This window comes from Ornithodoros turicata, chromosome 2 (assembly GCF_037126465.1).
Source record: "Ornithodoros turicata isolate Travis chromosome 2, ASM3712646v1, whole genome shotgun sequence".
Lineage (NCBI taxonomy): Eukaryota > Metazoa > Arthropoda > Arachnida > Ixodida > Argasidae > Ornithodoros > Ornithodoros turicata.
The window spans coordinates 3,395,683-3,467,771 of NC_088202.1; the positions used below are offsets into that span (position 1 = coordinate 3,395,683).

The 72,089-nt window shown below is 45.3% G+C and overlaps 2 protein-coding genes and 1 long non-coding RNA gene across 5 annotated transcripts; 1 reads left to right on the forward strand and 2 right to left on the reverse strand.

The window, feature by feature from the left end:
* Window positions 1-21,026: 21,026 nt before the first annotated feature.
* On the forward strand, window positions 21,027-29,847 carry LOC135385149 (uncharacterized). Of its 3 annotated transcripts, none has more exons than XM_064614326.1 (4): window positions 21,027-22,057; window positions 22,467-22,677; window positions 25,816-25,868; window positions 26,065-29,847. In XM_064614326.1, exon 4 carries the CDS (start codon window positions 26,219-26,221, stop codon window positions 29,711-29,713), a length of 3,495 nt encoding a protein of 1,164 aa, XP_064470396.1. In that variant the 5' UTR covers window positions 21,027-22,057; window positions 22,467-22,677; window positions 25,816-25,868; window positions 26,065-26,218; the 3' UTR covers window positions 29,714-29,847. The 3 variants fall into 3 exon arrangements, with proteins under 3 accessions (XP_064470396.1, XP_064470395.1, XP_064470394.1); XM_064614325.1 differs by having other exon boundaries at window positions 21,027-21,442; window positions 21,776-22,057; window positions 25,816-29,847; XM_064614324.1 differs by having other exon boundaries at window positions 25,816-29,847.
* Window positions 29,848-36,779: 6,932 nt separating this feature from the next.
* LOC135383005 (uncharacterized) lies at window positions 36,780-37,791 on the reverse strand. The gene is made up of 4 exons (XM_064612651.1): window positions 37,514-37,791; window positions 37,274-37,420; window positions 37,027-37,212; window positions 36,780-36,957 (listed from the first exon to the last, which is right to left on the reverse strand). The coding sequence occupies exons 2-4, from the start codon at window positions 37,296-37,298 to the stop codon at window positions 36,806-36,808; spliced, it is 363 nt and encodes a 120-aa protein (XP_064468721.1). The 5' UTR covers window positions 37,299-37,420; window positions 37,514-37,791; the 3' UTR covers window positions 36,780-36,805.
* An 862-nt stretch (window positions 37,792-38,653) lies between these two features.
* LOC135383006 (uncharacterized) lies at window positions 38,654-39,208 on the reverse strand. Its single transcript, XR_010419602.1, has 3 exons — window positions 39,098-39,208; window positions 38,905-39,033; window positions 38,654-38,717 (listed from the first exon to the last, which is right to left on the reverse strand). It is a non-coding gene; the product is annotated as an uncharacterized LOC135383006 (long non-coding RNA).
* Window positions 39,209-72,089: the final 32,881 nt, after the last annotated feature.

Here is a 72,089-nt window from a genome sequence, read left to right on the forward strand (position 1 = left end):
CAGTGACCTATTTTCTACCCAGGCCAGGCTTGACCATGTGCTCTGGATGCCCCAACTGCAGACCGTTGTTGCTCTCAGTCATGTGCCTTTTGTTGTTATTATCACGTGAGCATTACTGTTTGTGCAAGATGGGCCCATCGACAAGGGTTCTATAGTCTTGTTCAACTTAAGGAAGATAGGGAATATACTTCGTCAACTCTCAAAATATTACTGCACTGCAGATAGGATGGCCGGATGCGGAGAGGTAACCCTCAATCGCTGCGCCAGATAACGTAATTGCATCTATTTCCCCTACTGCACTATTGCATCATACCCTCGTCTGAGTGAACTCCAAATTGCATCTCCTTATCTCCAACTGCACATCTGGCTGTAGAAGTCTCAACTCAGCTACGAGATGCAAGCGTTCTTCTGGATTTAATCTAAATTGTAGATGAATATTTGTATAGCTTATGGGCATACTGTGGAAAGTATGACCTACGTCTCATGTGCATGATCTTTCGTGAGGCTGTGACTGTGACTGCTTTTCGTACATCCCACCAGAAAAGATGTATTCAGATATGAGATCTACCAGCACAGGGCTTGAGCTTGCTTTTCAGTATCTGAGCTCTCTTTTATTTCAGAAAGGCGAAAGCTCAGATTCTGAGGGTAAGTTGGGTTGCGCCAGGGGAGATTAATTTACTTTTTTCATGCTATACGTGTCACATCCCATTGCCATATAACACAACGTCAGCAGTATCATTGCAAAATAATTGTACTTCTACAACACATGCTTCACCATACCACGTTGACTCAGCTGTTATATCAAGGTCTCGAGGTGCTGGAGCGCAGCAGCGACTGAGACTATGTTGAGGGAGGGCGTTAGAAGGTGGGAGGCTCAAGGTCGTCTGACTCTTAGTACCTGCAAGGCAAGGTTGCAAACAGTTGTGGGTTTCTGAAAAGTGTAGTTGTATCGTAATGTCACATCAATTCATGATAAAACGACGGTATAATATTCGGATGACGTGACATTCTACAGTAGAGATATTGCCCTATGCAGTCTATTGCTTTAGTTAAGGCAGTGATAATCCAGTATTACTCTGAACACTTAATATTACATGCGAATGAGGTACTATTTATGCTGTGCACCATACATGGGACCCATCTGAATTTGAAGCGCTTTTTATTTTGGACAAAGTTCCCTCTAACCTGATCAACTGATTTTGTTCGATGATTAAGATAAAATGACCCCAGCTGAAATTATGGAACGTATTTTGCACCGATTTGAGCCTGTAGGTGTGTTCCAAGTGTCTGCATACGACATTTTGCATTTCACGCAACTCTTAACTACAAAAGGCATAACGTCATGTAGCACTACTGAGCGCGGAAGTTGGAACAGCTATCTATCTTTCTCGCATAGCGTGTGGCTGAGCGCCTGGTCATTTTATTGTGTTACGACGGGTCGTGCGTCCTAGCAGGAGCACACGAATTCCATGAAAGCGTATCGTCGTAGCAGCGTATCTTCAAATCATTACGAAGTATGCACAAGTTTCAATATTTTTTTTGCATAGAGTAACAGTCTGTTGTGCATAGTATATGTGGAAAAAAATCACTGTGGGGCTTCTATACGGGGCGACCGAGGTGGTCTCAAAGTGCAGGGAGAGCGCAGTCTAGGGACGCGCTGTTGTTCACGTGGGTTGACGTTTGATTTTTTTATTTCACAACCGCTGCACCTAGGACTCAAAGACTGGTGAACTTGTTCATCAGACACGATGTGCTTTCAAATAAAAAATAATGACGAATATTGAAGAACCCAAGTGGACAGTCTTTGCTGAATTGAGATGAAATCACCCAACATATTTATTTGGACTAGGGGTGTTAGTCTAAATAAACCAGATGCTAGTTGAACGCTGTGTCTGCTTGCTATACTTGTCCCTGCGCGTTCTTCATCATGTTCAACTTCACAGAGATGCGTTCAGGTGCACGGCCCTGTATTCCCATTTTCTTGCGGAATGAATTAATGTATCAAGTCGTAGCAGCCCCGCCAGTAGATCCAAGGTGGGCATCACACGTGCACAGGGGAGGGTCAATATAAGGCATCTCTGAAATGCAACAACAGCACAAGTGAGAGGCAAATGAAACAATAACTAATGCAAAATATGTCTGTAGTAGCAAGTGGTTTATGAAACAATTTCCCCCTGACACCACTTTGGACACCTTGGTTCATAAATGTAAATTGGTAAGAAATCCAGGGAACTGGTATCTTCAAATCATTACCTTCACTTACCTCGGACGATGGCATGCTGAGTATAGTTGCCTTTGTTCACTGATATTATCAGCAGGACGTCAACTCAAAGGCTTTCTTTTTACTGGAGTCCCTACGCGTATTAGCATTATGTCAGTGAACCTGTAGTTGACCGAAAAATGCGAAGAACAGACGCGTAGTTTTTATCGTATAGGTCAGGCTTTGCACAGGAGATTGCTTCTTCCCACTTTCGCTTCGTCTCGCGGTGCCTCGGCTCGTGAAACATCACCTCTGTGATAGCGATGGACGTCTTCATACAGCCAGGAACGTAACGACGTGCACCGCCTGGCATGATCACTTCAGAGCTTCCAGAAGTGAAAGAAATGTCAGCGAATTCCTCATTATAGACAAATGTTGAAGCAGAGCACACGAACCTAGAGACAATAACGACACGTTCGACTGCTCGCGGTCAGCGCAGCCCACTGGTTCGCTTAGATAAATACGGCACGTTGATGTCGGCCCCGCGGGAGCCTCCACGGCAGCGGTGTTACCTTCCTCGTCGTCACTGATGAGTCTCTAAACCCTTCCCTGCGTGTGATTTTTGTTGATTAATATTACTGGTACATTCCTACGAAAATGTCTGAGCGAACCCGCCATGGCCGATTTGTAATATTGGTACATTCAATGCCACTAGAAAAGGACCAGTTCAGTCGCAGGGTTGGTGATCTTCCGAGTGTACAGAAAAGGTTCTTCGAGTGCAAGAGACTTGAAACGGAGCGTTCTGGCTCGCAGTTACCCGCAGTCGTTCACAACGTTCCTGATGATTAATATATGGAACTGATTGACCTGCAGTGGGACGCATCGATAAGAACAAGGCTTCGTTTTATTCTTACCCTGAATGAAAGTATCCGAAGATACGTATGTTGTTGCGGACAAACCTGTCCATGTTCGGTACAACATACGTGTAATAATAATTCGTGGCTTTCAATTGCGAGACATATGTTTCAACATACGTGTGCGAGCAGGCGTTTTCTGTGACGAACCTTAACAAGTCGAAGTTACGCTCACAACTAACAAACGAACACCTCAACGCAGTCCTTAAGATTGCAATTGCGCAATCACTTTCACACAATGTTCACGCAGTAGCTAAAAACAAGATGTGCCATGCTTCTTCATGACACAACAAATAAAAAGGATTGCTGACCCTGTGACTGAACAAAGCAAACTAACCAAAACATATGCGTTTTACGTTATCTTAAAGGGGTGTCGACAGGTCATCCTACGTTATCTCAGATAAACGTAAAAGACGGTTCTTTGCACCGATGTGAACCTACATTGAAAGTTTCACAGCGAAGAGGGTAATAGAAGCGGATAAAATGAGCACCGCGAATACCGAAACTCAGGCGGCTCTGACATCACAGCCGTCGCCACCGCCAGCGAAGCAGCGCACGGGAAGTCACGTGCTTACGGTTCCGAATGAGAATGAACGCAACTCTGAGCCCTGTAACGTCTGCGGTTTGCTCGGGAATGTGTTCGGGGGCTTGTATCTCGATAAGGACGACACGTAGATTTTTTTTCATCAATATTATGGCGTACAGTACAATGCGTCCATGATGTGATGAACCACAACCACTGAGAGTGTCCCAAACTCTTAAAGCTGTTATCTATATCAGAAGCCGTCTGCCTCAAACTCGATGTCGTGGTATGCGGCCCGCGTAGTTCCTCTATAGCTCAATGCGGCCCGCTGACACTAATGAGTGCGGCACCGCTGTCCAAGACTGTTCAGCAAAAACGAAACTATAGAAAATTTGTAGTATACATACGGTATCGGGTAGACAATGATGAGTAGGTTCAAGATGGCACCGCCGAAGGACCTGTGCGGGCGCTGCTTGCACACGTTTCTGGCGAAGGCGAAAACTATTACCTGTTCTGGTACGTGTGCCTATCGTATGTGTTGATATCGCCGTAGCTGACCTACCGTTTCTTATCAAAAACGGGAAAAGCTTGTGGAAATGCATTCAATGCAGTCGACGGAGTGTGTTGTCAAGATCAGCCATTATCAGTCTACAGTGATTCGACAAGTAAGTCTAGTACTCCGACAGGAAGCCCAATAATTCCAACCGAATCTTCAGATATGTGCCGTCTACCTCGAGCCCATATAGGTATGCTGCTCTCCTAGATGGATTAGCTCGCACCCGAACCAAGGGAACTACGATTTAAAATAAGCTACGCTAAGGACGTCCTGTCCTGACTACTTCCATGCGCTTCCGTGCGATGTGCTAACAGTAAAGATGAGCTAAGTTATGCAGCGACTTTGTCATCGAAAGCACCAACTAGCCATGGGACTACTTGGATTGATGTGCCGACAAGGAAAGTTTCTTATGAACAAAATTTGGTACACCAGCAACGTAGAGTAACATCAATGGGATCACTTTCTCCAGCTACCAGATATGACCCACCACAACCCCAGCCCAATGTGCACCAAGGCGTTGTAGGACTTACGCTACCAGTAGAATCCCCACAGACGGCGAAGGAATTAGTATCGAAGAGTCCTGTATCGACCACCACACAAAGCAAAAAGAAATACAAATCGGAAAAGTCACAGTACCTACAGAAACATTGGAAGTTCTGACACATCAATACCATGACGCCTCTGTGCACAATTTCGTTGAAAGCATGTCTTTTCCAGCGTTCGAACGTCCAGAGGCCAATTTGCTCGATAAAACTGCAAAACAAATAGACGTACTTCGCAAACGACTCACCACAAACACAATTAAATGACCTGTAAAGCAACATGACCTCACCTGTGTTTCAATCACAGTGACACGCCTCATTACTAGGCAAGCTGGTATGCAACCTGAAAAGGATAAAGAATTCGCTGAATTGACTCCATCCAACAAATGTTATAAGTATGAACCGGTTTTGTTAAGCCTTACCGTATTTAAGAACATCTCTCATGGCCGTGGGTGGACTTACTACCGAATGCATTCTGTCCGAAGAACTGTCCGGAAAGTATCAATTCCTTGATAACTGTCAGCTTCACACATATGACCTTCAACGTCTCACAGTGAAAACATTGCAAACGACCGAACACGGCTCGTCACACTCCAGACCGACGTGAAAGGTCACGTAAGGGTACAAGAGTGCGGCAGAATCAAACATGTGCACAAATAATTTGCTTGCGTTGGTGACGACCCTCGACTAACGAGAGACAGAGTTTTATATAATATATTTTACATAATCACTGAAATGTATATTTGAGGTTTATTGTGTTTAAACGTTTAAAAATAATGAGAACTATGTGTCCTGCATGGACGGATGAAAGTGCACGACAGCGGAGCGGTCGAGCACAGAAGGAGAAGGTGTAAGAAGGCGTAAGATGCACACGTTACCGCATCTCCGCGAGGTTTGTGCAACTTTTATACGCCTTCCTCTCAACCGAAGGGGTAGATGACCATCTTTTCTCCTTTTTTGAGGAGCAAATCTGATGTGAAAGGTGTAGAAATGGGAAATCTACCTTTTTCACTCCATTAGAACACCTTTTCGAATAACAGTGTACGCATCTCTCTGTGCTCCAGGGCTAAACCCCCTAGAGTAACCCACAAAATAACACATTGGCGACGAGGATGGCACAGAAGGTTCCAATGCCCGCAGTGAGTCATTTCACCATAACAGGAGGTTATCTAGGCGAGAGATGGAAGAGATGGAAGCGAAGCTTTGAGTACTACCACCTCCACACACCGAACACTATCCTTCGCGGAAGACGGCATGTTGTGAGAATATGCCGTATCATGGCGCGTGACTGTTAGATGAGCTTTCAGCATCCATCATGAGGAAGCACATGAACTGTTTGTGTAAATTTCGTGTCTGACGGCGCCGTGTAAAGGGGCCGGAGTGGTTCATGCATAAAAATGCCGAAAGAAGTATAGTGCTTATGTTGCAAGGAGCTGTTTTTAAAGTAGCATATTTAGAATTTCGAGGGCAGCAGTATGGCTTCCAACACCTGACTTTGTCGCTGCAGTGGAAAGCGTGATTGGACGCGTTGACCCATGCACTAGTTAGTGAAGAGGTCAGTGACACACAGGCTAATACACAGAGCGTGTACTACGCCAACACTTCTCTAACTCTGCTTTCTAACCCCAAAATGTTTCTCGGAGGGTTTGTGCATAAATAGGGTTTATGCACGTGCGAGTGATTTCTTCTCTTCGCGGCATGTGGAGTGCGGAGATCAACCTGGTAGCTTCATGGAACAATCTGCAACCAATGCGCATCATTAGATTTCATGTCCTTGCATCATGCGGGCGTACTACATCACTTATCTTATCTGTTGGTCAGGAATACACTCGCATTCACGGACGACGAACGCGAAGACCACGTTGCCTTGGACGAGGGATAAGTCGGGTGGTAAATACAGCTGGCACAAGAAGGCCAGAATGGAATTGAACGGTCGCGTGAGCATATTTATACAGTTGCCTATCACTTGTGTTGAACCCAGCGTTCATTTTATTAATCGAGAGACCGTGCTCCTGAGCGGATGGTTTCTTCTCAGTTCGTCGAAACGAGCACATACTTTAAAGGAACAAGACACCCTCCACACGGAACGGAAGGCACGCTCGCTACGGTTTGATCTCTGCAAACGTTCCAGGCACAATCGCTCCGCAAATGCTAGTCGAAAAACGTACGCGCTAGGTATTCAGCTCTGCGCGTCACCACAGTGGAGCTTCAAATGTGGTATAGCTACCTTAAATAGATTACAATTCAATTCCGGTAAAAGCTTTCCAATCAAGATGGCCAAAGGCAACGTTCGCTATCGCGAGCACTGAGCAACAAAAACACCTGAGGAACGAATAGCACGGGAAAGATAAGGTACACTCAGCTTTCAAGATTTTACTTCTAGGCGTTCTGTTTCCTCCCCAAGACTTACCCTCCTCTTCGCAAATTGAAGTTGAAGCAGCGAAGCGAATGAAGCCGTGAAGGCCCTTAATCCACATCGATCCCTTTGTGGAGTGTCAAGCAATTTCGTTAAACATAAGAAAGGCGCGCAGGAACCATAGCGTGCGATCGCTGAGTGGATACAGGAGAAGCAGGGTGAAAGCACGCGATCAAAACGGGTTCCAGACAAGAAGATCGGGCTTAACTCTGTATTGTAGCGAAGGAAAAAAAAACACCGGATGGGAATTCAGTATCGGATCTATACTATGCGGTTTGTTTCAGTTATTTTTCTCGTACTTTTATGCTCATCTTTCGCACATCCCGCTGGTCCTTTGTCTCTATGGTTGCTGCACGGGAACAGGCTCATGTGGGGACACGTCGGATAAAAAAAAGCATCGGGCACAACGTGCAAGATGTAAAGGCGCACAAAGGGTCAAGGTACTCACTGTATTGCTCAATACATTATTCTAAGGAGTTTGCCTTGATGACACTCGCTATCCACCCACAAACGCGTTTTGGAGAAGCCAGTTCAGAGTGGGTGAGGACTAGCATCCCCATAGTTTTCTTTCGTTTACTATTCCAATTCCACACTTGCTATCTAAGGCTAGCAAGTAAGGTTACCCATTGGCCAAAGCCTCAGACGACCAAACACGTCATCCGTAAAATTATAGCCTCCTTTGTTTTTCGCAAGCTATATTACAACAGTTAACTCCTGGGCGGCAAAAGAAAACAGGCCAATCTTTTTGTCGGAACCGCTCTTTCTGCCATGATGCCGTCCTGAAAAGTTGTTAATCTTGGTCTTCAAACTCTTCTTGAAGCAACCTCTTTCGGAATTGTTAATGATACCGATCTCATTTCGAAGGGGTGAGCGCATGGTGTGCACACTTGTGTGCCGCCATCGTAAATAAGCCCAGCCTAGCCGCCTAGCCAGAGTCATTCACCACCGGAAGCGGGTAGGTTCGAAGTAGGATGCGAGTGGTGATGGTGGTTGATGGAGTGGTGCAAAAATTTGGAGAACACATGGAGACCCAAACCCTACCCGGTGAGTTCCGCTTTCCGTTTCGTTCGCCCGGAGATGCAAAAATTGTAATTCCGATTATGCATCCAAATTTTTGCATAAACACAAAAGAAAACTCCGTGGCTGTTGTTCGGCTCAAGCAGCAATAGAAGCCTTCAGAAACTCCTCGAGGGCTTAGCACTACTTTGAACTATGGGAACTTACTTATCAGAAAAGAGGAGAATGTCTCCAAACTGTTTCGATTTCTCCTCCCTCGGCCCATTGTCCACGAGGTGTCAAGGTTAGCGAAGACGAAACGTGAAGGACGGTTCTTCCTTCCTCATGACAGTGCTCTCCCAGAATGCAATGCGTGCGCAAGGAGCACTGGGATTTCCTCAAATCTTCTATTCCCTTGAAGCGACTCCCATTGAGCGTAATACCGCTGCGCTTTCATATCATAACCACCACACTCTTCCGATAGCGCCATGGATGTCGACATTTTAGCGTCACGACAACAATTTTGTACGCGTCAACATGCTCCGGTTTCATCTTTCATCACGCAGGTTGTGGCGCAAATCAGTTCATATTCCTGAGTTACTTAAGAAGTTCTAAAACTTTGAAACTTCGTGAAATATCTGTGAACGATGTGGTCGTGCTGGTGTATACTGCACACAATGAAGTTACCATGCAAGAAGAAGTACATCCGAAATGCAGTCTTAATTGTCTCAACACATGAGAATAAGTCAGAGGCATTGGAAGTCTCTCGCCACAGGAGGGGGGAAGCTGAAGTTCAAAAGATTCGTACGTCAAAAACATTCCGTATACAAAAATGCAAATGCGAAAATGCACGAAATAGAAATGAAATTAAACGTAGTAAGGTGACACGTTGTAAAAGCAGTGCAGAATTACTGATAATATGCTGCTATGAAACAACAGCTTCCATTTACTGCATTAAGTTACTTAGGGGATGGCCAGTCTTTCTTTATATGTGATTCACATGACGTGAATCAGATATAGCTGCATTTAGGATGTAATGTGTTTCGTGTCAGAGGGGTAGTAATGCTACTCGTAATTATATTCACTTAAAAGACCGTTAACTGGAGTACGCAAACTTTATGCTCATGAACATGCAAACCTTGTAAAAATATGGCTCATAAAGGGATATCAGGTACCCTCTCCCATATCTACGCATGAAGGGGGGAGGCCGAGACAACACCGCCTGAGCACAAGGACGGCGGCAGTACCCACTTCCTGACGTCCCTGCAGCAAGCAGTATATCTTAATTGCGTTATATGCACTTACGCCAAGAATTCACTGTACTCTTTGGCGCACTGCCAAGCGCTTAGGCGGGAGTCCCATAGCTTCCCGCGAGCAGCAGCAGCGGCGCGGCAACATGGCAGCTGAGCAGCTTCCTGCTGCCACAGGTCTGCTGCTGGAGGCGTCCTATAGGTTCGATTTTAAATTAGCGGCAGCAGTAGCATAGGAGGCCCGAAATGCGTTGGCCACTGCGGTATTATTTACGTTCCGAACTTTCCGAAGGCATACGCAGTAGCTCGACCTATAAGTAGTGTAGTGATGTAATCCAGACAGTGGGAATGGTGAAACGCATTTTTACGTCAGATGTATGTGCACTTGTAGCTCAGAAATGAACTTTGAAAGCGTTGCGGTGATGGTGTAGCCCCATATTTCCTCGCTGACTCTTCGTTTATTCAGACAGCAGGACAAGCACGCGCATGCCTATCGTGCGCGTGTGGAAGTGGAACGGGTCCTGTCGTAGTGTTGTGCGCATGCGTGGCACGACACGCATTGCTGCATTTTTCGATGCTGATTTACTGAATTGTAGCCCATAACAGTAATCCCAAATGTTCTAGCGGCAACAATTATCTTCACGTTCTTCGGAAAGCGACACCGGCGTGCTTCGTAAGTCGTGCTATATTTTTCGCCGAGAAGTGCTCCATGGCGTGACAGGCGCGTTCTCGCGCGGCATGCACTAAAAGCACCCGATGTATACCTAATACACGAGCTGAAGCGACGTTCACTGCGTAGTGCCGTAGCGAGAAAGAGTCCAGTATAATTTTGATTATAGCTTCGTAACGGAATCAAAGTTCTGAATTACGACAACAAGTGCGAAATGAACACAGCGTATAACGTAATTTCAAATGAACTTGTGGTGGCATTTTAGTGCCTCTTTAAGTCGAAGACCTTTGGCGAGCTTCTTCGCTTTTACGATGCGATGTATTGAGTCTGCTGAAATCGACACCCGTATCTGAGTGGCTAGCCTAACCGCCTTCCACGTCACGAATATGACGAGGCGTGGGTCGCTGACCATACGCAGTTGCAAAGAGATTCATGAAAAAACGAAAGATCACTATGTCGAAACATTTCATACCGTGCGCCAGGCCATTGACTCCTTCCTGCTGTCCTCTCTCCATCTAGCTACCTCTGTGCGCCGCTGATAGCCACAGTTGTTGCGCGGGGCTCACACGAAAAAATAAAAAAAGAAAGAAACAGGCCCATATATTGTAAATAACTATGTTCCACAGATGTGTGAAACGATTCAGCATATTATTCGCACCCACGCAGACCTTTGATACAAATACGTGATCCTGAAATGGCTCCTAATCATATCGAGCGTGTACCGACTATCTATGCGCCGTTGTTCCCCTGAATTTTGAGGTTCGTTATACTGGGTTAATTACGCGAGTTAGTGGAGAATGCGAATGGCGATGTCGTTGCGACAAGGCGCACGCCGGAAGTCGTTAGGCTCAGTTCCAATTCACTGAGATAATTTATCTTAGTTTGGTTAATTCATATCGCGTAATTATGTCGAAGGGGACAGTTTCGATGCACGGGTGAAAAAACTCCCAGAGCTCAGAAAGAAAGCGAAAACAATATTGTAACATAAAAGTGCGTAAAATTCGATTGGAACGTGGGACAAAATTAAAGTCGATTAGGCAAAGCCGGGGATGCACTTTGCTTTTTTTTTTGCACACCACAGCAACAACAAGAACAGAGCTAATATATGGTTAACAATTTTCAGGATGTAGAATCTGGATGTATCTGGAACATCTGCGCATTAATTTATTAAACAACATACATTCCACCAGGTTCAAATAAGTGACCGGATTTTTTCTCTTCTACCATCATCATCATCCTCATCATCACAACCAAATACCTCAATAATAGTATTAGGACTAATTATATGCAACACGATACTCCATTTGACTGATTACTGATACTCCCAGGTTTCGATACATATGTATTGTATTCTATTACTGTTGTCATTGGTTGTGATGGTCTGACTTACGACGTGAATAATGACATTTATCTAGTTTAACAGTGAGAAAATCGAATACAACGAAATTAACAAAACTTACAAAACGTAACGTAAATTGCAGAGGCTGAAGGGGCAATTAAGAGGTAGTATAAGAGCTAAGAGGTTTGTACCATAACAGGTATATGCGCCTGAAGCAGGCGGAACATGGAATAATATACGATACTGAAGTAATAATAAAACAAACAATCGTGGCAACAGCCGTGACAAATGTAGAGTTGTAGAATATAGGAGCTATATGTAGCTCGTATAGCTAAAACGTGACAGTCTTTCTAAAGTAACTAATATATAGCCGCGACAGTCATCACGCATTCTTTGCGTGGACAATGAATCCTTATTTTATTCACACTCGTCATATCGACAAAAAATGTGTAAAAATAATTAACAAGTATACGCGAAGTGGGTTTATGCAGTACGAGATGCTTGAAGGCATGAGGTACAAGTCGTGTTCATACGATACATCGTGCTGTACATGTTCTGTACCTCACGAATCCGCAGCTCTCTCGTTCCGGGACAGTTGTGTAGCCGCCGTATAACGGTCTTCGCTTCGGTGTAACGCTTGTGTACCTCATCCCACGGATCCCCGCTTCTTTGGAGAAGTACACAAGAGGTATATACACAACGGGCATCAGATTTAGAGTGAATTGACCAAGACACAGCGCCATACAGAGAGCATAATCCGCACGTGTCTTTGTTTCCTTCTCAGAGAGCATCTACGTCACACGTCTCGCACGTGTAACAAAGCTGCATTCCAGTCACTGGAGATCGGGGAGGTTTCGGACTCCTAGGCAATGATGTGCCCCGTTGAAACAAGCCGCGGCGCGTATGGAGAACCGGATTTAGCAACATCGCGGTAAGCTCGTGGATCAATACAGCGCCAAAGGTATAATGCGCACATGAAATGGAACACAGCTGAGTGCTGGTACCATTTGAAACTGGCTATCTTGTGCGTTTCAAGTGGAGAGATGTTTATAAGTTACCTCACTTCCCGATATTACAATAAATCAATGTATAAGCGTATGGTATTTTGACTGTTGGACAGAGCGTGACGTCAAAATGACGAGTGGCTATTGTCGGCAGAGCATCACAGGGCGTGGCGTGAGCTCGAAATTGTGCAGTGAATATTGTTTCGGTTTAGAACCAATATCTACTCTGGCTGTGAATGATTTTTGGTGAACGTTCACCGCCAGCACTGTAGGACAATGCACTAACAGAAAGTGCTCTTTGTATACCTGTTGTGTGCCCCTTTAATAGACAGGTTTAAGAGAATCGTAAGCACGCCCCGACTTCGACTTCCTATACGTCTTGACAACGGGATTGCCAACAATTGCTTAACTGTCTTGCCAGCACTCTATACGACGTGTTTTATGGCGATTTCGGGTGACGCATCTGGTAACCCGAGCGAGAGCGGCCGGGTTCAGTGCACGCTCTACATGAGAGCCGCGCTGGGGAAGTCATCACTCGAATTTGTCGGACGCTCCACCGCTCTTCCACAAGGGGTGCTGCGCACTGCGCTTTCAGTCTGCTCGTGAACTTCCGGAAGCGTCCTCGCGGGCTTTCGTCTGTTGTCGTCGGCATCACGTCTAATACAAAAAGATGGGGCAGCGTCTTGTTGTGACGCCTGGAGTGTACAATATTTTAATGTCACTCACCCAGAGTAATACAGAGGCGTATATACATGTATTGTTAGCACAAATAAAGCAATTGAAATATAGCAGTTGTTGATCCATCGTGTCCATCAAATAAAGCAAGTTGAGCAGCGGCAAAGCGAGGCTATGCCCCAGAATCGTGGGTATTTCCACAACGAGTCGAAAGCAAGCATAATTTCAACTTTTAACCTCCAGGGACCATTCAGACACCAAATTAGATTCCTTTGCCAGAAGCGAACCACAGTATGTTACATGCATTTCATTTTGGCAAGTTTTGGCTATGGGGCAAATAATAACAAGCTACTCGATGATTTAAGGTGTTGGCGACCAGGGAAATGAGCCGAGCACCAGCTCAGGAAGCCGCCGTGCAAGTATCCGCGGGTGTCCCTCTTCAGGATGACTACGCAATGACCGCCATACAGATGGCTATTTCTTTTCCAGTGTGCACATGAACAAATGGGGAGACAATACTGCTGCTCGAGATGTATGCCAATACTTGGTGCACAAAATCAATTTCATAATTTAAAAAATGTTCCAACAGCTCGCCACCTACACCACAGGGGCCTAATGAATGAATTGAGATCTGGAAAAACTGCTGAGCAGTGTGAGAACCGGTACAAAACAATAAAGACGCGAAAGAGGAAGACCATTGACAACAATAAGACGTCTGGAAGAACAAGATGTCCTGTTCCGCGTGAAGATCAAATGGAAGCAAAAATGGAAGCAATGGAAGCAATTAGGGCTATGGACGATAGTATACAGCCTGAAGTGATATGTAATGTGGATAGAGTGCTACACGGGAGAGTTCCTGAAGTCACACCTACTGTGCGTTCTGAAATTCATAACGGGGATGCTTCAGGGCAAGAAAGGCTCGAAGCCTCGCCAAATATGGCAGAGGGCACTAGCTCCGCTCGCCTGAATCCTGAGAGAAGAAAGCGCCAACCACAGCCAAATCAAGCACGTCGCTAGGAGCTGCAGATGTTCTTGGATAAACTCGGCGAAGTTCAAAGGAGGAGAGATGACAGGAAGAAAAAACGAGAGGAACGTACAGAGCAGCTTCATGAAGAACGCGAAGCAACATGCAAGGCATATCGAGCTTGTACAGCTTCTGAAAACTAACTGCAACCTTCTCCGAAGGCTGCTTGCTGAACCAGAGGGGGCACACATAAGTAGCATGTCTGAAACTTCAGGCGTTCTCCCTTAGCAGCTGAATCTCCTTCCTTTGTTGCCATTCCGCATTGCCATCACGTATCATTTGGACTCCGTTGTTGTATATCAGCAAATACATTTCGTTCCCCTTCTTCCTATATATATATATATATATCTTAAAAAACATTCGTTTTACCACAGCTAAAATAAACATTCATTGCACGGAACGCTGTGTGCGCTACTGAGAGTAATCGCCTTGAAGCTGTTCAGAAACGCGCACTTCATTTTGTTCACAACTTTACCTCCGGAACGTCCCTAGCTTGGAGACGTTCGACTATTGTAGCCTCTTAAAACACCTTAAACTCATCCCCCTGACATAGCCGCGTCAAATTGCTGATGTCACATTCCTCTACAAATGTGTGCCTTCCGCTGTCGATTCCCCACTCTTGCTAAGCTGCACAAATTTTCACTATTCCTGTGGTACCCTTCGCAATCCACCGTCCTTCTATGTATGTGAATCCTGCCCTTATGACCCACTCGCACGTTGTCAAATTTTGGTGAACTCTTTTTTGTCCACATGTGATATTTTTTTCCTCTCATACTGCCTTTAAACGCAGCATTACGTATTGCTTGTCTTAAATTCAGTCATCCTCGCCCGAATTATTTGTTCCTGCTGTCTTCATTTTTGTTGTCTAGCTACCCTGTTTTCTCTTCTTCATTGTACTCTTTCAAATATTGCCGAAAATATTGCGCTTTTGGAGCCTCTTCTCTATCATTTCGTTATTATGTCCACCAAATGTTTTCGTCTGTATGTATATATGTTCTTTTAACCTCCTGTTGCCTTGGATTATTGCCTTCCTGTCATTTCCTTTATGTCATTAACGTGTGTTGCTGTTTATATATACATTACTGTAATTTGATAGTTCACCAACGCCAAGGCTCTTGCGGCCGTCCTTGGGTACAATAAACTCATTCATTCATTCATTCATTCATTCATTCATAATGCCGCCGGGGTTTTCTTCCGTCATGATGAAATAAAATTTGAGATAAATAAACTAGTAACGTGACTTATTTGTCTGCTACTCATCGCACAAATGCATTTGAGGCATCCACAAAATGCAGTCTGCAGCAGAGTTCAGATGCTGTTCAGGGCATCAACTGCGACACCAAACTTGATCGCTTGTGCTCCCCAAGAAGATGCAGTACTACGTCACGCCCACTTGAGTCGAGGCATGTGTCAATCTCATCTACTGCGTGCGTAATGTCCTCTAAGTCGAACATGTCTCCTTCGTTGATTGTGGAGGACATAACATATGAGACTTTGCAATATTTTGTGAGACTTTCTGGTCCCTCGTTTGTGTCAAGTGTTCCCACTAGTTCGGGATGTTTGTCTCCCGGCCCCCAACTACTGGGTTTTCTCCTTCTTCCTATTTATTTCTTTATTTATTTTTATTTATTTCGACTAACTGTGGCTAAGTGGTCTGGGGTAGCCAGTCTGACTTCGTCGCGACTTAAATCCCCATTTTTTTCTTTTTCTATCACATCACATCACATCACCCAACATATGACGTTACTAGCATGCAGACTTTCTGCACTAAAAAAAAAACCAACGCCTTCGAGCTGGCGAAATCGTTGTGTGAGGATACCGAAGCTGTTTTCAATAAGCACTCTGGTGCTGCTTAGCATGAATTTGAACTTTGCTCGCCTCCGTGACAGATTTCTGTAGTCTTTGTAAGGCGTTATTAAGTATTCCCTGTGGGATGGATAAGTAATAGGTGGCATGCCCGAGCAAATGATACATTTCCTCTTGGCAAAGCGAAGGGAGCCCTTCCGATATATCAGAAATGTCAAACACCTTCGCATCATGCATTTTACTTGAGTAACCTGTGCAAATGTCTAAAAAACGACGCCTGTAGTCACACACTGCCTGCAAGGTGATGGATAGTATCATGTTTGTTGACATAAGTGGACTCTATTCTGAGCGCGGGACACCGAACTGGTATATAACATCCGTCGGTGCACCCAATGACGCCTTGCATACCGGACACCTGGTAGAAGAGTAACGAAGGCATCATTGTGAAGCTGTGAATGTATTACCTCTTTAAACTTCGCAGCCAGGGTTTGCAGGTAGCTGGGAAACCGAATCACGGAAGGGGCAGTGGCGCACAGATAACTCATCACGCGGCCAAAGACAGCTTCCACCGTTGCCCCTGCCATGTTGAAAGGGTTGCCGACGGCACGTATCGTTGTTTTGTTGGCGGTGTACCTAAATGTATAAGGTGATGGTAATCATCCAGCCAATACCAAGATGACCTAGCTATTCCGAAGAAAACTCAGAACACGCACTACTGATATTACTTGGTTAGAAAATGAAAAGATGAATGATATGAGACTATGTTACAGGGAGCGGCAGTATTCTCTAAGTAAGGCAGAACCTGATTGCCTTACTGAATACTTCTGATCGTCCTCTCGGCTGCAACTTTGCGCAAATGAATTCCGGTAAAGTGAGGATGCGGTACGTATTGAGCTTGAAACATGCAATGGATCGTGCCAGACGAAAGCTGGACTTGCTCCTCGTTGCTTTAGCGCCACCGAGTCCTTCCGCCTCCGAGCGAAACTCACCGCCGTATTCTTGAACGAGCCTCGACTCGAAACTCGACTCGAGCTGCTCCTCGAGGCCGGTTTTGCGCTTCATAAATCGACCTTGACTCGAAACGCTCCTCGAGTGGAGGAATTCCTCCGTGCATTCCTCGAAAATCTCGAGGTAGCATCGGTGCTACCTCGAGAACGCTCCTCAACTCGAGTTTGACTGGTGTCATGGCGGAAGACAGGTCGTTCGCTGCGTCCATCGACTGCGTTTTGTGTCTGGGTGTGTCCGCTAACAAACAGTCATTCGCGCCACATATTGTAACATAATAGAAGAGTGACAAGCAGTTACATCATCTTTCATATTATTTGATACGAGGTGACCATGCCATTAGGCTAGCTGCTGCCGTTGTGGTTGTAATTGCCAGACCAGAAAAGTAGGAAACATATCAGTCTGTTTCCCTGTTCGAAACACCTGCACCCTGCTTCAAACACTTGCAGACCTTTGTGTTTGTATTTGTAATGCACGTTGGTCGAAATAAAGTAAAGAATTAAATTTATTTTTCATGCCATAAGTGTGTTTTTCGAGTGGTCCCGAAAGACGGCTGGGGACGAGACTACAGCTTTATTCGAGGACGGTTTCTCGAGGAGCGCCTTGGCGGAGGAATCCCCGAAGCGGGTTCATGAAACGCATGGGCTCTTCGAGTGGAGCAGCGCCACACCAGCTCCGGTGGCGCAGCGGTAACGCGTGCGCTTGGAGACTGGGAGGTCCGCGGTTCGAATCCGCGGGCCGGCTGTGCCGTCTGGGGTTTTTCCTGGGTTTCCCTCAGATGTGTAATAGGCGTATGTCGGCACAGTTCCCCTGAAGTCGGCCCATTGACGCAGCTATCCTCCCCCCGAGCGGATACCGCTCGGTCTTCCACTTCACCCTTTCCTCTCCTCCTCTCCACCACCTTTCCCTTCCCGAGAAACATGCCGCCTAATCAGGCAGGCAGACCTCTCGGGTTCCTCCCAACGACACTCCTCCTCCCTCCTCCACCTCGAGCAGCGCCACTTTCCTCCACTTGTCGGAGTCGAGGCGGAGCGTCGAGTCGAGGCTTGTTCAAGAATACGGCGGTCAGACTCCGTGAAACCAGAGATCACGTTGTAACATACGTCCCTTCGAAGGCGAAAGTGCTGGCGGAACTAGAGCTTTTCCCGCCATTATTAATCCACTTGTCGTACATTTTAATCCTTATGCCATGACATTTAATCCTTTTGCCATCCGAATTAATCCTGCTTTCATTAATTTTAATCTTCATTTTACATAATTTAATCAATTTCTCATGCAATTTAATCCACGTGATTATGTGTGGGCTACGTGACTTTTTCTTTGTATTTTGGGACAATTCCCATGTCTACGGGTATTGCACATGTTTTTCATTATTAATGTGGGTTTCTGCACCATAATGGGATACTGTGGGACTGTCAATCTGGATTATGGTATTGTGGGACTATTCCCATGTCTACGGTTTTACCCATGGTTTTCATTACAAACGCGAGTTTCTGCGCTGCAATGGGTACTCCGGGACTGCCAATCTGGATTATGATATTGTGGGACTATTTCCATGTGTGCGGGTATTACCCATGCTTTTCATGAGATATGCGGGTTTCTGGATTGTAATGGGATACTGTGGTACTGTCGATCTTGGCTACGATATCCTGGATCTATAAGGGCGTCTATGGGTATTCTGCATGTTTTTCATTAAACATGCGGGTTTCTGCACAGTAATGAGATACTGTGGGACTGTCAATCGCAATTACGATATTGTGGTACTATTCCCATGGCAATGGGTACTACCCTTGCTTCTCATTTAAAACGCGGGTTTTTGTACTCTAATGAGATACTGTGGGACTGTGTAGCTGGACTACGTTATTGTGGGAGTATTTCCATGTCTACGGGTATTACCCAAGCTTCTAATTAAAAACGGGGGTTTCTCCACTGTAATGGGATACTCTGGGACTGTCAATCTGGGTTGCGATATTGTGGGACTATTCCCATGTCTACGGGTATTGCCCATGGTTTTATTAAAAACGCGGGTTTCTACATTGTAATTGCACTGTAACGGGATATTGTGGCGCTGTCGATCTTGATTGCGATATCCTGGGTCTATAAAGGCGTCTACGGATGTTCCACATGCTTTTCATTAAACATGCGGGTTTCCGCACAGGAATGGGATGCTGTGGGACTGTCAATTGCAATTAGGATACTGTGGTACTATTCCCATCTCAATGGGCACTACCCATGCTTCTCATTAAAAACGCGGGTTTCTCTACTCTAATGGGATACTATGGGACTGTGTATCTGGACTACGTTATTGTGGGACTATTTCGATGTCTACGGGTATTACCCATGCTCTTCATTCAAAATGCGGACTTCTGCACTCCAATGGAATAGTGTGGGACTGTCAACCTTGATTACGATATTGTGGCACTACCCCTATGTCTACGGGTATTACCCATGCTTGCCATTAAAAATGCGGGTTTCTGCTCTGTAGTCTGTAATAGGATACTGTGGGACTGTCTATCCGGATTACGATATTATGGGAATATTCCCATGTGTGCGGGTATTACCTAAGCTTTTCATTAAATATGCTGATTTTGCCCTGTATTGGGATACAGTGATCCACATAGATAGTCCCATAGTATTCCTTACAGTGCAGAAACCCGTATTTTGAATGAAAAGCATGGGTAAGACCAGTAGATGTCGAAATACTCCCATACTATCGTAATCCAGATTGACAGACCCGCAATATCCCATTAGAGCGCCAAAACCCGCGTTTTTAATGAAAAGCACGGGGAATACCCGTAGACATGCAGTAGTGATAGATATTGCATTTGGTAACAATGCGACACGCAGGTTACATGCGACACGCACACGCACGATAAGATATATCAGAAAACAATGGAAATCATGTATCGATAGTGTGAACAATGGGTTCCCAGGTTTCAATAACATGCGCCGCCAGGATAAGGTAACGGTTAACTCGGGTAAACAATGGGAACTCACGTGTCGATAGTGTTTGATGGGCACCTGGATGCACGTTTAATGACATTTAATAACACGCAATGACATGTAATAACACGCAAATGACATGTAATAACACGCAAGTGACATGTAATAACACACAAATGACATTTAATAACAGGCAATAACATCTGATGACATTTAATAGTATTTTTCCGATCGGGTTGACGTCAGTCCGTCACCTAGTTTGGTTGCCGCGTCAGAGCGCCAGGTAGTTTCGGTTCCCACCAAGCGCCCTCTAGTTTTCAAGCTTTGGCCGTCTGTAGTTTCGGTTTCGGTTTTAAATGAATGGACGCCAAGCTTGGTTGCTCCACGTGTAGTTCTGGTTTCAGTTTCGAATTCCTACGTGTTGCCAGATGCCCTCTGGTTTCAAGCTATTGACCGACTGTAATTTCGGTTTCAAACCGCAGCACGCTAGTTTCGCTGTGACAACGTCAACGCAGGTTTTTGAATGGTTACCAGATGTCCCTCTAGTTTCAAGCTTTTGACCGTCTGTACTTACGGTTTCATTTGACAAAAAACTAAATGCCGCGTCACAGCATGATTTTTTCCCCCCATTTGATAAGTACACTCAAATAATGATGTATATCAGAGACCAGACAACACTGTATATATTCCTTTTTTATTTCAGCACATTATTTTACTACTCTTTTATTCAACTAACGAAAAGATATGTTACAAATTACCAGAGTCTTGCTTGACTTCATCCTTGTACAGAAGCAATCTGCAAAAACAAAGGGAAAACGAAACATCCTGTGAATGCTCTTCTCAATCAGGACAAAGTCTAGGATGACTCAAATCTCGATCAGGTGTCACGCAACAACAACAAGCAGCATTCTCAAAGAATCGGTTAACGTTTTCCACTTTCCGATATGTCTCTGTTACTGTGTCATGCATTTGCATAGGAGTACGACGTTTGGAAGTAAATAACCCAGTGACAACAATCACAATAAAATAGAGGTGTTCTATACACACACATTTCCAAACTTGTGTTGCGCATTGCGACAACAGCATACAACGAATCGAGAAGCATTGCATGACTACGTATTGCGGTTACCAGCTGTGATGGTCTCGAAATAAAAATAACAAAAAAAAAGGCATAAAGACAAGAGGTATACTCACATCCTTTCAAAGTTGCGTCGTCGATGAAGGTCTGATCGGTCTCAGTCGTCGACAGCTAGCTTATAAGACCCTTCATTTTTGTTTTATTTCAAGGGAAGGAAGGATCACGTGAATGCATCGTGGACAGCTTCTCCTTTCGCAGGAGCAGCATGTGAAATGCGATACCTCTTGCCGACGCGCTCTTTTTTCTTCTTCTTTTGGTATGATAACACAACCGCGAAACACCCGTCTGGCTTTTTCCAAACGCTCTTTGGGAACACCAACCACACACACAAAAAAAAGAAACCGTTATCGCCCTCGCAAGATGAATTTTCGACTGGTGGTATACGCTGTCTGCCACGTACGAGCTTCCAGCAGTGAGTGTGCCACGTAAGAGCCAAGTGATGTGAGTATTTCAAACCATTTCTTGTGTTACAGTGTATTTTATAGCTAAATGAAATGCGGGCATGTATTTGTTTTAAATTCTTTTTATTGTTTCGCTCAGATGAGACAGCAGAGACATGGTAGCCGATTTCGAAAGAGTGATACCGTAACCGCTGTGCTTTCCATTCCCAATGAGTCTTGCAATATTGTACACATTGCCGGGACATCGTTCTATTACTTGCCTGGGTTCGAAACTTATTTCACATAGCTTCGAGCACTCGAAGTTATAATAATTGTGCGCGACATTTGCTTCTTTCAAGCAATGCCATAGTTGACGTGTATCATTTTGCGACAGATTTACTCCGTATCTCGTCGGATGACCATTGCTGAGCCAAAGGCGTACGGCAGTTACTGCAGCTGGACATCGGTGGACGTAGATGTTATGGTCAATCTGAGTCACGGTAGTGCATTTTCCCTGTTTCAGTGTTGGTTTTGTAAATTCTGTTGTAGCTACGAAAACGAACAGGGAAACAGCACTCAGAAAGGACAAGGTGTAGCAGAACATCTCCGGACATCTATTTACCATGACGACCTACAGTAAAATGAGACAACTCGTCATGGATTTCAATATTTATTGGTAAGCGTCTTTGGGTGACAACCTATTTTGCAACAGGTCAATTGTCATGTCGTTTATGTACACAGCCAGGTAATGGTAGCCAGTCTTCATTGCGTAGTACATGATACATAGACTTTCGGCCACCAGTTGCATTACGTCGACGTCACGATCACCGTAATAGCTGAATATTGAGCTCATCTGTTTTCCCCATTCGGAGACCAGGTCGAACGGGTGGTCGGATAGGTGCTCACACTTCCTGTGCACCCTGGCATACATTGTTTTTGAAGACTCCCACACAGTCTTTTTCGCGGGAAGGTTCAGAGGCAGGGACTGGAACAGGAAAATGTCTCTGGTTATCTTAAATGCTGCGACGAGCACTGTGTCGTCCGTTGACTTCGATGAACCGCATTCTAACACGTCATTCCAACAGGTATGAGGATGGCGACATTTTCCTTGGAGTTGATGATCCTGGGTAACGTCCCGCATGCCGCACACATCATCACCCGATTGGGACCAGGAATCGCCAGCGTTGGCTGGCTGTTCGACATCGGACCAGTGATCGCCAGTCATTTCGTCGTCGGTGGTGGCAGGTAGTTCTCCGGAACCCAAGTCCTTCTACGACTTCCAGAAGGTTGCAACAGGTACTGCACCTTTCCATTCCGAACGCGTCTTTTTATAATGCGGTGGCCCTTTCCAGGCTGCACACGTGTTAATTCGCTTGCATAAAATTGACCTTCAATAGGTTCTTCCTGCTGGTCACGTAAGAGATAGGTATTCGGGTAACCAATCTTGACTGCTCTCACCACAAAAATTTCACGCGTAAACGAACCAAGATAACTTTTGACTAACTGGTGTCTAGACTTTGCTATTCTGACAAGCTGGCCAACGCGAAAACGTGGCTTCTCTGGGGGTTTGCTCGGAGTAGGATAGAGCTTTTGTCTAAATAAATGTTCATTTTCTTTGTTGACATCCACAGGTCGTGCCGACAGAGTTCTATGAACACGATGATTATATGCTTTGACCAGAGGCTGTAAAATTTTCAAGTACGATTTATGTCCCTGATATTCAAAAGCACGATAAAGTGGCGTCATAAGACTTCGAATAGATCGTTCTGCAATACTTGCTTTCGTATTTGAATTAGTGTGGAAGAGAGATATCCCTTTTGATTTTAAAAATGCTCCGACTGACTTATTGGTGAACTCTGTACCTCTGTCTGAATGAATCAGTCTCGGAGTCCCAATACGTCTAAAAGCGAGTCTCAGTCCACGTATAATTTCCGCTGCTCGTTTATTCTGCACAGGCACTACAGCAAGCATACGAGAAAATGCGTCGATACAAAACAAAAGATAGCGAAAACCCTTGTTGTATCTCGACAGTTTCTGAAGGTCTTTCAAATCTATTTGGAATATATCCTTCGCACCCAAAACGATGGTCTTCCGGAACTGACGTGGTCGCTTAAGTTCTCTGAAGAGAGAGTACACATCACTGGTTTCCAGGAACTTGGCAACCTTCGCCGGCTTTTCACCGATCGCTCGTGCGAGTCGTTGAACACCACCTAGAGCACCAGGATGGTATACGTCCACGTAAGCAGCCATTAGCACAATTTTCTTCCACGAACACGAAGTCCGTCGAATGACAAGTAGGCATTTATAACGGCTGCCACGTCACCTTTGTACCAAGAGGGCGATCGATTGTGCAGTTCGTATTTTATAAGCTCGATGACGGAACTACTTGGAACAACGCGAGAATGACAGATAATCCTTCCCTCTTCATCTATCGCAAATACGGTCTTTAGCATCTGCAGAATGGCGAGGGCCTTCTTCCTGTGTCGTGCGGGAAAATGCGCCAGAATGTTTTCGTCCCGAAGGTAACCACAGTGTTCCTGTTGCGTTTCCAACGTGCTCAATACCGGTTCCATTCTCGAAGTCTCTTAGCCACTCTTGTGATAACCGGAGAAATGCGTCGACGAGGTGTCTCAGGTGTAAACGTAGGACTACCGGCTGATGGCTCTGCAGTCTCCTTTTCAAGTCGAGATGGATGTACGATAAGTGTCGGTATATTTAGCTTGACCAATAGTGGTAGGATCCTCTCGAGATACGCGGGTCGCCACACATTTCGCGCTCTTGTGACCAAATAATAAACAAGGTCTACAACGTTGGTATTTGGTATTTGTTCACCATTGACAATGAGCTCAAACGTTTTACTATTCCAGCCGAGCACGGGTTTTAGTAAACGCAGTAATTGGCTTGCTCTCATCTTGTAGCCGCTGCTCATAAAATTAACGATGGCATCTTCCTCCTCGTCCGCTTGAATCTGTGTCTGCTCTCTTGTCGATGCCACATGATTTGTCTCCTCACCTGCTGCACTAGGCTGTCTTAATGTGTTCGCGGGAGGATGCAATAGCTTGTGCAAGTACTGGATGATCTCCTTGGCCTTGATATCATCAGGCTCCTGTTTATTCAATATCGACGGAATAGTGCTTTCCCGATAGGGAACAAGCTCGTATTTCTGCATTATTTAAATGCCGATTGCTTTTGCGATGCTTTTGCCCGCTAAACTTGAAACGAGACCTAACAAGGGGGGCAACAAAAATTGCAAAAACCCGCCGGACTGATGAAGAATCCGTTTAATTTTCTTCACATCTGCACGGTCTTGCCTGGAAGCCAGTGTCCTAATGGGTGTTGCAAAAGGCTGCAATTGCTTTTTAACTTTCGCCGGTACGTCGATGTTTCCTTTGCAGAGGTTCATACAAATCTCCCTGATTGTTCGTAGCTGTTCCCTGCTGGCATGTTGAATCAGGTTGTAACGATCTTCCCCTGTCTTTGCTTCAGCGATCATACGAAGGAAACGAATGTGTTTGTTAAGCCTTTTCATGACCTGTATACGATCTGTCTGTGATCATCCGGGAAAATGTTGGTCCACACCTTATAGTGATCGTTGCTCTGTTGAGACAAGTCGATAACTAAGTATGAGTATGGTTTCTGACAGGCATCTTTATATATCGTGGGCAACAAATCATTTCGCCCGAAAATCTGCCTGGACAGCATACGCAGCTGGTCTGTAGTGCGTGGTGAACGAAATAAAACGAGAGCCGTGCTATTGAATTGTATTGTGCGATACAAAGGGTCGTTGACGAACAGGTATTGCGAGATGAACACAGCCGTGATTGACAGGTGGTGACACCCAGCGATATAAAATTTGCAGATTTCTTTGAGTCTTTGTCGGTCGGCTAAACAGTCGTCAAATATAAATAATGAGTGGCTATAATTCTCCGGATCTGCAGGGATGTCTTGACTGAAATTTACTTCAGGAAGAGTATCGAATACCGGCTGCTTATAAAGATAGATATACCATATTTGCTTGAACGGTTTGTCAAAGAGGACAGCTCTGTGTTTAATTAGTCGTGCCACGAAGGTGGATTTCCCACTTTGACTAGCCCCTGAAATTGACACCGAGGCAGGCGTCACGAACCTAAAAGGTGCTATCACTGTCATTTCGTGCAAGGGAATGAAGTCTGGTCAAGATACGTTTCGTTAGATAAACAAGTCCGTGCTTGCAAACTGCAGGGAAAAAAAGCAAACTGCAAAGGTAGGTTCGACTGCAGAGTTGACGATGTAAAAAAAAAGAAGACTCCTCAAGGTTGCCATGCTGGCAACTTCTTATATAAGAACTGTCTGACGCTCAGCTCCTTCACTCTCGAACCTCCTTCTGAGGAGGTATGGTGTTCAGAATGATGAAATATTTTGCAGTGTTCTAACATGTGCTCCTTTTGTTTTCAGTCGGTCCAACGTGTCCGAAGGATCATCGTCGTCATCATTGCATCAGTGTACAAGTAAGCATCATGTCTTCGTCGATCTTGCATAAACTTGACAAGTTAAAGAAATGTGGAGAGTTTCAAAAAATGGCGACAATTCCTAAAAACATCAAGTATGATGTGGTTGATGTTAACAAAATTGAAACGAGGTATGGCGAGGCGGTCTACGTAGAAATTATGAAGGATCACGAGCACGTAAAGGTGTTCCTTCCAGCTCGGTTTCATAAACTAAGCACTCAAGACATCGAAGACATGAGGAACACGAGCGGGCTCTGGATGGAGAAGAAAGAGCGAGTTGGAAAAGAGGGGAAACGTCTTCTTTCGCCAGACATCGTGTTCGGTCAATCCGAGTAAAAAAATAAAAAGAAATGGTGACATGCCACCTTTGTCCTCCGGCCGATCGGCAGCACTACACAACAGCGCTGGGACTTCAAGTTCATCTGGCTAACGTTCATAACCTTGCAACACCCTGTATCCCATTTTGTGAGACACTCTGTACGCTCCGCAACTATACCAACCGCTATGAGCTTCATCTACATGACAGAGACGACGACGGGCAGGATGTCAGCACATTCTTTCATGAAAACGGACGCTACCTTGCCGGTGTACTTCGACATTTCGGATTTCCGTTACGCTTTTATGTTTTGCTGAAGGCGGAACTCGGTCGACATACGCCTGAGGATGAGATCATATTTGTCACTCAATTTATTCCTTCGAGTGTGCATACGCTGTGGTCGGAACGAGACGTAGAACGTGCTGTCATTGAAGTAGGCACTGAAGTCACCAACAATTTAGAAAAGCTTGAAATGCAAGGGTCGGGATTTTTCTTATTTCGAATTCACGCCTGCATTCTTCATGTCGGTCGTCTCGCACCACAGCTCATTGGTTGTACCGACTTTGAATTGCCAAACGAATTGAAAAAAAAGTGTCGGTGTCTTCTGAATGTCGACCTTCACGAGGATAGTGAACAGAACATGTGTTTCGCATTTTGCGTACTTGCCGGTCTACATCCTGCAAAGGGTTCTTACAGACGCAGAGCTTCATCCTACAGGTCATACCTGTCTCAATATGTATTTCCAGAGACGTTTCCTGTAGTGTTCCCGAAAGATGTAGAAATGTTTGAGAAGCAGAACGATGTGAGCATTAACGTGTACGGTTATGACAAAGATGAAAAATATGTTTACCCGATTAAGGTTGTTGACGACCAGTGCAAGAAGCATGTCGACCTACTGCTGATTGACTTCCATTTTGTACTCATTACTAATTTCAATGCTTTGTTCACACCACCTGGTTATTTTCACTGCAAACGGTGTACGATGGGTTTCACCACCCCGGGTGTACTCGCCGATCATCTACTAATGTGTAAACAACAAAAAGTGTCCAAGACTATTTTTCCAAAGAAAGGTGAGACACTGTCGTTTGCCGGAGAGCATTTGATGTCGGAAGTTCCCTTCTACTGTGTATACGACTTTGAGAGTGTACTATCACCGTGTTCGGGAGGCGGGAATGTCTACGAGGAACACATCCCTTCATCCTTCTGTCTCCTCGTCATACGCTCGTGCGATTCGTATGTCTTGAAGAAACATATTTACCGTGGTGCAGACTGCGTTTCCGTTTTCATGGAACTATTGCGTAATTTGCATGATGAGCTGTATGCGATGTTGCACGAGACTGTGCCCTTGCAAATGACCCCAGGAGACGAACTCGAACATTCTGAAGCCACTCACTGTAACATCTGTAAAGAACCATTCACTAAGAAGCAGAAAGTGCGAGACCATGATCACGTAAGTGGAGAATTTCGCCAATCATTGTGTCAGGGATGTAATCTGAAACTGCGGATACCACGGAAAGTGCCCATCATTGCACATAATGCCAATTATGACCTCGGATTCATAGTAGCTCATCTGCACCTGCTTCGGAAGACAGACATCAGAGTGATAGCCTCCAGTTGTCAAAAGTTTAAGGCTATAGACATTGGTGTGTTCCGCTTCATAGACTCGTTAAGCTTCCTCAATGCTAGTCTCGACACACTGACGAAAAATCTATGTGACAAAGGTGAATCTAACTTCAGGTGTCTGCGTCAGTTTTTCGCAGAGGAGGACTACTTCAGGTTGGTTGTACGTAAAGGGGTTTTCTGTTATAACTACGTTACCTCTTTTGAACGTTACGACGAGCCCTGTTTGCCATCACGTGACCAGTTCTTTAACCAACTGAACGGATCAGAAGTGAGCGAGGAAGATTACCGCCATGCGCAAAATGTGTTTGAAAAATTTCAACTGAAGAGCCTGGGCGAGTACTCGGATTTGTACCTTCTGACGGACGCATTGCTTCTGGCAGACGTGTTTCAAAACTTCCGAATATGGGCGTTGGAGACGCACAAAATTGAACCACTTCATTTCGTGTCACTCCCGGGACTAAGCATGTCTTGCGCACTAAAAATGAGCCGGATTAATCTGGATTTAATCCACGATCCCGATGCCTATCTGTTAATTGAACGGGGCCTGCGTGGTGGTATGACCCAGTGTTCAACGCGAATGGCCACTGCAAATGTCCCAGGGACAGATCAGTACGATCCCGAAAAACCAAAGACCATAATTCATTACATGGACATAAATGGACTCTATGGCACAGTGATGCGTGAACCACTCCCATTCGGAGACTTTGAATGGCTGTCACCCGAAGAGGTTGCAGGTTTAGATGTAACCCTTGTTGCAGATTATGCAGACGTTGGTTATTTTTTAGAGGTAGACCTGGCCTACGTACAAGAGCTCCACGAACGACATAAAGATTTACCGCTCGCGCCCGAAAAAATGAGCGTCCCGTATGAGTTGCTTTCGGATTATCAGAAAGACCTGATGAAAAAATTTAACCTCCCACAGCATGATATAGAACCGAAATTACTCCTTACACTGCTTGACAAGAAGAAGTATTTTCTTCATTATCGCAGTCTAAAGTTGTACCTACAGTTGGGTCTTCGGCTCGAGAAAATTCACCGGGTGCTCAGGTTCAAACAAAAACCATTCCTGCGATCCTATGTTGACTTCCATCATGAACTACGCAAGCAGGCAACCAATACCTTCGAACGTAACCTGTACAAGAGTTTAATTAACTCCGTATATGGGAAAACATGTATGAATGTACGAAAGTTCGTCGACTGTCGCTTAGCAACTTCCGAGGAGCAAGTGTTGAGATTCTTGCGTAAACCGAACCTCAAACAATTCAGGGCTCTAAGCTCTAACGTAGTCTTGTTTCAGTTCGCTCAATCGATAGTCCGTATGCGACAGCCTCTGTACCTGGGGTTCACTATTCTCGAGCTGTCTAAAGTCATGATGTATGACTTTTATTATAACAACTTGCTTCGGGTAGCCCCGGACACAAGGCTCTTGTATATGGACACAGATTCTTATATCGTGATGCTGAGCGATGAGAAGGCCCTTGCGGAGCTCGCCGATACCCACCTTGATACATCTGGTCATTCTTGTGATGACTCGATGTATTCTACGAAAAACAAGATGGTGCTAGGAAAATTTAAGAACGAAATGCCCCACGACCACATCCTAGGGTTCTGTTGCCTGAAACCAAAGCTCTATGCACTAGACCTCCATAGTAAAAGACGATACAATCGTGCTAAGGGGGTGAAACAATGTGAAGCCCAGAAGTTGCATTATTCAATGTACATAGACTCTCTTAAGCTTGGTGAAGTGTACAAAGTTTGTCAGAACCTCATTGTGCGCAAGGAAAATATAAATAAAAGTGTATGTGTTACGAAAGTAGCTTTAAATCCCCTAGACACAAAGCGTTTCATTTGTGAGGATGGTATCCACACGTTACCCTTTGGGTACGCATCCAATGGAAAGATGTAGACAGTTTTTATGCATATGTTGCCCTACCTGGCTGTTGTTGTTGTAATGCTGTTTTTTATATATATATAAGATTGTGCCTGTAACGACATGGAAATAAATACAATTTTATTGTGTCAAAGTACACTGCAACATGACATGTTGTCTGTCTTTCTTGGGAATTGCTTCCGTACAAGGACGGGTACCAGCTTGTCGTTCAGCGTGAAGTTCGTTGACGAAAATCTCTGAGTGCACTCTCGGAGCGAGAATCCACAAGCGAGCATGCTGCCTACATACAGGCAGTAGAGGCCACATGTAGCTGATCCATAGCCCTGAAGTCTTTTCTTGTTATAGTAAAATGACCTGGTAGGATGAATGAATTGGTAGAATTCTTTGTAGACGGGCTGAATGCCGTAACTATCAAAATACGTAACTACATTGTCACCGGAAACATAAGTCATGGTCCAGTGTTCACCGTTACTGCTCCTTGGAGCTGTGTTAATCACATAAATCCCGGGTATGGCTTCCTGTCTTGCGATTTCATTGCATGCAAAGGTTCCCCGAAACAGTTCTCTGGTGCAGTAGTGTCTACTGAATGCTGCATAGAACTGCCACTCCTCCATGTTTATTTTTCAGACAAATTTCACTCGTCTGTCTTTGTTGATTTCTAGCACACGTGGTGTTTCGGATACAAACAACACCGTAACTGCTTCTGTTAGATTGGCAGCAAACGTTAGGGTCAGACGAACGTTGGCTTGAACAACAGGACAAAGAGCATTCACTTCTGCATCTGGAGTCAGATGGTAATAAAGCATAAATGTCTCTTTTGCATACGCAGCTGGAGCTATTGGTATATCCTTGCGTTTTAGTTTGTGAAGCAGGTGTATATAGGCTTTGGAATAGATGTCCCGTTGGAAGTCGAACTCATCCGTGTACTGTTGTCCACCAACGTCCAGTAGTGCTCGTTTTAGTTTGAAGTTCTCAAGCTTGAATGGGTTTCGTGGTCTGCTACCTTGGTAGGCATCGCTCCTGACCATCAATACTGTTAACTTGGAGGGAACTCGCTCGCTGTACAAGTCGTCAAATATCACCTGAGATTGGTTAGGGGCGATGGTTCTGTACTTAATTTCCAGTCCTCGGAGAAGGTATACTGCAGGTGTTGTTTGAAGTCTTCGTTCTATACCAACAAGTATACTCGGCGATAACTGAACACGTCGGAGATAGAGCACGATACGTGAAAATTCCACAGTGTGCTTTTCTGTTGCACCATCAGCTTGCAAGAGACGAAAATCATCCGACGCTTGACGTAGCACAACTCGAATATCGGTTCCGTTAAGAATGAGCTTCTGTTGTTGACATATGTCGCTGAAGATTGGGCTGTACATGTCACACAGTGCCGATCCTTTGGTTCGCTTGTAACGAGCGAAAACTCCTTTTGAATCAGATGTGGGAGCATATACCTCACTCGTGCCTAAAGGGTCTGGCTCGTATAACATTGCTGAAAGGGTGTGTGTCTGAGTTACATTGTTGGCATTCGTAATGATGTCCAAGTAGGAACGGTAGCCATAATGTTCGAAACTCGAAACCAAGGTTGAATTCAGGTAGATATGTACGTGTTGAAACAATGATGAACCAAACGCTTGGACAGGTATGACTGCATCAGGTGTTGTTGAAGTGCTTGTTGTAGTTACCGCTGGATCTCCATTCTTTCGAATGATCTTGCACTGAATATGCAAAAAGCTGGATTGAAGATCAAAGAAGCCCCCACCGAGTCCCGGAACATTGTACTCGATCACTCCGCTTGATGTCGGAGCAGATACTGGGAAAAACTCGACGTATTCAGACTTCTCCAAAGCAAAATTTGTAGGTGGAAGAGAGAAGAGTTCCAGCTGGTTTGTAGTACACAGACAAGAATCTTTATGCACTACTGCAATAGACATTTTTTTTTCTGTCAAGTAAAGAAGTCAGATTTCCTCCGCTTCTCCGCAGGTCGAGCTTTTTTAATGGCCTTGCGTTTTCTTCCTTTCCCTGTGAGTCTCTGAAGTAACTCGTCACGAGTTTTATGCACCGTGCGGTCTACTCCTTTCTTGACGGCTTCTCGAAATGATGCTCCTTGCTGGACTTCCTCGGCTATATGTCTTCCAGTATCAAGGAGCTTTCTTCCAACGTATGGCGCTACCTTCTTGGTCAGTATGGGCAAGAAACCCCTCAATACGTCACCAAATATGCCTCCTCCAATCTGATAAAGCTCGGGAGCAGTATAGTGTGGTAGATGCTCTCGCTTTCCTGCACCAAAATGTGCTATGCAACATGGTGGGTTTGTTATATACATTTACGTAGGTGGATCGTCAACCCGACACGTCCAGAGCCAGAAATGAATGGAATGAAATCACCTATCTCGTTTGCCAACTCGATTTGAATGGTTGTCAATTCCTTCGCAGATACATATTTATAGTACAGGTTTGTGAATAAATAAGACATCACATCATTCCTACCCTGGACTCTGAATGGTATCGATCGAAGAAGTGGTGCTGTCACGTCACCCACAAATTCGTTCTCGATGACATCGCAGTATATGAAAATATAGTTTTGAGCAGGGAATAGACAAACGTCTCGTTCGGCGACTGCATAACTTGAGAAAGTTGTCCTCTTTCCGAAGCCCAACATCAAAGCCAAATAAGGATGAAAGGTCACATAGCCATCGTTCATGCGTTCCAGGTGACAAATTCCGTTGTATGGGTTACATACGAGGAGACGAGCATCTTGCGACAAATGAAGTTTTGTTCGATAGGCATGGTTAATGGAATTAACGAGGTCCTTCCCCGATTCGTAGTAGCCTTCTGGAACTTCATACTTTACCGTTCGTGAACGATAGGTAACTATGTTAATCGTTTCTTCCGTATCCACCTGGTATTTGAGTAGCTTCACGGGTGACCCTCTGTCCAACTCTCCACAGCCGATTATCTTTTCAGCCATGCCAAGCTTAGCGGCAAGAGTTGCGCTAATTTCCAAACCATAGTTCAGAGGAAGTTGTATCTCATAATGACCGCTACCACGTATAATTCTTGTCTTATGCTGCAAATGTTTTGCTAAAAATTGTCTCAAAGACAAGAGAATGTTTTCATTAGCGTTGAACTTGACCTTTTCTGTTGCTTCAATCGTAGAACCAAGGAATGTCGTTTCCGATGTACTATTGACTGTGTCAGTTACATTTTTAATCGCAAAAGGGATGTTGATTTCTGTTAAAGCGGCCTCCCACCTACCCTCCAACGTCTGTGGATGGGCTAGCTTTACTCGGAACTTGCTCATTGTGTTGTCGGGAAACACATCCAAAGATGCATTTGAGAGCAGGTTCACATAGAACTGGTCAACCATGTTTTTTTTCTCTTTTTCTGATGAAATTTCTACGCGTACGCTTAATTTATATCGCCAGAAAATGCGTTGACGTTGTCACAGCGAAACTAGCGTGCTGCGGTTTGAAACCGAAATTACAGTCGGTCAATAGCTTGAAACCAGAGGGCATCTGGCAACACGTAGGAATTCGAAACTGAAACCAGAACTACACGTGGAGCAACCAAGCTTGGCGTCCATTCATTTAAAACCGAAACCGAAACTACAGACGGCCAAAGCTTGAAAACTAGAGGGCGCTTGGTGGGAACCGAAACTACCTGGCGCTCTGACGCGGCAACCAAACTAGGTGACGGACTGACGTCAACCCGATCGGAAAAATACTATTAAATGTCATCAGATGTTATTGCCTGTTATTAAATGTCATTTGTGTGTTATTACATGTCACTTGCGTGTTATTACATGTCATTTGCGTGTTATTACATGTCATTGCGTGTTATTAAATGTCATTAAACGTGCATCCAGGTGCCCATCAAACACTATCGACACGTGAGTTCCCATTGTTTACCCGAGTTAACCGTTACCTTATCCTGGCGGCGCATGTTATTGAAACCTGGGAACCCATTGTTCACACTATCGATACATGATTTCCATTGTTTTCTGATATATCTTATCGTGCGTGTGCGTGTCGCATGTAACCTGAGCGGCCCATTGTTACCAAATGCAATATCTATCACTACTACATGCTTATAGTCCCAGGATATCGTAATCAAGATCGACGGTCCCACAGTACCCCATTACAGTGCATAAACCCGCCTGTTTAATGAAAAGCATGGGTAATACCCGCACACATGGGAATAGTCCAACAATATCGTAATATCGTAGTCCAGATAACGGTCCCAGAGTATCCCATTATGGTACAGAAACCCGTGTTTTTAATGAAAAGCGTGGGCAATACCCATTGACATGCGAATAGTACCACACTCCCAAGCAGCACGCCAATATTGGTCCAATATTGGACCCATATCGCCTGCCAAGATTGCCAATATTGGTCCAACATGGGCTGCCAATATTGGACCAATATGGGGAGTGCAACCAGACTCCATATTGGACCAATATGGGCTGCCCATATTGGCAAGCCCATTTTGCCAATATTTCTGTGATAACACCAACGGAGAGTCCGTGTAATAATACAGCGTTATCCTGGATAATATTCACCAGTAATGATACTTTTCTCTGATTTTTGCTCTTTTATTTCTGCGGGTCTAAGTGACCCATATTGCACATGATTGCAAAAAAAAAGAAAAACACGGCATCGCCCAAAACACGAAAAACGAAGAACGGGTGCAGTCAACAAGCAGTCGTATTGCCAACTGTAGGATGGGACAAGCGAAAGCCAGTGGAGTGCAGCTGTAGCTTCCACAGTTTCGCCACGAAAACCACCGCCCCCCTTGACCACGTGATCATCAGTAACGAATCACGACAAAGTAGCCGGAAAACGGCGCCAAAAAGCGCGCGCTGGCTGATTGAACTGCGCATGTGCGCTGCGTGCCCTTTCCACACCCTCTCACTCGAATTATCTCCCCCTCCCCCCTGTTCCGAGGGCTTCGCCAGGCCATCTGCTAATATTATCGGGAAGCAGAAATTGAAAATCCAGAAGACGAAGGAATTCACATGTACAAATTTATTGACACCGTAAACATACAAACAAGAAGCAACATTTGAATGCAAGTAAATCTACACGATTATTACGGAATACTGCAGAATAAATAAAGAATAAATAGTGCCGAGCAACAGAAATCGTGACTATCATATTATACAATCCTTAAGGGAACCTATTCTGTTTGGAGAAAGTAAATATGATTATACACATATATAGCACGTGATGAGTCGCAGAAGCCATCCGCTTCATCCCAGCACAAATGTCGAATTTTCTGGTGACAGGGGCCACATGCTCGCGGATCGCAAGGCCACGAACAACTGTAGGTGTCTGAATGAAAAAAAAAGGAACCTGTTAACGATATGGTAAACCCGAGCACAGGCAACGTTAATTGGCTGAATACGCTCTGTAAGACATGCTATCGTTACGCGCCTAATGTCGACTAATGACAAAATTCGAGGAGCCCTGCGTACGCGATGCACGCTGTTTTCCTTTTCATGCACACCAGTGTATTAAACATCAGACACATTCAAATAGCGGAACAAAACGCAACAAGTAACGCGACGCAGAATCATCAACCAGATCATTACTGATAACCGGCAGAAAGTGATGTAATACGGGACAAGGCATACCTCCATGCACACAGTTAGGCGACAGTATTAAAAGTCTGATCACTGACATGCATCATACGTCTGTCTGCTTACCTTTCATTCAGGCGTTCGTCCATGGCTCGAACATCTTCAAAATCCACGAAACGAAATCACCGTCTGCTCACATACGTAGACGCCAGCTACACAACGGTCAGACGGGTCGGCGCCGTCGGCGCCTCGGAGAAACGAACAAGGTACATATAAATGGTAGCGCAGCTTGCATTGGCCACCACGTCTTCAAGGGCGGCCATGATAAAGACCGTCAGCGCCATCCATCCGTTGCGGGGCACACTACAAATTTCGTCATAATGACGTCACCTGGACGTCACGTGGTACGTCACCGTTACGTATAGCACGGGGCGTGCCAGGCGCTCGCGCAGCGCGTTCTTTCCACCGCGATGCCGAGCCGCAGAATGTCACAATCGCTGTTGATAGCAAATCCAAGAGCAAAAGCTCATGAGCAATTTGTGAACAGAGATGAATTAACACTAGCGACATGCGTGCAACAAAGGACACAGGAGACCAGGTGGGGGCTTGCTTTCTTTTATCACAGGTAAATTCGCCATGGCATTGTAAACAGTATAAATACAGTATAAACAGTATTATGTAGTCCGTCCAACTCCAGTATAAACACCCACGACAGAATAATGTGCAATAACCAGTGTGACAGCCTATGTAGTGAATAAGCACAAAAAGATAATGTACAAATTCCAGCAAACATAGATAGGGCCCAGGACTATTGCTGTCCCCATGCACGTCTGGAGCTTTCCACATATCTCTCGTACCAAGAAGGCGGAAGTGAACATATTTGCACTTTTGGGTCACATTATATGATACTTGCATGCTGTGTGGTGCTATGTCTCCCAACAGTTTTTGGCATTCGTAATGAATGCTATGGAGGAATTCGAAAGCACAAGTCCATTAGCTCAGTTTAGAAGTCTGTGATACTTTATCTTGCAAAACAGCCAAAATACTATCAGCTTCCAGCAATGACAACCTTGTTCAGAGCATACACACTGTTCATGACTACTACTTTGATTACAACAGCATTTTTGTATTAAAGGCATGTCAAAGCATTGACAATGTTTTCTGCTTCTGCTATTTTGTGCACATTTTGCTACGTGGTGTAGGTTTTTTAAGCTGCACAAAGTGCTTAGCCCTGCACATAACTGCACGTACATACTGGCAGTTGTGCACACAACTATCGAACTCAGCACATGATCCAAAATATAAAATTACGTACTAGGGATCTATGTAGACAGGTATACACTAAATGCATATCAAAGAGAGGGCAAACTGCTGATGATCCAAAATAGAAAATCCATGCTAGGAATCTATATACAAGGGGAAGCAAACAACAACTTTATTATGGGATGACGGCTGGGGCTTCCACACGGACACACCTAATACGTATCAAAGAATAGCAAACTGCTGAAGATTCAAAATAGAAAATGTATGCTAGGTATCTATGAACACAGGTGCTGAACACAGGGCTTGCAACTGGTGCACTTTCTTGCGGAGGTTATCCAGCTTGCCTTTTGTTGGCTGTGCTGGAGCTGCTAGACTACTGGACGATGGGCAATCTTTGGGGGGATGCCAGCCACTTCCACCTGCAAATGGTGATCAAAAAGCATTCACAAGTCTGCGGACTTCATGGCGGTAGAGTATTCGTCACATACCTCCTAAGTGCTGAGGTGACGAGACTGCACGCAGTACACCAGACGACGTTCCTGGCAGAGGAGTGACAACTGCAGCTAGTGGGGAGACAACAGTGCTCTGTGTTGACAAGGCTGGTGCGTGTTGTGCGTAGCTATGGTCCTGATGAGACAGATCACGCTGTTGCTGACTTTCTTCAGTACCACACTCTGATGAAGCAGATGATGTCGTACAGTTAGCCAACCCAACAACTACGTTACTCAAGTATACCTTCAGCATGGCAAGGATGACTCATCTGGTGAAGGTGTATTGCTCCTGTGCTGTCGTCATCGCAGGCTACCACAGCTTGCACACGTTCCTCCGTTGAAGGCCCACTGCTTTCAAGTCTGCTCTGATTGGCGTAGGCACTACTTCCTCCTGTAAACCACCAGTAGCACTCACAATAATTGCCTCTAGAGTTACAACATTTTCATGTGATAACTTGAGCATACCGACTTGTATTATACTTACCAACGCCATGCAGTGTGCGCTTCAATGTAGGAACTGCATCCCACCGAAGCCTTCCTGTGCGCAAATAAGCAACTGGTGCGAAGTGCTGGGAGCACAGGACCTTAGAGCGAATGGAAATTAGACTCGTATCCGCCTCCAGGTTGCAAAACTCCAGCCACGCCTTGTACCTGCGAAGCAGTTTTATTGTTGAAGAATTATGCAAAGCTGTGCCACGAAAACATGCACTAGCTACAGCAGCCTGACCCTGTATGCCCTACATTCAGAGTTCAACAAAAAAAAGAAAAAATCAGCATGCAAAGCAAGCCATCAACATGCTAGCATTGGGTACATGTAAGCACATGCAGCACAGCCCTTTGTGTCCCGTACATGCAAACCGTTGCAAAACTCCTCGTTGAAAGCAGCCCAGCAGCCACATGCTTAAAGGGACTATCGCATCCGGTAACGTATGTACGATACCGAAAGGGTAATGTTCTTCACCACTTCAGAGTCAACTTTGCCAAATTTCTCTTCCGAAAACACCTTACATATTAAGTAAACGAGTTTTAAAGATCCGCCTTCCATCTGCAGCCGCGACGATGATGACGTAAGCCAGGCGCACGAATTGGAGCGCAGCGCAGGCGATTGTCTCCGAGATCGTCTGCTTGTCGTTCGCATCGCAATATACTGAGTGAAAAGTCCTCGGTAAATACGCTGACTTTCGCTTACCAGTATGAGTGCAGACGTAACCATGTTACGTGAAACACGGCGTTACGCTCCTGGCTGTACGAACACGTTCAACGTCAACCAGAAACAACATTCCGCGAGCCGGTAACAGAGAAGACGCCGTCCCCTAGCATTCCGCCTCGCCCGCCCGCCTGTCGGTCGGTTGCCAAGGCTACCAAGGTCCCTCCGGCCGCTCCGTGATTGGTATTCACCATGTCAAAGGGCGCGCAGTGATTGGCCTCGTCCGTGTGACGTTTGCAGAAAGGGAATCCAGGAATGCGTCGTCTGCTCTTGCCAAGTTTTATATGAAACTACACAGGAACGACGCTGCCAATTCGCGTCGGGTTTTCGGCGTTATTATCAGTGATGAACGCAGAGTAAAAAAGCACTACAGTTTCGGAATCGATCGGGACGGATGCGATAGTCCCTTTAAATATTTACATGTTTACCACCTCACTGTGGAAGGATGACCTATCCAGGGAGTGTCCATACAGACTGAAAGCTGGAAAACAGGTGATACCATTGAAACGCTATTAATCTTATGTAACTTGCACTATGTTCACTTCACCGCTCTCAATAAAACTCGGGGGGAGAGGTACGCATTTTACTTCAGCAAACACTGCACGTCCTCAACCAAGTGACTCAGCTCCGTTCTCGGCCGTAGACACTTATAATATATAGGAACTCACCTCAAGGGGTCCCGAGGAAAACGGTGGAAACTTATACCGCCCATAGTGTCATCGGCGTCACAGTTTCCTTTCTCCTTCAGGAGGCACCGCTTATGTAGCGCCTCGACATGGTGCGTCTCCCGGTAGAGCCTGCAGGAACAGGTTTACCGGCGTTCTGTTGTGTTTTACCATTGTTCGTGTGTGCCTGCCTTACCTTAGTTCTCCGAGAAGTGTCCCCTGTTTGACTTGGTGGTTTGAAATTGAAAAGACGACGATGAAGAAGAAAACGGCTATCAACAGTCACAAAGCGCGCAGTCAACGTACGGCAAGCTCGTAGCTAACAACATGCTGAGGGACAGGGACCGGAAGCGTACTCGGCTCTGTCTATAATCTTACGTATTACTGGCAGACCGGGCGAATTGCTATATTAAAAATATGCATATTGGATTAATACACACATTATTCGCGCCTCCGATCAAATTATTTTTGTTTACGTTCGTAGTTTGCCCCTCAACAACCACGCTCGCATGTGTATCATGAAGGGCGCAGTGTTGCTAACACAGATTTGGTATTTTTTCTCGCCTTCGCTACCATTTATATGTACCTTGAAACGAACGCGGGCGAATCCACCGGTTAAATGAGCCTCAGCCAATCATGATCGAAAAAGGTCACGTGGGGGACCGGAGCCAATGGAAAGTAAATAGCCGGAATTTGGCGGGAAATGCCAGCGGCGACACTATTGTCGCGGCGGCGAAACCCGCTTACTGTGCCTCCTCTGCGAAAGCTCTCCCACATCACATTTCAAAAATAGTACTGCTCTCGCCCTAAAAACGAAGAGCATGATCAACTAGTACCAGGCAGGCAGTCCCACGGAACTGCCAATGCCAAAGATCCCCCAGAAGCCTTCATTGGAATCGCAACATTCTATGAACTACAAAACAGCGAAACACTTTCGTGACGGTGACGGACCTACGCCAGAGCAATTCACGCTGCTTGCAGCAACTTGAAAGCACCTAATTTTACAGAAGAGCCATCCCTTCCTATCAAACATTGTGTTTTCTACTTGACCTGACGCAATTCCGTTATCATTACAGCAACCAGTGACATTTTAGCCCTATGAAACGTCCGTTCGAGCTGTCGTGCATGTGCATTAGCTGTAGGACGCGTGATTTCGCTCAAAGAACCCGCTCGCTCTCAGTCGGCTCGACCGATTGACATTGGCATCGCGAAGGAAGATGGCGGCAATTTCCCGAACGTGGAATGTTGAGTTGTCGGATTCTAGCGAACGTTACATTGAGATTGCCACGTACGTTGACTGTTTCGAACAATGTGTATCATCTGCGGGAAGTTGTTGGATGTAACGATGTACTGAATTGGGTATTTCACACGCTTCAACGTTCAATCTTGCCGTGCTGCTTGGGCATTTGTGCAACACAAGTACGTACCAATTTCTATTTTCTCAGTCAATATGAGGTGTACGCGGGTAATATGGCGCCCATATCGCAAGGATTTTCCCAATATGGGCTCAAAGTGGGCGATATGGGGCCCATACTGCCAGTATTTTCCCAATATTGGGTCAAACTGGGCAATATGGGGCCCATATTGCCCATTTTCAGCCAATATGGGGAAAATCTAGGCGAAATGGGTCCCATATTGAACCCATATCGCCAATGACCAGCCAATATGGGCCCAATATTCTGTGCTGCTTGGGCTGTTGTAATCCAGGTTGACATACCCGCAGTATCCCATCAGAGCGCAAAAACCCGCGTTTTTAATCAAAAGCACGGGGAATACCCGTAGACATGCTTATAGTCCCAGGATATAGTAATCAAGATCGACAGTCCCACAGTACACCGGTACAGTGCACAAACCCGCATATTTAATGAAAAGCATGGGTAATACCCGCACACATGGGAATAGTCCCACAATAACGTAGTCCAGATACACAGTCCCGCAGTATCCCATTTGAGTACAGAAACCCGCATTTTTAATTAGAAGCATGGTTAATACCCATTGACATGGGAATAGTTCCACAATATGGTAATTGCGATTGACAGTCTCACAGTATCCCATTCGTGTGCAGAAACGCGCATGTTTAATGAAAAGCATGCGGAATACCCGTAGACGCCCATATAGACCCAGGATATCGTAGATCGACAGTACCACAGTATCCCATCACAGTGCAATTACAATGTAGAAACCCGCGTTTTAATAAAATCATGGGTAATACCCGTAGACATGGGAATGGTCCCACAATATCCCAACGCAGATTTACAGTCCCAGAGTATCACATTACAGTGCAGAAACCGCGTTTTTAAGGAGAAGCTCGGGTAATACCCGTAGACAGCGGGATAGTCTCACTATGTCGTAATCCAGGTGGACAGCCCCCACAGTATTCCATTATAGTACAGAAACCCGCATTTGGAATGAAAAGCATGTGTAATACCCGTTGACATGAAAATAGTCTCACAATAACGTAGTCCAGATACACAGTCCCACACTATCCCATTAGAGTACAGAAACGCTCGTTTTTAATGAGAAGCGTGGGTAATACCCATTGGCATGGGAATAGTACCACAACATCGCAATTGCGATTGGCAGTCCCACAGTATCTCATTACTGTGCAGAAACCCTCATGTTTAATTAAAAGCATGCGGAATACCCGTAGACGTCCTTATAGACCCAGGATATCGTAATCAAGATTGACAGTACCACAGTATCCCATTACAATGCACAAACCCGCATATCTCATGAAAAGCATGGGTAATACCCTCACACATGGAAATAGTCCCACAATATCATAATCCAGATTGGCAGTCCCGAAGTACCCATTACAGCGCAGATACCCGCGTTTGTAATGAAAACCATGGGTAAAACTCGGAGACATGGGAATAGTCCCACAATACCATAATCCAGATTGACAGTCCCACAGTATCCCATTATGGTGCAGAAACCCACATTAATAATGAAAAACATGTGCAATACCCGTAGACATGGGAATTATCCCACAATACAAAAAAGTCACGTAGCCCACACATAGTCACGTGGATTAAATTGCATGAGCAATTGATTAAGTTATGTGAAATGGGGATTAAAATTAATGAAAGCATGATTAATTGGGATGGCAGAGGATTAAATGTCATGGTATAAGAATTAAAGTATACGACAAGAGGATTAATAACGGCGGAAAAAGCTGTAGATCGGAAAGCAAGCGAAGCAGTATTAATATCTAATCAGACCAACGTCGCACATACTACCTCCTTGTCGCTGTAGCCACGTACAATATCGCTAACAAAGTTAGCGATGCGTGTTTTGCCTTTGGGGAGTCGAAATATGCAGAGCATAGCTTGAGAGAAGTAGGTCACAACTTCGTCTTCGTCATTCGCGATATCGGAGTCAACTGAACTGTCATCACTACATGCTTCGTGAAGATCCATGCCACGCAACAAAGGAGCAGACGACAGGCACACAGCCGCAGGCGCAATACGTAGCAGGCGACACTCGCGCGGCGCATATGCGCATGCTCGCTGTCGAGAGCGGAAGGAGAGAGTGTCAGGGCAATTCTGGCTCGGCCACTTGCAGCAGGAGCGAAAAAAAGTGCTCCTGGGGCGAGCGACCTGCTCCGCATCGCATCAGCCGAACACGCGGCTCTTGCTCTCACGGCATTACCCGAACTTACCGCTCGGGTTTGGGGCACAAAAATGTGCCCTAGATGCATCACAGGAAATCGCCATGCGAAATGGACTCCTCCTCATGGTACGATTACAACTAGGCCGATGGCGACACCTACGAGCGATGGAAGGAATTGAATGGGTGACATTCCATCCGCTTAGCTGCTTTTCTTTATCTGCTGTGTCTTCTACCAAGTAATACTTCACAGATGACGAATAAATTGTCTTTCACCGTTGAGCGCTCGTATTCGTGAGGTTCCCGAAACAGTGGTCGTGCCTTGCTGGTCGTGGTATTGATTGCACGAGACGGATTCGGAAACAGGCTTCCTTTCACGATTAGGGAGGCATGGGCTGTAAAACGTACCAGCTTCCGACTCAGCTGGCTGCGCTCTTGATTGGTTGACAACGATACGCAGTCAGAATGGTGGGGCCACTTAGAATTCCGGCAATGATGGAAGAAGAGATCTGCACTTTCACTAATGGGTAAGGGATGAGAACAATCTTCGTCTGCAACGTCCGTTAAGTCAGAGCGGTGTCTAAACTGTAAAGGAACGCGACGCAAAATGACATTTCGGAGTTCGTTCAGTGCACCGTGAGATCACAAAATGGCGGATCGTAGCGACTTTCGCCGAGTGGCAAGAGTCGACGGCGCATCGACGCAACGAACGACTGTCGCGTGCATGCTCTGTACATTAGGACAGTAGGAAAATAACATATAGCGAATGATATTGGAACATAGGGAAATGTCTGATGCCTGTGACACACGATATTTCTCGTACACTGGCAAAGTGTAGAAACACAGAAAGTGTAGAAGCAGACTTAATTCATTACGTGCAGTTTCTCGCTCCACTCACTCAAATGTTCAGCTCCTCGTTGCAGTGCAGAAAGAGTTATACTGGCTGGAGGGCGCATGATACACAACCGGTTCAATCCAACGTCCGTCGCGTTTCATTGGACCTTCCGTTCACTCTTCGTTCGTTTCTAGGCTGAACCACACTTTTTTTTAAAAATAAACATACCCCCTCCCCACTGGCACACCACAGCGCGCTGCACGAAACCCACCAGTAGAACTAGACATTAGGAACATGACACTTCCCCGTGGGATTCTTCATTGAAAACATGCTGACATTTTTGTTATTTTCTTCTGTTAATATCATCATTAATTATCTCTGTGAAAAAATCCCTGTTTTCCCACAAGAAGCGTGTTCCCCCATCATCAACTCCTCAGTCGCAATAATGGTTTAATGGTGGTGCTCGCAAGAGTAAAGGCTGGTTCACACTGCCACGTTCGCGCTTACGGCCTACGGGTTGCGCTTACGTAGTACCCATCTCGTTGCCGGCTACGGTCCTCCATCGTTCACATTACTACGTTTCGGCGCTCCGTTCCTCCAATGATGAACGGCCTCCTAGAGCGCCATCCTTCCAAAGAAAAGTGAAATAGAGCCACAGAGTAGCATGGCGTCCAGCACCCCGGTGCCGGCTGCTTTGGAAGACAATCAGACATTCGTTGACGATGTTCTTAACTGTTAACTGTTAATGTTCTTAACTTAACACCATCGTGGATAGTGCAACGTACAACTCGCCACTTCGGACAGATTCATTAAGTGAAGATATCACCTGGCAGACCCACTGCTATGCTAATTGTCATCCATCAGTTTTGTTTTTTCGTGGCATCCCTGTAGTCGCTTCTTTTGCTATTGTATAGCCAGGCAAACTTCTCAACTTGGAGAATACGAGCTTCTAAGACATCACATGTTTGCGCCATCTTTGCAAGGAGACACGCGAGACGAAACGCACGCGCGGCATCCGAACTGTGCTTCCATCCTATTGGCCAGTGCGCTCACGGTTACGGAGCTTGCGGGAGAAAAGTTGAAGTTGCCTGAACTCCTTGAGGATCTTGCGGGCTCCATCTCTTCGTCGTCATGGCAACCCCCACCGTAAGCGCCCGTAACCCGTAGCCGCAAGCGTAAACGTGACAGTCTGAACCAGCCATTAAGGATATCACGGAACCAAAAAATAATATATCAATATTAACTGACAAGTCTCTCATTAATTGGTTTTCTCATACGCATACACATTTTTCTCCTACGTATACATATTTAATGTGTTTCTACTCTTAATTCACTTCTGTAGCATGTGTCTGTGTGTGTGTGTAGCACTCCTGTGTGCATGCTATCGTTGTTCATCCGTATATATGTGTTCATGTGTGTTCTCACGTGTGTGTGTGTGGCACTGGGGGTGTATGCGTGTGCGTTGCCGAGTTTATTGCGCCGAATAAATCTTCCCTTTACAACAATGTAACTGGAGTGCAATGTTACACTTTGTAATTGTGCTTTCCTGTGTTCTGACAATGAAAAAATACTTCATTACCGCGGAAGAAACAGATAAATTTATGTTTACGTCCGATCTTACCATTACTAAGCGTAAATTTCGACAAAATGGCTGAAGCTGAGCTGTCAAGCTGGCTGACACTGAGGCTGAGCTGTCAAGCTGTGTTCTATCCCTAGTACCCGTAAACGCGCCCGCTGTAAGCGTAACGGGAGGAGTTTTATGCGTAAATGGCACGGGGAACCTGGTTTACTCTTATATTCTGACGCATAAGATTTCGTCTTGGCGGATAAACTGAGGCTCTGCGTCGGAGTATCAGACCCTTAAGCCTATATTAACGCGTATTGTTTTTCATTTGTTATACGGGCCCTGCCTTCTGAGAACACTTGCATTGTTCCGTGTGCAAAGCGATACACATATGTTCAGTATCAGATGTTCTCATTGGAGCAACTTCGTAGCTTTTATAATTAAAAAGTTAATTATTGAAAGTTAATCAAGACTGAGCACTCGTCCATGCCACAGTGCAAGCCAGTGACATATAACCTGCGGCAAAAAGCCATTAAAGAGACAAGTAAATGACACTAGACGTGTTTGAAACTCAAAATTACAGATTAAAGGGGTTGAGAAACCACACGGATAGACCTTTGTCTCTGGCACAGTCTGTTCGCCTTACTCCACGTATTCCGTACGCAAAGTCCCACCTCCCACCTCCTATTATTTTTTAAGCTACAGAGTTTTAAAAATCTCAAATTTTTGCGGCCCCCGCCGACCGTGGCGCCAAGCGGTGCCGGGCAGCTCCATGAAGTCTGCGGGAAGTGACGCCTTGACCCGTTGCTCTATGGCTCTACGTCATCGCCCTTCCGCTCATTTCACTTCCCCGCGTCGCGTCCCAGCGCTCGCCGCGTCCCTGTTTGCAGGCGTCGGCATGAGAACGGGGACTTCGCACTTCCGTGGCGCGCTGAAACTACGTGCGCTCGGTACTACGTCATACCGAGATCGGGCGAGGAGGAGGCGAGTCAAGAGTGTGTAGAGGAGGTGTTGTTCCTCTACATGAGTCCCGACCGGCGATGATGGTATGCCACGGAGAGGCGATGACGGTGGCCTATCTCCATGGCCGCGCCGGTGGAACTGAGGCAGGTGCGCCTAGCGCGTGGGCATCATCGTCGTTGTCCACGGCCCGCTACAGTGCTCCCCCCTCAGACGCGGAGCGGCGACAAGAAAGGTCGAAGAATCACGTCGACACAGGAGGGAGAAGCAAGAGCGACCGTGGATGCCGCGCACTGCTGGACATGTCCATGGGCGGCACAGCACAAGTTGAAGGGAGAGGTCGATGAGTGGGGCGGGAGGGGCCGAAATGAGGTGCGCCAGAGATGAACGTTGACGTCGTCGAGCGTCAGAGTCGTGTGTCGAAGTCGTGGCCTGGGGTGCCGCAACCGGCACGGGAGGGAGAGCTCGTAGGGTCGATCCCAGGAATAGCGAGGCTGCTGTGACCGTCCGTTCGGGTCACCAGTTTGTGAGCGCGGCTAAGAGAGATAGGCCAGGAGCGTAGCGGAATGCAGATGTTTATTGGCCGGTGGCCGCGGATGGAACGAACTTCGGGTGGAGAGCGTGGGCGGTAGCACGCGCTTCTTCACCGTCGGCGGAGGCCGCTACAAGTGAAAGGATCTCCTCATATTCAAAGCGTCATAACTCCGTGGCGCGGGAGCGCAGAGTGAAAGGGTTTCGACGAAGATGTTTGGCATCCATAAATCCACATTTCAAACATCATTTTGTGTAATATTTGGATTTGGATTCACAACACCTTTAAGATGGCTCCTATGGCTGCACACAAAGAAACAGATACTCATGGAACGATGCGACAGCATCAGAGGACACCAGAGCCGTATATAGGGAGAGTTTGGCCATTGGGAGGAGCCTAATCTCAAGCCGCGTCATATGACGCGCCCCGGCGCTAGTTGATTGACGGGTCGGCGATCCCTCCGGGCGCGTCCGCCATTAGGCGCCTCACTCGCACCGGCGTGTATGCCTGAATCGTATGAAGTTGGGACTCTGTGGATGTTGGTGAGCTCTGCCGCAACAGAATCAAACGCGCAATGTTGAGTTATGTGGATGTTCTGAAATGACTAACAGCACATGTTTGCCCTCTCGCCTTTGCCGTGATTAAATCGGTCTGAAGGGTGAACGACGTGGACGCCTCATGCACGAACATCACGAGCATATTTTAGACGAAAAGGCGATTAAAACTTCGTGTCCGGCGGGATTTCGTTCTATAATGCCGTCTGGTTGTTCACTTCTTATGTGACCAGCACTTTCATTCCGCATACCGGCTATTCCAGTAGCAACTATAACCGGCGATTCGAGTAACTATTGCAACGAGAGAAACTACGGGTAACAGTTAAAAATATGTAGCTAATCCGGGGTACGAACTGTGGCGAAGTACTGTATGAGAGTTTTCAATATTGCCTCGATAAATTACTGCCCTTGGAATGTGCGGACATCACAACTTACACAAATGAACCATGTGAACAACGTTGCAGGTGAGCGGCATGACCGTTGCATATCGTGATATCTTCATAGTGGTGCTACACTACGGACATTTGACAATCTTTCATCGTGTCTGAAAAGTAAATGATTCAGCTGTTTCTTTACCTGAATCGCCAGCCGGCTCAACATGAATGACACACACATTGAGCACAAAAATGACACTGTTGTTACAAAGAAAACAATTTTATTGAGAGCCATCATAAACAGACTTAAAATTTGTATCCCACTTAGTCTCTCCCCTCAATCATGACCTGTTCAGCATGGGTGACGCTGAAGTGGCACAAATGCCACAGCTGACATAGCTCATGACGTCATAGGAGCACACAAGCCCCAGCACCACATCAAGGTGGGGATACAGTGCAGGGGGGGGGGTATATACACATTGGGGTGATGGGGGCATATATACACCTGAATTTACAGAATAGTGTCTGGAAACAGCCCACTTCTCTGTAAGTAGGGTGTTGTAGCACTCTGCTACACTGTAGCGTTGTCACAATTCATTCTAGATGTCGACTACAACTGCGTCCAATGAAATGATGCACGTTCTCTAGGTGTCGGGTTGCAGGCATTGGAAGAGAACACCAGGGATTCATTTGTTGCGTCGAGGAGCACACATGCTCTTGCTTCCCATGTCCTTTTCTTTCTTTGACATCTTCCTGCTAAGCTCGCCGAGGTGTAGCTGGAGACGCGCATGGCAGAAACGCTGGATAAGTTTATCTTTGATGCGATGACATGATTCAATGTCCACATGGCTTACAGCTGCACACATCTTGGAATGTAAGAAAGAGTCAATATTTTCCTTGTCGGTACAGGCATTAATGTTCTTCACAAAACAGTCCTCACAGATCAGCAGCATGTCATGGACCTTATCAGAAACACAAACCAAGGCACCTGTCTTGTAGCATTTTTCCATGGTGAAGGCACTTGGTCCAGATACTGAAGCAGTTTTGTTGGTTAAATCACTCTCACACTTGGCGCACGTCACATTGTTTTTTTACCACACGTGACACAATATAGCCACAGTAATAGAAGAAGGCACTTGCTTCTGCTTGATTAAGGGGGCCCTTCCATAAAGTAAATTGTCATCATCGTGGTCCTGCTCGATATCCCGTGGAGCTGTAGAGGTGTTGAAGTCAACGAGGAGGAAAGCTCCATCATCAATGTCATAGGAGCCTGATGTCGACGCCTTGAGGTATTGCGATACACTGATTATCTTCAATGCCATTTTAAAGGGACTCTGACCAGAAACTGTGGGAGCTCTTTCGTACTTGTAGTCGATAAAGCACCCAACAAGGACTCTCCATGCGAAAATTCACGCATTAAAACCCCACAGTTTCTCTAAACTCGAATTTTAAACATTCGGCTTCATCCGAGTGCAGCACGCCTAGCGTCAAACCGAGAAAACATACGTTTATATAGAATATCCACCCCGGCCCACCATCAAGATGACGTCAACACGGGGGCCACTCGCAACACCCACAATTGGCTCAAACGCGTCACGTGGTCACGCAATATCTGTCAATTTCCTTCATGAAATGGCATTTCTACGTTAATATGTTTTTGTTACAGAGCCTCAAAAAGAAAAATATACCCTGCGTTTATCACCTGCAACAGTTTCTACGATTTTCTTTTCAATCTGTACACGGCGTTCGATATATGCTTCCGTATCCGGTCAGCTGTAATGGATGCCGTATGCCGAGCTTGCGGACTGCGAACTTGTGTGACTCCCGGTTCATCCTTTTTATTCGGGTCATTGGGTTGGTGTTGGAGTTGGTCACCATATTCTGAACGTTTCACCTATCGTTGCGGTGTACTGTTCTTGATCTGCTGCGAAGCGACGAACCGCAACGGCAGTCACTCGCCTCAGCGAACTTCTGTCTGCTGCATCTCAAAGGAGCATGGGGACCTGATGATACCTTCAACTAAAGAAACCAAATGTGCTCTCGTGTGGTCCTGACGGAAAAGTAGTATCAACAAGGTTAGCACATTTATTTTTCAGTTCCAAGTCTAGGTACTGACAACCATGCAGGTGCAGTCGATCATTCTCGTAGCTGTTGTGTAACGCGTATGCTTTCTTACATATCCCACAGAACCCTCCACTTTTTCAACCAAGTTATCTTTATGAGATCCTTCTGATGGCTTCTTACTAGGCTATGCCGCTCCGAAGCATTGAGATGACGAAGCGTCGTGGAAGCTGCACCTCTGCCTTCGAAAGATGAATCAGTTATTCCACACTGTGCTTACTGGCTTTGTATAGAGTCTGGCAAATCCGACAGACTTGGACTGCCTTTTTCAAGAAAGTTTGAAATGTAAGTATGTGTATATTGGTTTCACATATCCACCACATATTGAGCGTGTGTATGATTGTACTTTATATGCTACAGCGTATCAGCATACATTATTATTCAACACGTAGTGTGGCAAACTCGACATCAGTCACACAAAGCCAACAATTGCCTTTTCTACAATTGCTTATTTTTATCATATCATGTTTTTGTCTATATCTCAATTTACCAACCAACAAAGTATATTATTTTAGTATAATCGTCTTGATATTTAACAAGTCACAGTTTTATCATGGTTTTGGCGCACTATAGCCCGAGTTGCTTATGCGTCATTAAATTGAATCATCATCATCTTCAACTGCCATTATTCAATTGAAGTGCCAGGTGGATATAATGATATGGCGAGATATATTTTTTGCTGTCATCCTGGAATTGCTCATTTCATAGTCACCGTGAAGTTTGTTTTCGTTTTCAGAAACATTAAGAGGACTAAAACCAAACACTTTTCTTTCAGAGCATCCCTTATGCACCTGCATTTCAATTCCAATCTGTATTACAAGAATGACAGACCACTCAACAGAGATGAACATCTGAAAGTGAAAGAGCTGGAATGAAGATACGTTAATCTGTGTCAAAGGTTCTTAATATGTGTACTAGTCGAGGACATTAATTCTCAAGCTTATTCCTCTCTTCAGAAGAGGTGACAACTATGCCCCTTCTATCTATTAACCAGCTCCACTTTTTAGGGTTCCCTGTAAACTAATGGAGGACATCATGTACTACCATGTCGATTCCTTTTTTAAAATTCCAGCATGGCTTTAGAAAAGGGTATTCAGGCAAAACTAACGTAGTGGAATTCGTTCACATCATTTCAAACTGTCTTGATTTCTGGGTCCACGTAGATGTAGTATTCTTTTTATTTTGTAAGGGCTTTTGACACTATGCTCTATGCTCGCGTGTTGGCCAAAGTAGCCTAATTAAAATTTGATCCTGCTACCTGGATATGCAGTTTCTAACCGTAACCGTGGCGACAACTCGTGAGGAGAACCTATCATATCGCCACCATGCAGCATTTGTTATGTTACAATCGCTTCACATTTTAATCTAGTCAAAAGCAAGGACTTTTGGTGATCGGTCTTGCATGATTACGTGCCCCTCCGTTATGTAACACCACACTGGGTTCTTCAACCTATGATAGATAAATAAATATATTGCCAAGTAAATTGTCTACAAGGCTCGTTATTCCATTTCGCCACACTACCACAAGCAATTGTTAGAGTAGTGGCCCAGGGTATGAAGTTCGCCACTAATCATCATTCAAACAAAGTTCATAATGTAAAATCCTTTACTCAGAACACTGGCTTAACACAACAATTAAGAATAAAGAGAGTAAACATTTCATTGCCTATCCAGGTGGCATCATCCCTCCAACAGAGAACAATCAAAAACAACATCAAAGGAGTCAAATCGGTGGTCCGCATTCCTTTCATCCAACGTATTTCATACGCTATTTGGAGGGCACTGTGCCCATCAGGCATTTTGACTGTGCATATCAAGTTGAGTGCATAGAATGTGATGCAACCTACATTGGCGAGATAGACAAAAGACGTGGGACAAGACTAAAAGAGCCAGTTGCCAGGGCTACTAATGCTTAGCTTAACTAAACAGGACCGAATCAGTCTACCACTGCTGTCCTAAGGGACATATATTTTGATGGTGCAGTAACCTTTGCTCATGACTAGCGATGGGGCCCTAGAAAGTTCTTAGAATCCTGCTTTATCAGGTGTGATGCTTCAGCCTGTAATACATACCGTGGCCCCCTATCGGATGCGTAAGATTCCCTCTTAGATAGGCTGATGTGCTCATCTTTGGCCTCTGTTGTACTGATGATGCCACCCGGATAGGCGACAAAACGTTTACGCTCTGTTTTTATTCGTTGTGTTGAGCGGTGTTTGCAGTAAAGGACGCTACATTATGAGGTTGTCACCCGGCTTTTGGAATATATTTTCAAATAAAGTTGTTGTTTTACAAAGCTCAATACATTGCAGAAATCATTCTTGCTGCCTATTGTTTTGGGGGTGCCATCCTTGCAGTCACATGAAGCACTGAAGGGCCAACTTAAAAAGTAAAGGCAATCTGATTTATGTTCTTGCCGACATGGCACAGCGTATGTACGAGGTAGCTCCATTTCAGAAGCCTGAGAACACTCAAAGCAATTAGTGTGCTAGCATCAGATATGGTGTACAGCATTACATATTTGCTTTTGCTAGGGCAACTAAGAAGGGTGGATAGAAAGGCAGTTACAACCTGTTTCCACAAAAGACACTCAGATTCATTAGCAATTTCCTCCAAGAGAGCCAAGGCTTTTTCTAGATTACTAGAACATGGGTACCCGGTTATAAATAACAAGAATTCATCTACCAGAAGTCAGTGTTTCACACACCCTGCTTTCCATCAACACTATTAAAAGCTGTGTCCCCCAAACCTGCACAAAATTCCTGGAGAGTCTTTACTGGACACTGTTGCTGTCCCTCTCACCAGGTGCTCTCTATGAACCCGATTCACAGTTCTGGATGCACTGCCTGAGCTAACTTCAGCATGCTTTCCCAACACAAATGGTAACTGCTATGAGGAGTGTTGTACTTACTGAAAGCAACATAAAATGCTGTACCTGGACAGGTAATGTTGATATCCTTCTTAAGACCGTAGAGAGATGTTCCTTGCTCCCTTTCTTCCAAATCTTACTATCAGACGCAAGCCCACTTGCCACCAAGCCAATGAGTTGTGCCTCACAGTCAGTGCAATCAAGGGAATCTATCACTGAGGCTCAGAAAAGCTGTTTTCCATCGGGATCTGATCCAGCACTGAGCCGTGAGTAGCCCCGTGAAAGTACCAGGGTTTCTTTGAATTTTAGATGTGCCAGCGTTTGTTTTCCTCCCCTCCTTCTTTTTATGTAGTAGCTGATTACTTTAGCCTTGTACTGCTTTGGAGATTGAAGATGTGGAGATGATGTAAGAGGTGGAACTAGGCTTTATGCAAAATGAGGCAAAGTGTGACTACGTACAAATCTTATGAGAACGTTTATGTATCATTCACACAAAGAGAGGATACGTGTTACATCTTTTTCCGGTTTTTGATATTTATTTATTTATGAATATATCTCAAAGGCCATTGCAGGCATTACATGAGGGGGGAACATCAACATGGGTCACTTAACAAATACGGAAGTTACAAGGAACATACATATTTGGAAGACAGACTCTGTTTTTCGTTCGTTCATCAGTCTTGCTCAAGAAATTGTTCACAGTAGCAATGGTACACAATGTCACGAAAGGAGTGCTCATCTATCGTTCCGCAATACTCATTAAAAAGCACTAGTGCTGTGTTTCAACACAAGATGTTGAACTCATGAACCATGCATCATCCTGAGAGCTATAGATAATCCTAAATACAGATGCTGAATTATTTTAAATGTGATAGACGAGCTGTGCGAAGAGGTACCCCCAGTTAGGATCTTGGGTACTTGAAGCCTGTGGCATTTACTGTGGGAAAGGCTTGCCAGACCCTCTTCACTGCACAGGCTGGGATGACCATGATCTTGTTTTTCCCAAGCTTGTGCCATACTCACCTTGCAAACTGGCGATACGCAGTGTATCTGCATGTACACAGATGTACATAAAATATAGTTTAGGCAAATAGGTAACCGGTTACAGTACAGTGTGTGTGCAATGTCATTTCTACATGTACCTGAGAGCAACTGCAGTTTACCTGCCCACACCTTGTACATTACTACACATGCTGTGTTCTTTTAGAACCCAACATTGTTTTACTTTTCACTGAATCGACAATCAAGAACACTCAATATCGCTAAAAACCTACGCTAAAACCTTATGTACAGGGCAATACATAAAAACGTGACTCAGGACACAGCACAGTGACAATTACAAAATTGCCTACATTGGTTTTCTCCAGTTCAGAGTCGTGTACTGTATAGCCTTTTTATGTGCTGCGCCCTGTACTGGAGTTTTTAACGACTTTATTGCAGGACCAAACCAGTTTTGGGCGCCCAAATTTTAACATCGTTCGACAAGGACACATGTGACTTACTTGTGAATATAGTCGCTCATAGGTTCGCGCTGCCCACGGAGTTCAATATGCGACCTTCAGGACAGTCATATTGAAGAATAGAAGTTGGAAATCTTTGTGGGTTGTAATGCACTCATACTGCAGTCATTCGGCAGTGTTTTCGAGCTCCTTGCAGCACAAGCATTCGATCTCCTTCGGCATTATGACACACCAGCCACACCGGCACCATGAACAGCAAGTGCGCATTAGATATCAGAACACGAAATTTCTGAGAACGTTTACATGTTCGATCACAGTGTGCGTTAAAAAGCTCATCGCTTACCTGAAGACAGGCGACTCATGCTGTTTGCTTCATCTGTGACTGATGTTCGTAGAGCTCTAACTTCGTCTCGCATTCACGGCATCGGCGACGTTTCGAAAGCCTACCGAGCTGTTCAGCACGCAGAATTTTCCTCTCGATCGCAGAAAAGTCAGAAAGAAGTTTCGGGCTCGAAGTCTCCGCATTTCTTCCTTCGACGTCCATATTGAAGATCGCTTTCCGGACGGATGCCGGCGCTCTCACAAACTCACTAACAACAGAACTTCCGGTCCGGGCGCCCAATGAAACGTGGCCCTCGTGATTTCGTCACGCACACGGAAATTGGCGGATGTCCACTGCAAAGAGGCTAGATTTCGGCCCCGATTACGCGAGTTGAGGGGGAAAAGCGAAGCCAGTTTTCAGCTCCCCGTTTGGCAAACTTTGCCTCCGCGCACAGCCAAAATATTTCGCGTGTGGCTTGGAGGCATATTATACCTTCGTAATAGATGCAAACGAAATATTTGTCGAACTTCTGGTCAGAGTCCCTTTAAATTCCACTGGAGTGGGAATTGGATTGCGGTGCCGAACAGCGGAAAAGAAGTTCTCAAGACTGTACTGTGTAAATCTTGACGTCAGGACGAAGTCAAACGAAAGGTCCTGGAGTAAGTGGTTTTGCAGTTGAAGTATCGATGTTGTGGAGAGCAGGACACCCGCTTGGCAAGGCTTGAAATGTCCATTACCAATGTTCACACGCGAAAACATGTCCATGAAGTTTTGGAGAAAGTCGACTGCGTCTTGGTGGGTTTGAGGGTTGTGAAGACTCAGGGCCATCACAGGGTGCCTGCTGCACATGAGGTCAAACCAGTGATTGACCTGCTCAACGAACCACGCAGTCACCAGCATGTGTTCTGGCCAGCCTTGTTCATTCACCATAGTACGAAGAGCAACAGCGGTTGAGTGGCTGAAGACACTTGTGGCGTTTGACACCTTCATCTTGTCGAAGTGATTAGGTTCGAGGACTACTTTGTTCAAGTTAGGTGCAAGCTTGAAAGTGCTGTTTTCTTGGTAGTCAGCAAGACGTCTCACAGGCTCAATAGAGATGACGCATCCAGGCAGCTTGTCCTTCTCTACACCTTCTGGATGAAGAACGATCATTTGCCGGTTTGGCCGGTGGATGGCCGCAGAGGTTCTTGATGATGTGTGGAACGTCAGCAAGTGCACGGATTGAAGTGTCCGAAATGGCTGGGTGTTGGACAATATTTGCAACAAGGCTGTGTTTCCCTGCATTAACCTTGAAAAATTGCCACATTGACCTGTTGCCAGGCCCTATGTCGGTAGTGATAGCAAGCACATTGAGACCGATGCTATTGCTTTTCTGGATCACAGACACTGCAACATTTCCAGCGTCCACGCCACTGAATGGATCGCCTGCGTAAAATAAAATCACATGCTATAACCGCTGCGATACACAGAACACATCAACAGACATTATGAGATGCAGTCGCTCAATACGTCGCTGTGAGCTAGAAAGAATAAATCGTCATATGTTCTGTTGGAGTACTTTTGGGGTATATATAGGGCCCTCAGTTTTCGGGTAAAACCCGATAAAGCCCGTTTTTACCCCCCGATTTACATCAAAATGGTTCGGGTTTAACCCGATAAAACCCGTAAACCGGGCTTGCGAAAGTGGAAACCAAGGACTTGATCCGCACACGCGCGAACTACGGCAATCGCGCGACCGCTCCCGACCGCGCCGCGTCTTGCTGGTGAAGTAAACAAAACACGTCGGGTTCGGATTTGTGGACGCTTGCATGCAGGTTCGATTTCTAGCGTGAAAAATGTTCCATTGGTAGGCGTCACCATTTGAAAGTTGGCTTCACCTAACACTTCAACGAATGCTTAGTGTTGTACGTTTGTAGATTTAGCGGAACTTTTCGATTCAGTTCTTTGTGTTACGGGAAAGCCATCTTTAACCTATGACATCATACACTTTGTTTAGTGATATATTAGGTTAGATTAGTGCGGCTGTGGCACCTTGCCTCGCACTCCCAACTTCATTATCGAAGCGGCCATGGCCCTATTAATCTAACCTAACTTCACTAAACTAACCAAAGACATCATCAACTTGGTTAGTTTAGCGATAAGATAGATTAATGGGGCCATGACAGCTTCCCTTGTCCCTCAAAATCCGTTTCAATAATGAGGTGAAGCCGCCTTGCAGAATGGCAACGCCAACCAAAGTAATACCCTGGTTTCGTACCAAAAATGCCCTGTGTTTTTCACACCCGAAGAAATGTAGTCTGCTACATGAAAGCTTGTGTCAATAAGTAAGTTGAAAACTTCAGTGTTAGATTTTTATACGGTTAGTGCTTTCCGTGGACGTCGACGAGACCCTTTCTTGTGCTGTTACCAAAAATAGCAAAGGAATCAGGAAAATCCTGCTAAACAGCGAAGAAACAAAGAGTTAAGCAACGCTCGTCGTTCCTTGAAGTGGGTTTGCACGCAATACACGGAAGTGTTAGGTGAAGGCAACTTTTAAATCTTGTAGGGAGTACTTGTATCAGCAAAGTACGCGGAGTAGTAAAGAGGATGCAGCAACAGCCAACGATATACGAGGCATACCAACACGAGCGCGAGCATGCTGTCAACGCTCATCGATGGATGATGCTTTACTGAACATGCAACTTATTTTTTTTTTATACACAGGGGCCAGTGCAAGCCTTAGTGGTTATACAGTCTCTTAATAAATATTCTTTCACTTAATTTCAACACTCCACAGACCAACCGCTGTGGCATCGCTCATGATCTCAGTTGTCTCGCGACGTAAACCCCCAATGTGAGTCGCTTATGGGCAGCTCAGTATCATGAGATGATTGACTTCCATCGTCAGATTGAGGCCATCTGGGGGTTCCTAAAAGTAATTATTACGGGTCACACATGATTTGATATGCAATGCTGATGAGACTCACCTGTGGCAAGCAGCTGTCACATGGCGCGTGCGAGTTAGAGTCACTTCTGGGAAGCTCCTCGACGTAACAAGAAGCATCGTGGTCACTTGTGAAGAGCTGTTCATCGTCACAAGGATGCTGAGGTCCCATTGAAAGACCCAAGGTGTCTGGGGGCTTCTAAAGCAATATCTGGTCAATTGTGTCAACACATGCGATGTTGATTGACTCACATGTAGCAAGCAGCTGTATGATGATGCATGGAAGTTACTTGTGGATGAGTCTGGAACGTCACCAGAATGTCGACTTTCCATCGACATATTCAGGCTCTCTTGGGATTCCTAAAACAGTGTTCATGATTCATATGTGTCCAAGCACGCAATGTTAATATAACTCACATGTTGCAAGCAGTTCTGTGATGATTCGTGGCGGCTACTTGCTGGGGGGCTCTTGAGCGTCACCAGGATCGCCAGTTTCCATATTTAAGCTCTCTTGGGGCTCCTACAAACAGTTTTGACCTGTCATGTGTGGCCAGACACGCAATGTTGATTTGACTCACATGTTGCAAGCAGCTGTGTGATGGCTCTTGAACGTCACCAGGATGTTGACTGTCCATCGTCATATTTAGACTCTCTAGGGACTCCTAAAAACAGTTATAATGGGTAGTTTCGTGTCCGGACATGATACGCTGATTTGACTAATTGTTGTTTGTGTGCCATTAAAGTTCGAACAATCATCATGATTTCACTAACCTGTGTGCAGCAACCTGATGATGCATTTGGGGGACTGTTGGGGAACTCATCACTGTCACAAGGATGGTGACTTGTTGACAGATTCAAGCTGTCTGGGGGATTCTGAAAATATTTGACAGGTCACATCTGTTCAGACATGCTGTATTGATTGGACTCACCTGGGGCAAGGAGCTACCTGTCGATGTATTTGAAGTACAGCCCGTGGAAAGGGTCTTAGCTGTTTGACGTGGCTGGGAAACCTTGGAAAGTGGGAAGGCTATATCGTACAACATGGCAGTGAACGTTCCATCGGAAGCGTGAATGCAATCAGGGCAATGCAGTAAAAGACATGCTATATACGTATACTCACAAAGCTGCTAACTCTTTCCCTTGGGGGCTTCCTATGGGCTTTTGGCTTTATGTGAGCAAATATGGTTGGAACTGCATTTGGCTTGAGCTTCTTCCAGCTGTCTGCTCTGTGTGTTTCAAACTGGCTCGCCTCAAAATGCACCTGGGATGTTGTCATCAGTAGCATGTGATTAAAGGATGTTAAGAAGCACTGCCGATCCACCAAAAACAAATAAACAGCTTCATGTATCCTCAACAACGGTCCTCAGCAGCTCTGATGTGAAACGCTAAGAAAAAGGGCTACATAGGCACATACAAGATTGCGCCGGCAAGTGGTTAAAGCCTGGCCGATCATGCACGTGCTCACGGCAAGATACGCCCACAACACAAGGCCGAGCTGACCGCGTCTGGGCCTATCTTCGCTATATGTGCTTCAAATATCAACAAGACGCCGCACTAATCAAGGAATGTTTAATGAACACTAAGATGCAAAAACCTTACCTCGCAAAGCTGGCTTTTTGCCTTCGGTGTCCAGCCACCACCTCGCTTGGTTCTCAATTGCCATTCACGCCGTCTTTTCGCGTCTCTCGGGAAACTATACATGCGGAAACCTTTCCGATCGGAATTGCTGCATCCCACAGCACTGCAGCACCCCATGTCCAGCTAAACCGCGATCCAAATCACCGAAATAGAAGCTGAACGCAGTTTTTCACTGCACGACTGCGCCTTACTCCATGCGACCAGCTGGAGCGATGAGGCGTGCAATGGCGGCTCCGACCAGGACGGCGCAAAGTGGGGGGGGGGGATGACGCGTTTTACGTCACGGAACGCTCCTCCTCCCACGGCGGCGAAACATGAAAGAATGGCCAAACTCTCCCTATATACGGCTCTGGAGGACACGTGTTTCGCCGGGTTTGCGGCTCGTCAGCTCTGGGTAGCTGCGCATCGTTCGGAATTGGCAAACCAGGGGTCGCTCAGCGAGCGATATACACCTGAGAGGGTGACTGAGCACTCCTCCATGCCACAGTGCAAGCCAGTGAAATATAATCTGCGGAAAAAAGCCATTAAAGAGACAAGTAAATGACACTAGACGTGTTTGAAATTCAAAAATTACAGATTAAGATGGCTTCTATGGCTGCACGCAGAGAAACAGATACACATGGGACGATGCGACAGCACCAGAGGGCACGTGTTTCGCCGTGTTTGCGCCTCGTCAGCTCTGGGTAGCTGCGCATCGTTCGGAATTAGCAAACCAGGGGTCGCTCAGCGAGCGATATACACCTAGGAGGGTGACTGAGCACTCCTCCATGGCCACAGAGCAAGCCAGTGAAATATAATCTGCGGAAATCTGCTAATCTGCTATATATATATATATATATATATATATAGCAGATTCCCCTCTTTCCCCTTTTTTCTCCTCTTTATATATATATAGCAGAAAATGAAAAATCAAACAGCCGCGAGGTGGAATATGAGCGAAAGGGAAGGGGACACAGCGACGGATTTGAGGTGTTAGTAGAATACAAAGAAATGTCTATTTTACATAATTAAAACATTATTTAGGAAATGGGGAAGAGTCGACGTTTCGGAGGAAAGCTCCTCCTGCTTCGGGACAGAAGAGGCAACAAGTCTGTCCTCGGCCTTTATGAATTCAGCTTGCTGAAGCTGAATCTCTAAAGGCCGTGAACAGACTTCCTGTATGTTATGTAAAATAAACATTTCTTTGTATTCTACTCACACCTCAAATCCGTCGCTGTGTCCCCTTGTCTTTCGCTCATATATTGTGACAGACGAAATTAATAAGGTAAGCTAAAACCTCTGCATCAAAACTTCTGCGTCAACTTCACTACGAAACTTTAATATGTAAGGGAAGTAAAATCCCGTAGACGATCATCGCGATTATTTAACTCCACGCCGACACAGCCTATGCCACTCCAAATGCCGAATTCGGATATCCCTTTCCCTCTCGGGCGACCTCTGCCGCTAAACTTCCCGTTTCCTACCCCCCCCCCCCCCCTCACACACACACACAGAGCGAACTCACCATAAAGAGTTCTCCCTTAATGTCTTCTGTTTTATTCAATACTCAAACGCACACGGCATGTCTTTCTCGGTACGCTGTGTTCTCCCTAGATAAACTTGAAATCAGCTTTCAATGCCTGACTCTCTGGAGACATTTCGGGCTCTCATTAACATTCCTGCTTCGTTGCAGCGTTCCATACTCGAATCGAGCATTACCTCTATCTGAAAATCGAAATCACCGCCTGACAAAACTTCGAAAGGAGCGATGCTGCAGCAAAATACCATCAAGGCGGAAGAAAATAGGCAAAACCTGCGCTCTAAGCTGGGAGCGCGGAAACACGTAATTGTCCACACCCTCGGGTGCTATTAGGCCATAAGAGAAGGATGAAAAAAAGAAAAAGAAACGCCATTTCAAATAGCGGAAGTAGTCGTTGTCGCAGTATGCCTCCCATTGAAGCCGAGAAAGAGAATAAGGGGACCACGTCGCAATTGAACCTTCATGCAGACTGCTGAGGGAACGGAGGTCTAAGTCAGCGAGTAACGTCTGTGAATGTCACTCTACTTTCATGAGGCAGACGAGACGAAAATATATGAATAAGCGATGAAAGGGACCAGTTGGTACATGACTAGAGAAACACAGGAAGGCGAAACACAAAGACAAACACGGCGAACGTCGAGGAAGACGTTACCCGTGTTTGTCTTTGTGTTTCGCTGTCGTGTGTTTCTCGAGACGGAAAGGCAAACTCCTCTTCCATTTTCTTTGCACTTTCAGCAGTGTTTGTCATTTTGTGCACCGCGAAAAATAGAGCCCAATAAAACCCAACACTTTTGCAAGTGTAGATTCTTTGTGACTGAGATCACTCTTATGTAGCGTAGCATTTATCTTCCTTTTTTTCACTGCCGTTCACGTGTGCAACTTAGAGCCCCAGGTCAGATTTTTCCCTTCTGGAGGTAAGGAAGATTTGATTGGCTTTGAAATATGAGAGGATAATCAGTGACGAAACCGAAATAACAAGAAAACGTGCACGCTGTCTCGGCCCGCCTTTGGTCGCGCGTACGCGCTTCTCATATCCTGTCGATCTATCGCGGAACAGCAGAGTCTTCTTCCTGTTTAGTGCATTCTGGTTACCTGTATAATAGCCTAGCGCATTGTGGTTACCTGTATTCTATATCCATTCTTTATTCTCAATCTGTTCTCTATTGATTCTCTATTTTATTGTCTTCTACTTACTGATAGTTACCTGTACTGCACGAATTCATTCAATTTCATTAATTCACTCAATGTCTATTTTCGAGTACTCATTGTGTTGTATTGTGTTGTGTTGTACGCATTTGTTCGATGAAACTCCCTGGCGATGAAACTCCCCATTTATCATCTCGCAATAAAGTTGTTGTTGCTTTTACGTACTTGTGCGCGTTTTGCACGTATCTGTGGTATTTGCCACTATTTGGTAATTGCTACTACTCTGCCTCTCTTTATGTGCATCAACACCAAGGCCCTTGTCACTGTTCTTGGGAACAAATGAATCAATGATACCATTGTTTTTGATCCCATGAAACAATGTTGACATAGGCTGTAAATGCTAGACTGTATCTTGTAATGTAATAGTTATTCATATTCAGACATTTTCACCGTGGAATTTATTTAGCATGGACCATACCATTTAGCATGGGATGGTTCATGCAGGCTAAATTCCAGTGTTGAATGTCTGAACGTGAACAACTATGTTGCCGTACCTCATTTATGGCCTAATTTTTTTCTCTAATTTTTTCTTGGGTTCGAAAACAATGGTATCTGTTTTTACCACAACTGGAAAACTACAGTAAACATTCAGAAATACCGTATCATGCCATAAATCACTATTGCAAATGCCAGTTTGAAAGATTGAGAGACACCGTCATTATAATGGGGGAAATGTTCTACAGTGATTTTTCTTTTTTACAGTCCGTGTCTAACGTCGTAATGGAAATTGGCTTGCCGTTATTGGCTACGTTGTCTGGTTCACCACATAGTGCTCTGCAGGGCACAACCGTTCAGAATGATAACGTTCTGAATCCCGAATGGCTTGGAAAGGGGGCGCATACCTTTCTTCTACTAACTTCCCCTGATATGGTGAAGGTGCACCAAACTTGCACCCTAGTGTAAAAGCAAGAAACCGGTTGACGTGAATGCCAGTTGAAGTGCGAACTTCTCAAGCACATAATCACAATTTCGCGTGGAAAATGTTGTTGTGATGAGTTCGCAGTTGCAACATCGTTTCCATCGACTAATAGCTCAGGAGAGTCAGCAGGAGAGTCGGAGAAAGCCTCAGCGCTCATGCAATCAGAAGCACGATGCCGCACCTACGTAGATGGGACAGGGTTTCCACATCTACGTCAGAAAAATGGCTGCGCTCATGGCTTGTTTCGGTCTCTTTGATTAATTAATCTTTGTAATAGGAAGAAAAAATTGAGAAACGAAGGTGCATTTCGGGGGCAGTTGAATTGCTCGTTCTGAATATCACAACCGTTTCAACACATCGGGAAATCGGCGTAGCTGACCTTTAAGGAATGACAAAAAGTTGAGCATAAGTCGTGGTGCTAATGAAAGAGCTCGCCGTTCTCGGCCTCACATAGGTGGGCAACGTCACGACTAACGCTATGGGGGAAGGGGCGTCCTGGGACGACTTCTAATGGAACTGTGCCGACATATGTCTGACACCGTCTGAGGAAAACCCAGGAAAAACCCCAGACAGCACAGCCGGCACCGTGATTCGAACTCGAGTACCTCCCAGTCTCGACCTGACATAGCGGTAGCCACTGAGTCACGCGAGCTGATGAAGTTCAGCATCGCGGCCCAGAAGCGCAAGGCCATACGGACTCGGGTGCTCCGTCACTCCAAAAGGAAGACAGGTGTTCACGACCGAGGAAGCATGCATGTTATTGGACAGGCTGAATAGACTCGATAGGCGGTTAAACCCCTGTGCCCGTATTCACCAGTCCCACTGACCCACTGGTTTAGTGACGTTGAGAACGTGAGACTTTCATCCGCAAATCGCGAACAACCACCCTGTCGTTCTAACCCGGCTGCCGTGAGGCCCATGGCGGCCTCCATAGAGCTTGTGTGCACAGCGCATAGGCCTAATCTACGGTTCACTGGAAATTTTTCGGCGAAATACAGGTATCTTTTGACTTGTAAAGCTAGGAGAAGAGTTCGTAAGGCGAATATTCTCGCACTCCAATCAATATTTGCCCTCAATGTCTCACTTCGTTCACCGTTCACACGACTTAAACCCGGCGGTCTAGCGATGGTCTAACTCCCATGTATTTGCATAGGACAGATTTAAACAAGGGGTCGGGGTAGTTTAAAGTCGGTCTAGCGCGGAGCAGCCGTGAATGGGCCTTTCGAGGAACAACCGAAAAAGTGTTCAAGTCGAAATTGCACAAATTAAGCAAAAAGAACGTTTAAGAAAAAGAATTAAACAAAAGGAACACAAAAGGAACCCGTGAGCGAAGTAAGTGGAGTAATAAACACGCCGCCGATAAAAGGCTAACGATCGGTATGAAGTGGAATTTTGAAATCTGCTCTACAAATTTAAAACCAACATAATCAAAGTTAGTGATGTCAACATTGGCAGCTGGAGGCAAGTCACTTTCGGATCCAAAGCTAATAGCAGGTCGTGCAGAAACAGCTGTTACCTCCTGCAACAAAAACGACGTTGGCTATGCGTGGTACTTTTAATAGAGCCCTTAAGTGCCTCTGTGATACCTCATTAACAGTGGTTTGTGCTGTGCTGCCGTTGCTGGTTCTGATTGATACATTTAATGGCTTGTTGCACACTATAGTGATCGCCGGTACTTCTGAACGAGCTTTGTGTTCCTCGTTTACTGTTAACTGTAACTGTTAAAATGCATCAGTCGTGTTGGTTTTCTAGTGCATTAAAGTGGGGGGGGGGGGGTGATGTTGCTGCGTTTGACGTATGGAGGTGATGCATGTTGTTTCGCTTCTTCTGAAAGACAAAACATTGATTTCACAATGTTTGATTCTTCAGGTGAACTAGACGGAGGTCACAAGAGGGAGGGGGGTTCCAGGGAGCAGTTATACCTCCATGTGCTTTCCAGCTACACAACGGAGGATGATACATGTTGCCCAAGATGTGAAGGTACGAATATCAGGCCCGTAGCTCGCCTTTGAGGTGTTAAGAGCGACATTCCAGAATAGTAGTATTTGGAGGGTACCTGACGTTATATGTTGGATGTCCCAGCGCATTAACAAGGAACAGTATCTCAGGTCTGACTCTGGAAAAGGCACCATATGGAGAAAGCTCTAGATCCCCTTGAAAGCTTTATTTGTTTGCCAAGAAAGATGCAAGCCACTTAGGAAAGCACTATTGTGTTCTCTGTCATTATGAAAGCACTAATGTTTTTGAAATCGCTATGAGCATATCCGTTGCCGCAATTTTGTACTGGTAAGATCTGCTTGTGATTATCTGTTTATCAGATTCAATGCAGGGTGCTGCTGTACATGTCGGCTGATAGTAATTTTTACAAAAAAGCGTGCCTTTAGGATATCAGACTTGGTTACTCGATAAAAGAACAGGAAGAAATATCCCGCAGAGACATACAAGGAAATATTGCCAGCAGTGTTTTGTGTCGACAAATTTGTATGGACAAATTAGAGCCTCCACAGCGACATATAAACACAACAACAGAGTGCCAAGCAGCCCATGTAGTCATCATGTCGATACCACTGTCAGCAGTGTACACACGCTGTGTGCAAAATTGTGAGCAGGTTTCACCTTGCCCGTTCAGGAGAATATCCACAGTGAAGTGAAACTCTCAAAATTTTATAAGGACGCATATGTAGGTACATGTGTAGCTAAAATGTGTGCTCTACTGCTTCCACCACACCACACCAGAAGGGGAGGGCAAATATGCAAACAACCAACATTTCAGCAATTATGATGCACTGTGATATTGGAAAATATTCAACGTGACAGCTACTTGCTTTAATGCTTATTTATCATCTGCTAACAGTATAGATGTGTCTTTGTAGACTGCCTCCGCAAGAGAAAAAACACAAGAAACCTGACTGCAGACTTTATCGAAGCAACATTATTCTGCGATGTGATTACTGTCAATACAAACACATGACCAATATTCACACTGTGTTCACCTTCACTGTGTGAGCAGCACTCTATATGTCCAACACTTCCTTTCTTTTCTTCCAAATTATCTGTTATGGGAACAACTGTGCCTGTACCTCATGCTTTTGAGTCGTTTCTTTGCCATTCAATCAATAAAGCTTGTTACGCATTTCCACAACGATGACCTTTGTCAGAGAAACAGCATAAAACACTTATAGGGTACTCTGCTCTATTAGTTGTGAAGGGCAGATGTGTGTCCCATGCCACATGCAAGGGGAACTGTGATGGAAGGACATGTAGGGTGCATCTGAGCTGGTGCAAAGATAACCAGTAGGTCCATTCTTTTCGCCTGCATCTCCTGAACTATTTCAAGCAGTGCAACCCTCTCGCACTGTTTTCACCATAGACCTCGCATGTATTTAACCCTCCAAAGCCTGCATTATTTTTTTTCTCCCTGATTTGTGTTCAATGTCAACACGCCTTGTTGCCATGTGCCCCTGGACACTCCCGAAAAAGATTTTCAGGGTCACTGGTTCCACAAATAAGACAAATCGCGATGCCATATGGCATCTCTAGGCCGTCATGTTAACAAAATTTATGTAGCTCCAGATCCAAGCAGATTACTCAAGAATTAGGTGCTTGTTCATCCAGTACACTTCAAAGAAAAACAAAATGATGCTTTATTGAGTCTCAGGACACACTTAATAAGAACCATGTCATCGGGGTGTTGTGTGGAATGGTACAAAGCAGTCAATGCAGAGACCCGCGTTACACTTAGCGCATTTCGTGCGCACTTGACTGGTGCAGCTTTCCTCCGCACAACGCAGCCTCCATTTTTCTGGCGTCGAAACCACAAGATTGTCGAACTTATTGTAACGGATCCTGTCTGACACCCTGCTTCCCGAGGAACTTTCTTTCGAAATCCAAATGCGGCCCGGTCCCTTCGGTGTGTTCTTGTACCGTGTCAGGTACGTCAAGACTATTTGTCGGCGAAACTCTAGTTGCCTGATGTCAGTCTAGGACTTTCGAAGGACGAGGCATTATGGACGACGACGTCTATGAGCCACGTGAAGATAGGCCACCACCACACTTCTTTCCACGCACTGCAATTCGGTACAATGAAACATTTTCATCCATGCGATCCGTCCCTCCCATGACCTTATTGTACTCCGCGAAGAGAGCTGGTCGTGGGACAGATATCCTTTTCCTTTCGGACTGTGAGTAGCGTGACGCTTTTTCCACAGGGTGTACTCCGTGGCATGTCGACATCCCAGTAACCACAGAGTTGTCCACCCACCTTGTAATGAGCACACCGTCTTCCTCGCTTTGCACAAACTCATATGTTCCGCGTGCTTTCTTTTTCATTTCTCCGCAGCCAGTTAGTGGGCAACCTTTTGGCACAGGATTTTCACGAACGGTCCCAGTTGCTCCATCGCCCCGCGACTTCAAGTAAATCATCAGGTTTACACCAGTGAACAAATTATCCAAATAAAATTTCAGTGGCAGATGGATGTGTATCTTCAGGGAGCCTGTCAATCATCTGCACCAGTGGAGAAGCAGCTTTACCAAACTGGTCCTCGTACTCAGGTTTTGCATGTGGATTCTTTCCTTGACAGACATCGAAATCTACTAAATAGCCACCTGGAGTGTTCAAACACCAGACTTTGTAGCCAAACCGTATTGGTTTCCCCCTTATGAATTGCTTGCAACCACGTCGCCCGTAGTAGGCGATCACGCACTCATCGTAGTCCATGCACTGCTCAGGCCTAAAATGTTCCGCAAATTTCTTTTGCAGCAGCTCCATGAGAGGCCGCAGTTTTGCCATCTTAGCTCTGCTGTCTAAGTCTGTGTTGTCAGCACAGTGGATGTACATCATAATCTGAAGAAATCTGTCACGTCTGATAGCACTGTACACCATCTCATTTCGCACATCTTCACTGGACTGCCAGTAGCGACGTTTTCCCGGCGCAGTGTTATAGCCACTCAGGATGAGGATGGCAATAAACACTTTGATTTCATCCTCACTGATTTGAGGGCCGGATTCATTTTTGAACAGCGCGTGCTGTCGTGTTTGTTGAGCTAGGAACGAACCTATCTCGTCGTCAAAAAAGTTTCGAATATAGCGCGCTTTTGCCCCGTAGTGCCGTAGTGCCGTGGTGCTGGAAAGATAGTTCCACTGGATAGTTCCACTAGTTCCAACAATGTTTGCAGCGAAATAGACGTACATAAAAAAACCCACAAATAAATCCAGAGCCTTGCAGTGGTGTTCCCCAACATCACTTACATTCGTTTTCCAGATAACTATCACGCCGCAACTCAAGAACTCCGCAATAAGTGAACTTACGGGTGACGACGCGCAGCTTTTCTTTTCCGTGGCATGACTGTAGTCCATTGAGAGAGGCTGTGGCCTCCACGCCAAACGACGAACGCAAATTGTGTGCTCCCTTCTGAAACGTGTCTTTAGTGATATCGAGGACAGCGCATTTGATCATTTACGCCAAATTCGAAACCAAAACCGGCGACGTTTTCGACAGATGGGATAGCGATGTACAAGTACTTCGACCTGTCTGAAACGCAGCTATGCTGAAGACAGTCACGACGTGGCAGATTGACATTTGTATCGTCTGTGCTAAATCATGGGTATCATACAGACTTGTACACGTTACTAAAAAAAAGTAATTGATTACCGTTACCGTTACCTTGTACGAAAAAGTAATTTTTTACCGTTACAAATTACTTGCCGGAAAAAGTAATGAAGTAACGCCTTGAAAAGTAACGCGTTACTTTGCCATACTTTCGATATCTGAGAAAACGATATAAAAAAGATAGAAAAAAGAAAAAGATATCACCACACACAAAAAAGGAAACTGAGCGTCGACATCGTTGTGATATCGACAGTATTCCGCACAAGACTGACATGGTCACAAGTGTGGCATTAGGTTATCGGGGTCGAGAGTTCTGTGAAAAATGTGTCGAGAGGTTGAGAGTTTTGAGACTTCTGTGAAAAGAGTCCTAACTGGAACTCCCACAAATGACTCATCAGGTTTACGGTACAACCTACAGTCCAACTTACTGCATACAGGCCGGGTTACGGATAGATAGTACACATGAATGGGGAGAGGACAGTGGACTAAAAAATACACTACACGTGCGGAACACTGTGGCAATTGACCTCTGGGTCCTCGGGTAAGTAATTGTTGCGGGAAAAGTCCTAGAAATAAGACAGCTGCCTTGCACCGACCTTGCAGAGGGCAGTTGGTTTTGTCTTCTCGCGGCGGTGAATCATCCCATATATGTGTGTGTGTGCGTCGTCCCGAACAATGTGGATTCTTTAGTTTCCAAGTAATCGATTACTTGGTAATTGATTACTGAAAATTGTAATTGAATTACTCAAAAAATTACTGGGCCCCAAAAGTAATCGATTACGTTACAAATTACTCAAAAAAGTAATTGATTACTAGTAACGCAATTACCCGTTACCCGTTACGTACAAGTCTGGTATCATATGATGTGACTGCGGATGCATGGCGGATCACGTGATCTCAGTACCCAGACATGCTGATTTTTTTGCAAGGTTTCCTGGCGAATCTTACATGCTATGCATTGTTGACAGCTGTCATGACCCTGATATCATGACATGGTGGTGACACAGATGTCAACGACAGTTCAGCTTTACACTGGTGTGATCTGTGCACTTGTTGTGTAGCCTCATATCCTGTACATGCAAATCTTAAAGCTCAGCTACGCCGATTTTCGAGTGTTACAGAATGGAATGGTACTCACACGATGTGTTCATAAGGGAACACTGATTATGTATGCAAAATAGTTATCCCAAACTCCTCGTGGCTTTCCGAAAAAGTGAATTTTTAGTTTCATTGACATCCCGTCTTGTGGCCCGCAAACCCTGTGTCGACGACACATTCATGGTCTGCTCGCGCTCCGGCTTGGCATGACTTTTGGCTTGGTTTCTTCCGCCAAGCCGGCCAGTTTCTTCTGCCGAGCCGTCTGCTGCGCAGATTCACATTGGGGAAGTGATAAACAGTTAGCTATTAGGGAGCCAGTATATTTCTGGACTTCACTAAACCCACGAGGAACGTGAGTTTTGCTTCCTTCGACTGCAAAGCATTTACTAGGCCAGTACAGACTTCCTGGTGTGATTCGTGTTCTGTGCTGCGTGCCGAGAATGCGTGAGCGTTTTGCTCCCGTCTGCAAGAACACTTCAGCATGCAGTTCCAATGTTTCAAACCACAATTTTCCGAAAGGCGAAAGAGAAATCTATTGACTGCAACAATCGGTTACAACTCCGACTGGGTGCCACCTTCGAAAGCAGCGCTTTGATCTGTTTATCTAGCTCATACGAATGTTACGGAAGCAATGCGCAACTTGTTTCACAAGAAGCCGAAGATGTCTCGTCCGGGATGCTGTGCTAACCTTATCTGCAGCAGGAGATTGCAGGGGCAGGACTAGGCAGCCGATAAAGGTAAGACGCGTAATGCTAAGTCAGTCATGCGGTGCAAATTGCATCACGTAGAAGAGAAAGATACGCTATCTGTCAGTTACTGCTTCATCCTTTAGAGATTACGCCCCAGCGGGTGTATTCTCAGTACAGATTTGGAATTGCCTTATTTGTTAAATGATTTCACAGGCGTTCTGGCACCACCGAAAAGCTTGCACTCCACGTCTCAACTATCACCGTCTGGGTTTCAAGCTGAAGGCTGTCACCAGTGCCAACCAGACGCCCCTTCAAAGTTCATCTGTTTTTGTTGACGGAACAGTGACACATGGTACTGAGACATTTCATTTTCTGATTAATCAAGTGCATTCCATCACTTGTGCTCGATTTCTTGTGTTCGTATACCCTTGCTGTTGTTCGCTAGCTTAGAGCAACCTAAATGTCATAAATTATGTTTTTCTAGACATTCAAACAGCATCATGTGTGCAACGGTACATACTTTTTCTCAGGTGAAGTAAGGTAAATCTGTCCGCCGTGGTGTTCTGGCAGTGCAGCAGAAGCTTGTGTTGCATTCAAGTGGTATCATGTATACAAAAACTTGTTTTATGCCTTTCTGTAGCTGCTGTACTAATATTGTGAGTACAGAGACATTCCTGCTATTGTTTGTATCATCTGCAGCAGTATATTGATAATGTTAACTATTCAATGACTTCAGCTAACATTTACATTCTTACTTCCAGGTAAACCTGTCACGCAGATGCCCTACCCCTTGGTATGCATAGTTCAAGATTGTACCGAAACAATCCACCTGGAGCATTATTCTTCAATTGGCAGTGGCATTACTAACACAACACACCACATACTGCATGTCTATGGTGTGTGTACAATGCATCAAACCTATTCTCAAGTACAGGCCAGGTGGTACGCAGTTACAACATGAAACAACTGACACAGAGACCGTAAAGTCATGCCTTTTCCTCCGCGCCTCGGGTTTCATGTTATTATCCTCAAATGCAGCTCAATCTGCCTGTGCTGTGCAGCATGAGCAAAAGCATATATTGTTTGTGGTCACATGACACGGAACATAAATACAAGTGAAACCTTCCTATGTTGGACACCCGCAGTGCAGCCGAAGCGTCTCCTACTTATAGAGGTGCCAGAGTTACAGAATATGACGGCAACAAAAAATGGAAGAGATCACAGCTGTGAGAAATGTCCCCCTTCTTCAATTTAAGGTCCTTAGTGGTACCTGGTGGTGGTGCCTGGTAGTGGTACCTCTACCCACTCTTCACTGATAATTATTACTGATTTTAGTATATTCAATTCCGTTCAGATTCTACTCAATGGCATTACCTCTGGAGCATTTCGAGCAGCAAGGACTTGTCTCTGAAGCGTCAGCCCACTTCTCATAGCTTTGGTGCAGTGCTCGTTCAAAGACTCTAGACAAACTGAAGACAAGTGCTCACATAAAGAATTACAATGTAGTCTAACAGCACTTGTTTTTGGACTCTAGAAACTAAAGCAACAAAATGCCGAGAGCAGTATAGGGGAAAAAAGGGGCAAAAGTCAAGGCCACTGGCTCATTTTGGGTCTTTTTGGTGCAAAGATGGGCCGATATTGAGGTAATGTGGCCAGGGTTTTGTCCGACTTTGCAGTGAAAACCCTATCCTACTTCCAAGATAGGGTGGTGTCCAACATAGAAAATTTCGTCCCCATGTAGTTTCAATGGGAGCCTGCCCGTGCAATGAAATCATGGGGAGTTGTCCGAGGTAGGGGGGTGTCCGACTTTGGAGGTTTTACTGTACTATAGAGCATTCTACATCATGTAATCTAGCAGTTGTTCACGTTTGAATATTTTAACCATGGAATTTACCCTGCATGCACCATAAAATGTCCAAACACGAACAACTGCTAGAGAGCAGCATGTATTGTTTCCGTATAGCACTTATGGCTTGCGTCCTGTGATCGGAAACAGTGGTGTCTTTTTTCTGCTATAACCAGTAAACTACAGTAAAGATTTAAAAATAATGTGTCATACCATAAAGCACTATTGGAAATGGCAGTTTGTAAAACTAGAGAAGACTATCATTAGAATGGGGGACATGTTCTACGGTGAAATGTTTTACAGTATGTGCTGTACCACGTAATGCACTGCAGGCCTATCACAGTACAGTATGGTAACGCTCTGAATACTGATTTGCTCAAAAAAGGAATGTGTGCGTTTCTTGTACTAACTTCCCCTTATGCAAGGTTGTAGAAAAATGTTTTCAGCTAATGGGGAGGGAGAGGACATCATTCTGGAGTCTCGTTCACCTACAGTGTGTCGTGTGTGAAGGTCATTTTGAAGAGTGTAGGTGGTACAAGACTGT

What these genes read in the sequence shown, in the direction of transcription:
- LOC135383005 (XM_064612651.1), bottom strand. Translation starts at nt 37,298, where the DNA reads ATGAGTCATCCTTGCCATGCTGAAG. An exon ending in TCATCCTTGCCATGCTGAAG is followed by an intron (nt 37,213 to 37,273) that starts GTATACTTGAGT and finishes CTGCTTCATCAG; the next exon opens with AGTGTGGTACTGAAGAAAGT. An exon ending in GTCACCTCAGCACTTAGGAG is followed by an intron (nt 36,958 to 37,026) that starts GTATGTGACGAA and finishes CACCATTTGCAG; the next exon opens with GTGGAAGTGGCTGGCATCCC.
- LOC135385149 (XM_064614324.1), top strand. Translation starts at nt 26,219, where the DNA reads ATGGTGACATGCCACCTTTGTCCTCCGGCCGATCGGCAGCACTACACA.